This window comes from Oncorhynchus nerka, linkage group LG4, assembly GCF_034236695.1.
Source record: "Oncorhynchus nerka isolate Pitt River linkage group LG4, Oner_Uvic_2.0, whole genome shotgun sequence".
NCBI lineage: Eukaryota > Metazoa > Chordata > Actinopteri > Salmoniformes > Salmonidae > Oncorhynchus > Oncorhynchus nerka.
Genome location: NC_088399.1, coordinates 5,560,412 through 5,631,694, shown reverse-complemented (window position 1 = coordinate 5,631,694; position 71,283 = coordinate 5,560,412). Strand labels below are relative to the sequence as shown.

The 71,283-nt window shown below is 47.2% G+C and overlaps 1 protein-coding gene across 1 annotated transcript; it reads left to right on the top strand.

Annotated features, from left to right (window-relative positions):
- Positions 1–27,602: 27,602 nt before the first annotated feature.
- LOC135571363 (MOB kinase activator 3B-like) lies at positions 27,603–71,004 on the top strand. The gene is made up of 3 exons (XM_065017171.1): positions 27,603–28,045; positions 40,216–40,418; positions 64,109–71,004. Exons 1-3 carry the CDS (start codon positions 27,628–27,630, stop codon positions 64,136–64,138), a joined length of 651 nt encoding a protein of 216 aa, XP_064873243.1. The 5' UTR covers positions 27,603–27,627; the 3' UTR covers positions 64,139–71,004.
- Positions 71,005–71,283: the final 279 nt, after the last annotated feature.

Genomic DNA, 71,283 nt, shown 5'->3' with positions numbered 1-71,283 from the left:
TGTCTCAGGCTCTATCAGATCCTCCTCTCCACCCTCTCAGGGCTGGACGTCTCAGGCTCTATCATCTTCACCCTCTCAGGGCTGGGTGTCTCAGGCTCTATCAGGTCCTCCTCTGCACCCTCTCAGGGCTGGGTGTCTCAGGCTCTATCAGGTCCTCCTCTGCACCCTCTCAGGGCTGGGTGTCTCAGGCTCTATCAGGTCCTCCTCTGCACCCTCTCAGGGCTGGGTGTCTCAGGCTCTATCAGATCCTCCTCTCCACCCTCTCAGGGCTGGGTGTCTCAGGCTCTATCAGATCCTCCTCTCCACCCTCTCAGGGCTGGGTGTCTCAGGCTCTATCAGATCCTCCTCTCCACCCTCTCAGGGCTGGGTGTCTCAGGCTCCATCAGATCCTCCTCTCCACCCTCTCAGGGCTGGGTGTCTGAGGCTCTATCAGATCCTCCTCTCCACCCTCTCAGGGCTGGGTGTCTCAGGCTCTATCAGATCCTCCTCCTCTCCACCCTCTCAGGGCTGGGTGTCTCAGGCTCTATCAGATCCTCCTCTCCACCCTCTCAGGGCTGGGCGTCTCAGGCTCTCAGTGAGAGGGTGGAGAGGAGGAACTGATAGAGACAACCAGAGTGGATTTGCAAATGGAAGAGATATGCTAACTGGATAACAGTCGTTCAAGTTCAGCATAGCTAGCTAGCGAAGCGATGCACATGTCTAGCTAACCAAATGACACCTGCATCACTAGCTGTGTATAGTCACCGAAAAACTATATGAGGGATAACAAATCACCCACTCCTCCAATGACACGACATCCTCCTAGCAGCTAGCGCTCTAGCTAACGTTAGGCTCCGTGTTTTTATCTTGCTACATAAATAGATACTCTAACCTATTAGTCACGTTATGACTGACTTGTGATCATTTCCGTTGCTAGTTTGATTATATTGAAATTCCCAGCTTTAGTTACATTTGTCCGTTTTTGTCCAGAATATGGGTTGTTGAACTGCCTTGTTCAGGGGCAGAACGAAAGATTTTTACCCTGTCAGCTCGGGGATTTGATCTAGCAACCTTTCGGTTACTGGCCCAACGCTCTAACCACTAGGCTACCCGCCGCCTCTACGCTCTAACCACTAGGCTACCTGCCGCCTCTACGCTCTAACCACTAGGCTACACGCCGCCTCTACGCTCTAACCACTAAGCTACCCGCCGCCTCTACGCTCTAACCACTAGGCTACCCGCCGCCTCTACGCTCTAACCACTAGGCTACCCGCCGCCTCTACGCTCTAACCACTAGGCTACCTGCCGCCTCTACGCTCTAACCACTAGGCTACCTGCCGCCTCTACGCTCTAACCACTAGGATACCCGCCGCCTCTACGCTCTAACCACTAGGCTACCTGCCTCCCTCCACTCTAACCACTAGGCTACCTGCCGCCTCTACACTCTAACCACTAGGCTACCTGCCGCCTCTACACTCTAACCACTAGGCTACCTGCCACCTCTACACTCTAACCACTAGGCTACCTGCCGCCTCTAACCACTCTAACCACTAGACGACCTGCCGCCTCTACACTCCACTAACCACTAGGCTACCCTGCCTCCTCTACACTCTAACCACTAGACTACCCTGCCTCCTCTACACTCTAACCACTAGGCTACCCTGCCACCTCTACACTCTAACCACTAGGCTACCCTGCCTCCTCTACACTCTAACCACTAGACTACCTGCCACCTCTACACTCTAACCACTAGGCTACCTGCCACCTCTACACTCTAACCACTAGACTACCTGCCACCTCTACACTCTAACCACTAGACTACCTGCCACCTCTACACTCTAACCACTAGGCTACCTGCCACCTCTACACTCTAACCACTAGGATACCTGCCACCTCTACGCTCTAACCACTAGGCTACCTGCCTCCCTCCACTCTAACCACTAGGCTACCTGCCGCCTCTACACTCTAACCACTAGGCTACCTGCCGCCTCTACACTCTAACCACTAGGCTACCTGCCGCCTCTCCACTACACTCTAACCACTAGACTACCTGCCGCCTCTACACTCTAACCACTAGGCTACCCTGCCTCCTCTACACTCTAACCACTAGACTACCCTGCCTCCTCTACACTCTAACCACTAGGCTACCCTGCCACCTCTACACTCTAACCACTAGGCTACCCTGCCTCCTCTACACTCTAACCACTAGACTACCTGCCACCTCTACACTCTAACCACTAGGCTACCTGCCACCTCTACACTCTAACCACTAGACTACCTGCCACCTCTACACTCTAACCACTAGACTACCTGCCACCTCTACACTCTAACCACTAGGCTACCTGCCACCTCTACACTCTAACCACTAGGCTACCTGCCACCTCTACACTCTAACCACTAGGCTACCCTGCCACCTCTACACTCTAACCACTAGGCTACCCTGCCACCTCTACACTCTAACCACTAGGCTACCCTGCCACCTCTACACTCTAACCACTAGGCTACCTGCCTCCTCTACACTCTAACCACTAGGCTACCCTGCCACCTCTACACTCTAACCACTAGACTACCTGCCGCCTCTACGCTCTAACCACTAGGCTACCCTGCCACCTCTACACTCTAACCACTAGGCTACCCTGCCGCCTCTACACTCTAACCACTAGGCTACCCTGCCACCTCTACACTCTAACCACTAGGCTACCCTGCCACCTCTACACTCTAACCACTAGGCTACCCTGCCACCTCTACACTCTAACCACTAGGCTACCCTGCCGCCTCTACACTCTAACCACTAGGCTACCCTGCCACCTCTACACTCTAACCACTAGGCTACCTGCCACCTCTACACTCTAACCACTAGGCTACCCTGCCACCTCTACACTCTAACCACTAGGCTACCTGCCACCTCTACACTCTAACCACTAGGCTACCCTGCCGCCTCTACACTCTAACCACTAGGCTACCTGCCACCTCTACACTCTAACCACTAGGCTACCTGCCTCCTCTACACTCTAACCACTAGGCTACCCTGCCACCTCTACACTCTAACCACTAGACTACCCTACCTCCTCTACACTCTAACCACTAGGCTACCTGCCTCCTCTACACTCTAACCACTAGGCTACCTGCCACCTCTACACTCTAACCACTAGGCTACCTGCCTCCTCTAACCACTCTAACCACTAGGCTACCCTGCCACCTCTACACTCTAACCACTAGACTACCTGCCGCCTCTACGCTCTAACCACTAGGCTACCCTGCCACCTCTACACTCTAACCACTAGGCTACCCTGCCGCCTCTACACTCTAACCACTAGGCTACCCTGCTACCTCTACACTCTAACCACTAGGCTACCCTGCCACCTCTACACTCTAACCACTAGGCTACCCTGCCACCTCTACACTCTAACCACTAGGCTACCCTGCCGCCTCTACACTCTAACCACTAGGCTACCCTGCCACCTCTACACTCTAACCACTAGGCTACCCTGCCACCTCTACACTCTAACCACTAGGCTACCTGCCGCTCCTTGAAAGCACCTCTGTCCCGCTGCTTGAAAGCAGCAGCTCTAGCCTTTAGCTCGATGCGGATGTTGCCTGTAAAGGTATTATCTAAGTGGGTTTCAGTGATATTCCAAATATGAATGTCATCTGTTACTAGCAAGTTATTAATTTCATGAACCTTGTTTCTTAAGCTACATATGTTATAACGTGGGCTATTTTGAGCCTTTGTTTCTGGGATGCTTGCTTGTTTTCATTGGTTTACTGGGAAGCTTAGCAGAAGTAGACATGCTAATGTTATTTATGTTAGTGTAGGGTGAGCTGCACACAGTGGGGTTCCTACTAGGGCACACCACCTCATTGCTAACAGCATAAATCTGGTCAATAGGCACACGATTGCTGCATACAATATCTGCAGGATCAGCAGAGGCATTCATGGCAGTAAGAGGGACATAGATTCTGCTACTTATATTGTGTCTACCCAGGCCCCTTGTATAATGTACATTTACTAAAGCATGACGATGACTCAGCGAGACAACGGTAGAGCTGTGGGTCATTGATAAGTCATTATCTCAACGCAGCCTTATGTTGGGTCATTGTCCTGTTGAAAAACAAATGATAGTCCCACGAAGCCCAAACCAGATGGGATGGTGTATCGCTGCAGAATGCTGTGTTGGCCATGCTGGTTAAGTGTGCCTTCAATTCTAAATAAATCACTGACAGTGTCACCAGCAAAGCACCCTGAACACCATCACACCTCCTCCTCCATGCTTCACGGTGGGAACTACACATGCGGAGATCATCCGTTCATCTACTCTGTGTCTCACAAAGACATGGCGGTTGGAACCAAAAAATCTCAAATTTGGACAAATTTCCACAGGTCTAATGTCCATTGCTCGTGTTTCTTGGCCCAAGCAAGTCTCTTCTTATTATTGGTGTCCTTTAGTAGTGGTTTCTTTGCAGCATTTTGACCATGAAGGCCTGATTCACCCAGTCTCCTCTGAACAGTTGATGTTGAGATGTGTCTGTTACTTGAACTCTGTGAAGCATTTATTTGGTCTGCAATTTTTGTAGGTTGGTAACATTTACATTTAAGTCATTTAGCAGACGCTCTTATCCAGAGCGACTTACAAATTGGTGCATTCACCTTATGACCTAATGAACTTATCCTCTGCATCAGAGGTAACTCTGGGTCTTCCTTTCCTGTGGGGGTCCTCATGAGAGCCAGTTTTATCATAGCGCTTGTTTTGATGTCTTCAACATTTTTATACAATGTAGAAAACAGTTTTTTTTTTAAATACAGAAAAAATCCTTGAATCAAACTTTTTGAATTCTGAAGAACCGTAGGGTTAGGGTTACCGTAGATGTCAGGAACCCCACACTTATCGGGCCAGAGTTCTCCAAGAAAACTTAAAGGGCTCTCCACAGTGATTTCACCGCCTATTCACACGGCGCTACGGACCGTGTTGAGGATCTGAGACTGTGTGGGGCCCTTAAGACCTCAGGCAGAACCCTTTAAGAGCCTTTATCAGTACAGGATAATGTTCTTTAGTACACATGTAATTGTTTACTTGCCAGGCGTTTTCAACACACTTGCATTGCAGACGTAATCTTCGCTACCTACAAAGCAAACAGGCAAACATTTATTGTTGTTGTAAATCTGTGAGAAAAGCTCATAAAAAAATCATGTTTGGATTCCTTCCATAATTTCAATAGAGACCAGATGGATTTATAATACATTAGGATGTTCTAAACCCCCATCTGTTGTTTGCTGAGGACTTATCGTTGCCGTGATCTGAGGCAGTGGAAGGACAGCAAACGGACTGAGCGCTGATACAGCCAGTCCCCAGTGGAATGCATGATGACACCGGTGTGAATTAAAGATTTCATTGTTAATAATCCTCACAGTAATCCACGGTCACTGCCCTGGAATTTCCAGTTGGACCAATCACAGGTCTAGATCCAGAGAGACCGGGAGTTTAATCATCGTTCACTCAGCGCTATGTAGAGGTACTACCCCTGTGGTTTAGTGTTTTACTACTACATCATCATCATCCTCATCATCATCATCAGTATTATCTCCAGTTCTATATGTTTTCCCATTTCCCAAAAGACTCTAGCAGGTTTAACATGTGTCTAGACTCTAGCAGGTTTAACATGTGTGTAGACTCTAGCAGGTTTAACATGTGTGTAGACTAGCAGGTTTAACATGTGTGTAGGCTCTAGCAGGTTTAACATGTGTGTAGACTAGCAGGTTTAACATGTGTGTAGGCTCTAGCAGGTTTAACATGTGTGTAGGCTCTAGCAGGTTTAACATGTGTGTAGACTCTAGCAGGTTTAACATGTGTGTAGGCTCTAGCAGGTTTAACATGTGTGTAGACTCTAGCAGGTTTAACATGTGTGTAGACTAGCAGGTTTAACATGTGTCTAGACTCTAGCAGGTTTAACATGTGTGTAGACTCTAGCAGGTTTAACATGTGTGTAGACTCTAGCAGGTTTAACATGTGTGTAGACTAGCAACATGTGTGTAGGTTTAACATGTGTGTAGACTCTAGCAGGTTTAACATGTGTGTAGACTAGCAGGTTTAACATGTGTGTAGACTCTAGCAGGTTTAACATGTGTGTAGACTCTAGCAGGTTTAACATGTGTCTAGACTCTAGCAGGTTTAACATGTGTGTAGACTACTCTAGCAGGTTTAACATGTGTGTAGACTAGCAGGTTTAACATGTGTGTAGGCTCTAGCAGGTTTAACATGTGTGTAGACTCTAGCAGGTTTAACATGTGTGTAGACTCTAGCAGGTTTAACATGTGTGTAGACTCAGGTTTAACATGTGTGTAGACAGGTTTAACATGTGTGTAGACTCTAGCAGGTTTTAAGGTTTAACATGTGTGTAGACTCTAGCAGGTTTAACATGTGTGTAGACTAGCAGGTTTAACATGGTTTAACATGTGTGTAGACTCTAGCAGGTTTAACATGTGTGTAGACTCTAGCAGGTTTAACATGTGTGTAGACTCTGTTTAACATGTGTAGACTCTAGCAGGTTTAACATGTGTGTAGACTCTAGCAGGTTTAACATGTGTGTAGACTCTAGCAGGTTTAACATGTGTGTAGACTAGCAGGTTTAACATGTGTGTAGGCTCTAGCAGGTTTAACATGTGTGTAGGCTCTAGCAGGTTTAACATGTGTGTAGACTCTAGCAGGTTTAACATGTGTGTAGACTCTAGCAGGTTTAACATGTGTGTAGACTAGCAGGTTTAACATGTGTGTAGACTCTAGCAGGTTTAACATGTGTAATTGAAAGACAAATATCCAGATCAGAGAACACTTAGCTACGATCACAAATATTTAACTCTAAATTAAGCATTCAAATATTGAACATGAAGCGTTTACCATATGCCTTTGATTCTAATGTGCCTTCTGTCTTTGAGACAGTTACATTCTGCCTGTTTGATGCCTTTGATTCTAATGTGCCTTCTGTCTTTGAGACAGTGTTTTGAGACAGTTACATTGTGCCTGTTTGATGACGGCGTTATCTGGTTCTATACTGAACAAAAATATAAACGCAACATGTTAAGTGTTGGTCCTATGTTTCATGAGCTGAAATCCCAGAAATGTTTCATCAGCACAAAAAGCTTATTTCTCTAAAATGTTGTTCAGAAATCAGTGAGCATTTATCCTTTAGCCAAGATCATCCATTCACCTGACAGGTGTGGCATATCAAGAAGTTGATTAAACAGCGTGATCATTACACAGGTGCGCCTTGTACTGGGGACTGCAGGAATGTCCACCAGAGTTGTTGCCATATAATTGAATGTTAATTTCTCTACCATAACCCGCCTCCAACGTCATTTTAGAGAATTTGGCAGTAAGTCCAACCGGCGTCACAACCACGTGTAGACCATAAACCCATAACAGCATCCCTACCACAGTCATTAAGGAATGAACAGACTCTGACTCCACAGTCATTAAGGAATGAACAGACTCTGACTCCACAGTCATTAAGGAATGAACAGACTCTGACTCCACAGTCATTAAGGAATGAACAGACTCTGACTCCACGGGCATTAAGGAATGAACAGACTGACTCCACAGTCATTAAGGAATGAACAGACTCTGACTCCACAGTCATTAAGGAATGAACAGACTGACTCCACAGTCATTAAGGAATGAACAGACTCTGACTCCACAGTCATTGAGGAATGAACAGACTCTGACTCCACAGTCATTAAGGAATGAACAGACTCTGACTCCACAGTCATTAAGGAATTACATTTACATTTAAGTCATTTAGCAGACGCTCTTATCCAGAGCGACTTACAAATTGGTGCGTTCACCTTATGACATCCAGTGGAACAGCCACTTTACAATAGTGCATCTAAATTTTTAAGGGGGGTGAGAAGGATTACTTTATCCTATCCTAGGTATTCCTTAAAGAGGTGGGGTTTCAGGTGTCTCCGGAAGGTGGTGATTGACTCCGCTGTCCTGGCATCGTGAGGGAGTTTGTTCCACCATTGGGGGGCCAGAGCAGCGAACAGTTTTGACTGGGCTGAGCGGGAACTGTACTTCCTCAGTGGTAGGGAGGCGAGCAGGCCAGAGGTGGATAAACGCAGTGCCCTTGTTTGGGTGTAGGGCCTGATCAGAGCCTGGAGGTACTGAGGTGCCGTTCCCCTCACAGCTCCGTAGGCAAGCACCATGGTCTTGTAGCGGATGCGAGCTTCAACTGGAAGCCAGTGGAGAGAGCGGAGGAGCGGGGTGACGTGAGAGAACTTGGGAAGGTTGAACACCAGACGGGCTGCGGCGTTCTGGATGAGTTGTAGGGGTTTAATGGCACAGGCAGGGAGCCCAGCCAACAGCGAGTTGCAGTAATCCAGACGGGAGATGACAAGTGCCTGGATTAGGACCTGCGCCGCTTCCTGTGTGAGGCAGGGTCGTACTCTGCGGATGTTGTAGAGCATGAACCTACAGGAACGGGCTACCGCCTTGATGTTAGTTGAGAACGACAGGGTGTTGTCCAGGATCACGCCAAGGTTCTTAGCGCTCTGGGAGGAGGACACAATGGAGTTGTCAACCGTGATGGCGAGATCATGGAACGGGCAGTCCTTCCCCGGGAGGAAGAGCAGCTCCGTCTTGCCAAGGTTCAGCTTGAGGTGGTGACCGTCATCCACACTGATATGTCTGCCAGACATGCAGAGATGCGATTCGCCACCTGGTCATCAGAAGGGGGAAAGGAGAAGATTAATTGTGTGTCGTCTGCATAGCAATGATAGGAGAGACCATGTGAGGTTATGACAGAGCCAAGTGACTTGGTGTATAGCGAGAATAGGAGAGGGCCTAGAACAGGTGAGAGCGCGTGGTGAGGAGACAGATTCTCGCCACGCCACCTGGTAGGAGCGACCTGTCAGGTAGGACGCAATCCAAGCGTGGGCCGCGCCGGAGATGCCCAACTTGGAGAGGGTGGAGAGGAGGATCTGATGGTTCACAGTATCGAAGGCAGCCGATAGGTCTAGAAGGATGAGAGCAGAGGAGAGAGAGTTAGCTTTAGCAGTGCGGAGCGCCTCCGTGATACAGAGAAGAGCAGTCTCAGTTGAATGACTAGTCTTGAAACCTGACTGATTTGGATCAAGAAGGTCATTCTGAGAGAGATAGCGGGAGAGCTGGCCAAGGACGGCACGTTCAAGAGTTTTGGAGAGAAAAGAAAGAAGGGATACTGGTCTGTAGTTGTTGACATCGGAGGGATCGAGTGTAGGTTTTTTCAGAAGGGGTGCAACTCTCGCTCTCTTGAAGACGGAAGGGACGTAGCCAGCGGTCAGGGATGAGTTGATGAGCGAGGTGAGGTAAGGGAGAAGGTCTCCGGAAATGGTCTGGAGAAGAGAGGAGGGGATAGGGTCAAGCGGGCAGGTTGTTGGGCGGCCGGCCGTCACAAGACGCGAGATTTCATCTGGAGAGAGAGGGGAGAAAGAGGTCAGAGCACAGGGTAGGGCAGTGTGAGCAGAACCAGCGGTGTCGTTTGACTTAGCAAACGAGGATCGGATGTCGTCGACCTTCTTTTCAAAATGGTTGACGAAGTCATCTGCAGAGAGGGAGGGGGAGGGGGAGGAGGATTCAGGGGGAGGAGAAGGTGGCAAAGAGCTTCCTAGGGTTAGAGGCAGATGCTTGGAATTTAGAGTGGTAGACATTTAACATTACATTTAAGTCATTTAGCAGACGCTCTTATCCAGAGTGACTTACAAATTGGTGCTTTCACCTTATGACATCCAGTGGAACAGCCACTTTACAATAGTGCATCTAGGTCTTTTAAGGGGGGGGGGGGGTGAGAAGGATTACTTTATCCTATCCTAGGTATTCCTTCAAGAGGTGGGGTTTCAGGTGTCTCCGGAAGGTGGTGATTGACTCCGCTGTCCTGGCGTCGTGAGGGAGTTTGTTCCACCATTGGGGGGCCAATGGTGGTAGAAAGTGGCTTTAGCAGCAGAGACAGAAGAGGAAAATGTAGAGAGGAGGGAGTGAAAGGATGCCAGGTCCGCAGGGAGGCGAGTTTTCCTCCATTTCCGCTCGGCTGCCCGGAGCCCTGTTCTGTGAGCTCGCAATGAGTCGTCGAGCCACGGAGCGGGAGGGGAGGACCGAGCCGGCCTGGAGGATAGGGGACATAGAGAGTCAAAGGATGCAGAAAGGGAGGAGAGGAGGGTTGAGGAGGCAGAATCAGGAGATGGGTTGGAGAAGGTTTGAGCAGAGGGAAGAGATGATAGGATGGAAGAGGAGAGAGTAGCGGGGAGAGAGAGCGAAGGTTGGGACGGCGCGATACCATCCGAGTAGGGGCAGTGTGGGAAGTGTTGGATGAGAGCGAGAGGGAAAAGGATACAAGGTAGTGGTCGGAGACTTGGATGGGAGTTGCAATGAGGTTAGTGGAAGAACAGCATCTAGTAAAGATGAGGTCGAGCGTATTGCCTGCCTTGTGAGTAGGGGGAAGGTGAGAGGGTGAGGTCAAAAGAGGAGAGGAGTGGAAAGAAGGAGGCAGAGAGGAATGAGTCAAAGGTAGACGTGGGGAGGTTAAAGTCGCCCAGAACTGTGAGAGGTGAGCCGTCCTCAGGAAAGGAGCTTATCAAGGCATCAAGCTCATTGATGAACTCTCCGAGGGAACCTGGAGGGCGATAAATGATAAGGATGTTAAGCTTGAAAGGGCTGGTAACTGTGACAGCATGGAATTCAAAGGAGGCGATAGACAGATGGGTAAGGGGAGAAAGAGAGAATGACCACTTGGGAAAGATGAGGATCCCGGTGCCACCACCCCGCTGACCAGAAGCTCTCGGGTGTGCGAGAACACGTGGGCGGACGAAGAGAGAGCAGTAGGAGTAGCAGTGTTATCTGTGGTGATCCATGTTTCCTTCAGTGCCAAGAAGTCGAGGGACTGGAGGGAGGCATAGGCTGAGATGAACTCTGCCTTGTTGGCCGCAGATCGGCAGTTCCAGAGGCTACCGGAGACCTGAAACTCCACGTGGGTCGTGCGCGCTGGGACCACCAGATTAGGTGGCCGCGGCCACGCGGTGTGGAGCGTTTGTATGGTCTGTGCAGAGAGGAGAGAACAGGGATAGACAGACACATAGTTGACAGGCTACAGAAGAGGCTACGCTAATGCAAAGGAGATTGGAATGACAAGTGGACTACACGTCTCGAATGTTCAGAAAGTTAAGCTTACGTAGCAAGAATCTTATTGACTAAAATGATTAAAATGATACAGTACTGCTGAAGTAGGCTAGCTGGCAGTGGCTGCGTTGTTGACTTTGTAGGCTAGCTGGCAGTGGCTGCGTTGTTGACACTACACTAATCAAGTCGTTCCGTTGAGTGTGATAGTTTCTACAGTGCTGCTATTCGGGGCTAGCTGGCTAGCTAGCAGTGTTGATTACGTTACGCTTGCGTTAAAAGAACGACAATAGCTGGCTAGCTAACCTAGAAAATCGCTCTAGACTACACAATTATCTTTGATACAAAGACGGCTATGTAGCTAGCTATGTAGCTAGCTACGATCAAACAAATCAAACCGTTGTACTGTAATGAAATGAAATGAAAATGTGATACTACCTGTGGAGCGAAGCGGAATGCGACCGGGTTGTTGAGTGAGGAAGTTCTATTCGGTAGACGTTGGCTAGCTGTTGGCTAGCTAGCAGTGTCTCCTACGTTAAGGACGACAAATAGCTGGCTAGCTAACCTCGGTAAATTAAGATAATCACTCTAAGACTACACACTCTAAACTACACAATTATCTTGGATACGAAGACAGCAAAGACAACTATGTAGCTAGCTAACACTACACTAATCAAGTCGTTCAGTTGAGTGTAATAGTTTTTACAGTGCTGCTATTCGGTAGACGGTGGACGTTTGCTAGCTGGCTAGCTGCTGGGCAGATAGCAGTGTAGACTACGTTAGGACGACGAAATACGATAATTACGCAATTATCTTTGATACAAAGACGGCTATGTAGCTATCTAAGAAGAAATTGCTAAGATTAGACAAATCAAACCGTTGTACTATAATGAAATGTAATGAAAAGTTATACTACCTGCGGACCGAAGTGCAGATGCGACCGCTCGCTCCAACCCGGAAGGAATGAACAGACTCTGACTCCACGGGCATTAAGGAATGAACAGACTGACTCCACAGTCATTAAGGAATGAACAGACTGCCTCCACAGTCATTAAGGAATGAACAGACTGACTCCACAGTCATTAAGGAATGAACAGACTGACTCCACAGTCATTAAGGAATGAACAGACTCTGACTCCACAGTCATTAAGGAATGAACAGACTCTGACTCCACAGTCATTAAGGAATGAACAGACTCTGACTCCACAGTCATTAAGGAAGGAACAGACTCTGACTCCACAGTCATTAAGAAATGAACAGGCTCTGACTCCACAGTCATTAAGGAAGGAACAGACTCTGACTCCACAGTCATTAAGGGTTTAACAGACTCTGGCTCCACTGTCATTAAGGAATGAACAGACTGACTCCACAGTCATTAAGGAATGAACAGACTGACTCCACAGTCATTAAGGAATGAACAGACTCTGACTCCACAGTCATTAAGGAATGAACAGACTGACTCCACAGTCATTAAGGAATGAACAGACTGACTCCACAGTCATTAAGGAATGAACAGACTCTGACTCCACAGTCATTAAGGAATGAACAGACTGACTCCACAGTCATTAAGGAATGAACAGACTCTGACTCCACAGTCATTGAGGAATGAACAGACTCTGACTCCACAGTCATTAAGGAATGAACAGACTCTGACTCCACAGTCATTAAGGAAGGAACAGACTCTGACTCCACAGTCATTAAGAAATGAACAGGCTCTGACTCCACAGTCATTAAGGAAGGAACAGACTCTGACTCCACCGGCATTAAGGGTTTAACAGACTCTGGCTCCACTGTCATTAAGGAATGAACAGACTGACTCCACAGTCATTAAGGAATGAACAGACTCTGACTCCACAGTCATTAAGGAATGAACAGACTCTGACTCCACAGTCATTAAGGAATGAACAGACTCTGACTCCACAGTCATTAAGGAAGGAACAGACTCTGACTCCACAGTCATTAAGAAATGAACAGGCTCTGACTCCACAGTCATTAAGGAAGGAACAGACTCTGACTCCACAGTCATTAAGGGTTTAACAGACTCTGGCTCCACTGTCATTAAGGAATGAACAGACTGACTCCACAGTCATTAAGGAATGAACAGACTGACTCCACAGTCATTAAGGAATGAACAGACTCTGACTCCACAGTCATTAAGGAATGAACAGACTGACTCCACAGTCATTAAGGAATGAACAGACTGACTCCACAGTCATTAAGGAATGAACAGACTCTGACTCCACAGTCATTAAGGAATGAACAGACTGACTCCACAGTCATTAAGGAATGAACAGACTCTGACTCCACAGTCATTGAGGAATGAACAGACTCTGACTCCACAGTCATTAAGGAATGAACAGACTCTGACTCCACAGTCATTAAGGAAGGAACAGACTCTGACTCCACAGTCATTAAGAAATGAACAGGCTCTGACTCCACAGTCATTAAGGAAGGAACAGACTCTGACTCCACCGGCATTAAGGGTTTAACAGACTCTGGCTCCACTGTCATTAAGGAATGAACAGACTGACTCCACAGTCATTAAGGAATGAACAGACTGACTCCACAGTCATTAAGGAATGAACAGACTCTGACTCCACAGTCATTAAGGAATGAACAGACTGACTCCACAGTCATTAACCTGTTGCTTCTACTCGGGACGCTTGCGTCCCAACTAGAGCTCTGGAAATGCAAATGCGCTACGCTAAATGCTAATAGTATTAGTTAAAACTCAAAAGTTCATTAAAATACACATGCAGGGTATCGAATTAAAGCTACACTCGTTGTGAATCCAGGCAACAAGTCAGATTTTTAAAATGCTTTTCGGCGAAAGCATGAGAAGCTATTATCTGATAGCATGTAACACCCCAAAAGACCCACAGGGGACGTAAACAAAATAATTAGCATTTCGGCGTTACACAAACCGCACAATAAAATAGAAAACATTCATTACCTTTCACCATCTTCTTTGTTGGCACTCCTAGATGTCCCATAAACACTATTTGGGTCTTTATTTCGATTAAATCGCCCATATAAAGCCTAGATATCGTTATATGTAGACTGTGTGATAAACGAAAAAACATCGTTTCAAAACGTAACGTAATTTTTTTAAATTCAAAAGTCGACGATAAACTTTCACAAAACACTTCGAAATACGTTTGTAATGCAACTTTAGGTATTAGTAAACGTTAATAAGCGATAAAATTCATCAGGAGGCGATGTAAAGATCATTAGCTGTCCGTCTGGAAAAATGTCCGGCTAGAAACTCAACGAAAATATCCGGTCCTAGACCTAAGGAGATACGGTGCCCTGCATGTGTTTGACCAAGAAAAAACTCGAAGGGAAATGACAAGACTCTAGACACCGTGTGGAAGCTGTAGGTACTGCAACCTCAGTCAATTAATTGTGGTTCACCTTTATCAATGGGTTCAAGTAGCGCATGGATATATTTTCCCATTTTCAGTGATCAGTTTTTCCTGTGCTTTTCGATGTAAATGCCGTTCTGGTAAAGCCACAGCAGTGATTTAACCAGTTTTATAAACGTCTGAGTGTTTTCTATCCACACAGACTAAGCAAATGCATATACTATATTCCTGGCATGAGTAGCAGGGCGCTGAAATGTTGCGCGATTTTTAACAGAATGTTCAAAAAAGTAGAGGGTCGACTTAAGAGGTTAAGGAATGAACAGGCTCTGACTCCACGGGCATTAAGGAATGAACAGACTCTGACTCCACAGTCATTAAGGAATGAACAGGCTCTGACTCCAGAGTCATTAAGGAATGAACAGACTTACTCCACAGTCATTAAGGAATGAACAGGCTCAGAGTAGTCTGAAGATCCTAGTTGGCTCGCTCCGACTGGCCATTGGACTGGGGATGGAACCCAGAGAACAGGCTGGCCGATGACCCAATGAGGGTCCAGAATGCCTTCCAGAACCAGGATCAGAACTGAGGCCCCCGGTCGGAGACCATGTCCATGGGCAGTCTATGGATCCGGAAGATGTGCTGCACCATGAGCTGGGCCGTCTTCTTGGCCGAGAGTAGTTTGGGGAGAGGAATGAAGTGAGCGGCCTTGGAAAACCGATCGACCACAGTCAGGATGGCAGTGTTTCCCTCAGACGTGGGGAGACCCGTGACGAAATCCAGGGTTACGTGGGACCAGAGTCGGTCAGGGACAGGTAGTGGTTGCAGAAGACCAGCGGGAGCTTGCCAAGGAGTCTTATTCTGAGCACCGACCGTGCAGACAAACGCGGGGACCAATAGTAGGCCACCAAAAGTGGCCAAAGGTCAGGGTCCGACAGGTGGCAGGCAAGCCTGGAGGAATGGGCCCACTCCAGGACCGCAGAGAGAACAGCATCAGGCACAAACATCCTATTGTCAGGGCCCCCACCCAGGGTTCGGCTGGGACCACTGCGCCTCCCAAACCTGTTTCCCAGCTGAGTGCCGTCACCAGGCACGAGGTGGGAAGGATGGTCTCGGCTCCGGGGTGGTACCTGTGGGGCTATAGCAGCGGGACACTGCATCCGGCTTTACATTCTTGGATCCCGGCCGGTACGAGAGGGAGAAGTTGAACCGTGTGAACAGCAGGGCCCATCTGGCTTGCCTGGAGTTCAAATCCAATCAAATTGTATTTGTCACATACACATGATTAGCAGATGTTAATGCGAGTGTAGCGAAATGCTTGTGCTTCTAGTTCCGACAATGCAGTAATATCCAACGAGTAATCTAACAATTCCACAACTACTACCTTATACACACAAGTGTAAGGGGATAAAGAATATGTACATAAAGATATATGAATGAGTGATGGTACAGAAGGACATAGGCAAGATGCAGTAGATGGTATCGAGTACAATATATACATATGAGATGAGTAATGTAGGGTATGTAAACATAAAAGTGGCATAGTTTAAAGTGGCTAGTGATACAACATAAAGTTGAGGCACTTGGCGGTGCGGAGATACTTCTGGTTCTTGTGGTCAGTCCACACGATGAATGGGTGTTTCGCCTCCTCCTGCCAGTGCCTCCATTCCTCCAACGCCATCTTCACCGTGAGAAGCTCACGATATCCCTCATCGTAGTTATTTTCCTTGGCATTAAGGCGGTGGGATAAGAAGGCACAGGGATGCAGCTTGAGGTCTAGGGCAGAACGTTGGGACAAGACATCAGAAGCATCAGCCTCCACCGCGAACTGACGGGAAGGGTCCTATGCCTGGTGGCATAGGCTCAGGAAGCGGTGACTCGGCCGTCGTCGCCAGCCCCCTGGGCAGGTCTAGAAGCCTCAGATTCTCTCTCAGCAGCGAGACCGTCGGTAGCTTCCGGGATGACTCAGAGGCAAGGTGGGATCCCTGGACGTGCGAGCGAAATCCAATTTCCTCTCGCTCCATCGTTCCCATAATCGCCCATCGATACGGATGGTCAAAGCTCTGTCGGTAACTCCCGGGCTGCAAGCTCGTCCTTGACCTCCTCCGAGACGCCGTGCAGGAACATATCGAACAGTGCCTCTTGATTCCAATCACTCTCCGCTGCCAACGTGCAGAAATCCACAGCATAATCATCTGCACTGCGGGAGTCCTGGAGTCCTGGATTAGCTTCAGGGCGGCCTCGCCCAGAAGTGTGATGAGTTAGGCTATCTTGGAGCGATCTGAGGGGAAGGAGGAGGATTGAAGCTCGAAGACCAGGGCACATTGAGCTAGGGAACGCCCGACGGGTGCTCAGCTCTCCATCTGGAAGAGGTAAGCGGGGCTCCCGAGAAGGTGGAGTGACCGATGAGACGGCGCTGCTAGCAGCTGAGGAGCTGTGTGGTTACCACCGTGGTAGGCGGCGTCCCGGACTACCCGTGGGGTTGCTCCAGCTAATTGTCCAACGCCCAGTCATAGCGTTCAGCCAACGTTTGGACCCCCTCCACAAGGCCATGAAGCAATTCCTCGTGCATACCGATGGTGGATCCTTGAGTGGAGATGACATTGTGCAGCTGGCCCAGGTCTGCTGGGTCAGTCATGGCCAGTTCACATCAGGAATCAAGTTAAAACCCAGATGCAGACACGTCGAATTGACAATGGTTTAATATTCCAACAGGGGCAGGCAATAGACAGGTCAAGGCAGGCAGGGGTCAGTAAACCAGAGGTGGGGCAGCGGTACTGGACGGCAGTCAGGGTCAGGGTAGGCAGAGGTCAACAATCCAGAGCTGGGGCAAAGGGACAGGTCGGCAGGCAGAGGGGTCAAGCAGGCGGGCTCAGATTCAGGACAGGCAAGGGTCAAAACCAGGAGGGCGAGAAAAAGGAGAGACTGGAAAAAGCAGGAGCTGAGAACAAAAAATGCTGGTTGACTTGACAAACAAGACGAACTGGACAAACAGAGAACACAGGTATAAATGCACTGGGGATAATGGGGAAGATGGGCGACACCTGGGGGGTGGAGACAAGGACAGGTGACACAGATCAGGGTGTGACAGTAACATCATCTGATTACTTTCAGTTACTTTTGGAGTACTTTCCCCTGAAGAGGTATTAGAAGAAGACAAAATGGATCCATCAAATGCATTTGGTGTTTCATCATTGTGGTCTGTGATTGGTGGTCATTGTGTGTGTCATCATAGTGGTCTGTGATTGGTGGTCATCATTTGGTGTCATCATAGTGGTCTCTAAACAACCTTTCTTTACACCGTGTGCATCCCAATTGGCACCCTATTCCCTATATAGTTCACTATTTTTGATCCTACATTTTGTGCACTATATAGGAAAAGGAGACACTTTGGATCGTAACCTGAGTTCTGAGGAGTTGACAGGGCTCGGGTTAGAACAGCCTCTCTTTACACATCATCACAGAGTCATCCATCATGCTGCTGGGTTAGGACAAGCTGCTGGGTTAGGACAAGCTGCTGGGTTACAGTTAGGACAAGCTGCTGGGTTACATTTAGGACAAGCTGCTGGGTTAGGACAAGCTGCTGGGTTAGGACAAGCTGCTGGGTTACAGTTAGGACAAGCTGCTGGGTTAGGACAAGCTGCTGGGTTACATTTAGGACAAGCTGCTGGGTTAGGACAAGCTGCTGGGTTAGGACAAGGGTTAGGACAAGCTGCTGGGTTACAGTTAGGACAAGCTGCTGGGTTACATTTACGACAAGCTGCTGGGTTAGGACAAGCTGCTGGGTTAGGACAAGCTGCTGGGTTAGGACAAGCTGCTGGTTTAGAGTTAGGACAAGCTGCTGGGTTACAGTTAGGACAAGCTGCTGGGTTAGGACAAGCTGCTGGTTTACAGTTAGGACAAGCTGCTGGGTTAGGACAAGCTGTTGGGTTACAGTTAGGACAAGCTGTTGGTTTACAGTTAGGACAAGCTGCTGGGTTAGGACAAGCTGTTGGGTTAGAGTTAGGACAAGCTGCTGGGTTTACAGTTAGGACAAGCTGCTGGGTTACAGTTAGGACAAGCTGCTGGGTTAGGACAAGCTGCTGGTTTACAGTTAGGACAAGCTGCTGGGTTACAGTTAGGACAAGCTGCTGGTTTACAGTTAGGACAAGCTGCTGGGTTACAGTTAGGACAAGCTGCTGGTTTACAGTTAGGACAAGCTGTTGGGTTACAGTTAGGACAAGCTGCTGGGTTAGGACAAGCTGCTGGGTTAGGACAAGCTGCTGGGTTACAGTTAGGACAAGCTGCTGGTTTACAGTTAGGACAAGCTGTTGGGTTAGGACAAGCTGCTGGGTTACAGTTAGGACAAGCTGCTGGGTTAGGACAAGCTGTTGGGTTAAAGTTAGGACAAGCTGCTGGTTTACAGTTAGGACAAGCTGCTGGTTTACAGTTAGGACAAGCTGCTGGGTTAGGACAAGCTGCTGGGTTACAGTTAGGACAAGCTGCTGGGTTAGGACAAACTGCTGGGTTACAGTTAGGACAAGCTGCTGGTTTACAGTTAGGACAAGCTGCTGGGTTACAGTTAGGACAAGCTGCTGGGTTAGAGTTAGGACAAGCTGCTGGTTTAGAGTTAGGACAAGCTGTTGGGTTAGAGTTAGGACAAGCTGTTGGGTTAGAGTTAGGACAAGCTGCTGGGTTACAGTTAGGACAAGCTGCTGGTTTACAGTTAGGACAAGCTGCTGGGTTACAGTTAGGACAAGCTGCTGGTTTACAGTTAGGACAAGCTGTTGGGTTAGAGTTAGGACAAGCTGCTGGTTTACAGTTAGGACAAGCTGTTGGGTTAGAGTTAGGACAAGCTGTTGGGTTAGAGTTAGGACAAGCTGCTGGGTTACAGTTAGGACAAGCTGCTGGTTTACAGTTAGGACAAGCTGCTGGGTTAGGACAAGCTGCTGGGTTACAGTTAGGACAAGCTGCTGGGTTACAGTTAGGACAAGCTGCTGGTTTACAGTTAGGACAAGCTGTTGGGTTAGAGTTAGGACAAGCTGTTGGGTTAGAGTTAGGACAAGCTGCTGGGTTACAGTTAGGACAAGCTGCTGGGTTAGGACAAGCTGCTGGTTTACAGTTAGGACAAGCTGCTGGGTTACAGTTAGGACAAGCTGCTGGTTTACAGTTAGGACAAGCTGCTGGTTTACAGTTAGGACAAGCTGCTGGGTTACAGTTAGGACAAGCTGCTGGTTTACAGTTAGGACAAGCTGTTGGGTTAGAGTTAGGACAAGCTGTTGGGTTAGAGTTAGGACAAGCTGCTGGGTTACAGTTAGGACAAGCTGCTGGTTTACAGTTAGGACAAGCTGCTGGTTTACAGTTAGGACAAGCTGTTGGGTTAGAGTTGGGACAAGCTGCTGGTTTACAGTTAAGACAAGCTGTTGGGTTAGAGTTAGGACAAGCTGTTGGGTTAGAGTTAGGACAAGCTGCTGGGTTACAGTTAGGACAAGCTGCTGGTTTACAGTTAGGACAAGCTGCTGGGTTAGGACAAGCTGCTGGGTTAGGACAAGCTGCTGGGTTACAGTTAGGACAAGCTGCTGGTTTACAGTTAGGACAAGCTGCTGGGTTAGGACAAGCTGCTGGTTTACAGTTAGGACAAGCTGCTGGGTTACAGTTAGGACAAGCTGCTGGGTTACAGTTAGGACAAGCTGCTGGTTTACAGTTAGGACAAGCTGCTGGGTTACAGTTAGGACAAGCTGTTGGGTTACAGTTAGGACAAGCTGCTGGGTTACAGTTAGGACAAGCTGCTGGGTTAGGACAAGCTGCTGGGTTACAGTTAGGACAAGCTGCTGGGTTAGGACAAGCTGCTGGGTTACAGTTAGGACAAGCTGCTGGTTTACAGTTAGGACAAGCTGTTGGGTTAGAGTTAGGACAAGCTGTTGGGTTAGAGTTAGGACAAGCTGCTGGTTTACAGTTAGGACAAGCTGTTGGGTTAGAGTTAGGACAAGCTGTTGGGTTAGAGTTAGGACAAGCTGCTGGGTTACAGTTAGGACAAGCTGCTGGTTTACAGTTAGGACAAGCTGCTGGGTTAGGACAAGCTGCTGGGTTAGGACCATCTGCTGGGTTAGGACAAGATGCTGGGTTAGAGTTAGGACAAGCTGCTGGGTTAGGACAAGCTGCTGGGTTACAGTTAGGACAAGCTGCTGGGTTACAGTTAGGACAAGCTGCTGGTTTACAGTTAGGACAAGCTGTTGGGTTAGAGTTAGGACAAGCTGCTGGTTTACAGTTAGGACAAGCTGTTGGGTTAGAGTTAGGACAAGCTGTTGGGTTAGAGTTAGGACAAGCTGCTGGGTTAGAGTTAGGACAAGCTGTTGGGTTAGAGTTAGGACAAGCTGCTGGGTTACAGTTAGGACAAGCTGCTGGTTTACAGTTAGGACAAGCTGCTGGTTTACAGTTAGGACAAGCTGCTGGGTTAGGACAAGCTGCTGGGTTAGGACAAGCTGCTGGGTTACAGTTAGGACAAGCTGCTGGGTTACAGTTAGGACAAGCTGTTGGGTTAGAGTTAGGACAAGCTGTTGGGTTAGAGTTAGGACACGCTGCTGGGTTACAGTTAGGACAAGCTGCTGGTTTACAGTTAGGACAAGCTGCTGGTTTACAGTTAGGACAAGCTGTTGGGTTAGAGTTGGGACAAGCTGCTGGTTTACAGTTAAGACAAGCTGTTGGGTTAGAGTTAGGACAAGCTGTTGGGTTAGAGTTAGGACAAGCTGCTGGGTTACAGTTAGGACAAGCTGCTGGTTTACAGTTAGGACAAGCTGCTGGGTTAGGACAAGCTGCTGGGTTAGGACAAGCTGCTGGGTTACAGTTAGGACAAGCTGCTGGTTTACAGTTAGGACAAGCTGCTGGGTTAGGACAAGCTGCTGGTTTACAGTTAGGACAAGCTGCTGGGTTACAGTTAGGACAACCTGCTGGGTTACAGTTAGGACAAGCTGCTGGTTTACAGTTAGGACAAGCTGCTGGGTTACAGTTAGGACAAGCTGTTGGGTTACAGTTAGGACAAGCTGCTGGGTTACAGTTAGGACAAGCTGCTGGGTTAGGACAAGCTGCTGGGTTACAGTTAGGAGAAGCTGCTGGGTTAGGACAAGCTGCTGGGTTACAGTTAGGACAAGCTGCTGGTTTACAGTTAGGACAAGCTGTTGGGTTAGAGTTAGGACAAGCTGTTGGGTTACAGTTAGGACAAGCTGCTGGGTTACAGTTAGGACAAGCTGCTGGGTTAGGACAAGCTGTTGGGTTACAGTTAGGACAAGCTGCTGGTTTACAGTTAGGACAAGCTGCTGGTTTACAGTTAGGACAAGCTGTTGGGTTACAGTTAGGACAAGCTGTTGGGTTACAGTTAGGACAAGCTGTTGGGTTACAGTTAGGACAAGCTGCTGGGTTAGGACAAGCTGCTGGGTTAGGACAAGCTTTTGGGTTACAGTTAGGACAATCTGTTGGGTTACAGTTAGGACAAGCTGCTGGGTTAGGACAAGCTGCTGGGTTAGAGTTAGGACAAGCTGCTGGTTTCAATTTAGGACAAGCTGCTGGGTTAGGACAAGCTGCTGGGTTAGGACAAGCTGCTGGCTTAGAGTTAGGACAAGCTGCTGGTTTACAGTTAGGACAAGCTGCTGGGTTACAGTTAGGACAAGCTGCTGGTTTACAGTTAGGACAAGCTGTTGGGTTACAGTTAGGACAAGCTGCTGGTTTACAGTTAGGACAAGCTGCTGGTTTACAGTTAGGACAAGCTGCTGGTTTACAGTTAGGACAAGCTGCTGGGTTAGGACAAGCTGTTGGTTTACAGTTAGGACAAGCTGTTGGTTTACAGTTAGGACAAGATCTGAGTGCAGATATCAGTCAACGGAAACCCAAAAGGCTGCCTATTCCCTATATAATGTATTCCTCTTTACCAGAGTCCTATTCCCTATATAATGTATTCCTCTTTACCAGAGTCTTATTCCCTATATAATGTATTCCTCTTTACCAGAGTCATATTCCCTATATATTGTATTCCTCTTTACCAGAGTCCTATTCCCTATATAATGTATTCCCCTTTACCAGAGTCCTATTCCCTATATAATGTATTCCCCTTTACCAGAGTCATATTCCCTATATATTGTATTCCTCTTTACCAGAGTCATATTCCCTATATAATGTATTCCTCTTTACCAGAGTCCTATTCCCTATATAATGTATTCCTCTTTACCAGAGTCCTATTCCCTATATAATGTATTCCCCTTTACCAGAGTCCTATTCCCTATATAATGTATTCCTCTTTACCAGTGTCCTATTCCCTATATAATGTATTCCCCTTTATCAGAGTCCTATTCCCTATATAATGTATTCCTCTTTACCAGAGTCCTATTCCCTATATAATGTATTCCCTTTACCAGAGTCCTATTCCTATATAATGTATTCCTCTTTACCAGAGTCCTATTCCTATATAATGTATTCCTCTTTACCAGAGTCCTATTCCCTATATAATGTATTCCCCTTTACCAGAGTCCTATTCCCTATATAATGTATTCCCCTTTACCAGAGTCCTATTCCCTATATAATGTATTCCTCTTTACCAGAGTCCTATTCCCTATATAATGTATTCCTCTTTACCAGAGTCTTATTCCCTATATAATGTATTCCTCTTTACCAGAGTCCTATTCCCTATATAATGTATTCCTCTTTACCAGAGTCCTATTCCCTATATAATGTATTCCTCTTTACCAGAGTCCTATTCCCTATATAATGTATTCCTCTTTACCAGAGTCCTATTCCCTATATAATGTATTCCTCTTTACCAGAGTCCTATTCCCTATATAATGTATTCCTCTTTACCAGTGTCCTATTCCCTATATAATGTATTCCCCTTTATCAGAGTCCTATTCCCTATATAATGTATTCCTCTTTACCAGAGTCCTATTCCCTATATAATGTATTCCCCTTTACCAGAGTCCTATTCCCTATATAATGTATTCCTCTTTACCAGAGTCCTATTCCCTATATAATGTATTCCTCTTTACCAGAGTCCTATTCCCTATATAATGTATTCCCCTTTACCAGAGTCCTATTCCCTATATAATGTATTCCCCTTTACCAGAGTCCTATTCCCTATATAATGTATTCCTCTTTACCAGAGTCCTATTCCCTATATAATGTATTCCTCTTTACCAGAGTCTTATTCCCTATATAATGTATTCCTCTTTACCAGAGTCCTATTCCCTATATAATGTATTCCTCTTTACCAGAGTCCTATTCCCTATATAATGTATTCCTCTTTACCAGAGTCCTATTCCCTATATAATGTATTCCTCTTTACCAGAGTCCTATTCCCTATATAATGTATTCCTCTTTACCAGAGTCCTATTCCCTATATAATGTATTCCTCTTTACCAGAGTCCTATTCCCTATATAATGTATTCCCAGAGTCTTATTCCCTATATAATGTATTCCTCTTTACCAGAGTCATATTCCCTATATATTGTATTCCTCTTTACCAGAGTCCTATTCCCTATATAATGTATTCCCCTTTACCAGAGTCCTATTCCCTATATAATGTATTCCCCTTTACCAGAGTCATATTCCCTATATATTGTATTCCTCTTTACCAGAGTCATATTCCCTATATAATGTATTCCTCTTTACCAGAGTCCTATTCCCTATATAATGTATTCCTCTTTACCAGAGTCCTATTCCCTATATAATGTATTCCCTTTACCAGAGTCCTATTCCCTATATAATGTATTCCTCTTTACCAGTGTCCTATTCCCTATATAATGTATTCCCTTTATCAGAGTCCTATTCCCTATATAATGTATTCCTCTTTACTTTTCCCTATATAATGTATTCCAGAGTCCTATTCCCTATATAATGTATTCCCTTTACCAGAGTCCTATTCCCTATATAATGTATTCCTCTTTACCAGAGTCCTATTCCCTATATAATGTATTCCTCTTTACCAGAGTCCTATTCCCTATATAATGTATTCCCTTTACCAGAGTCCTATTCCCTATATAATGTATTCCTCTTTACCAGAGTCCTATTCCCTATATAATGTATTCCTCTTTACCAGAGTCCTATTCCCTATATAATGTATTCCTCTTTACCAGAGTCTTATTCCCTATATAATGTATTCCTCTTTACCAGAGTCCTATTCCCTATATAATGTATTCCTCTTTACCAGAGTCCTATTCCCTATATAATGTATTCCTCTTTACCAGAGTCCTATTCCCTATATAATGTCCTCTTTACCAGAGTCCTATTCCCTATATAATGTATTCCTCTTTACCAGAGTCCTATTCCCTATATAATGTATTCCTCTTTACCAGAGTCCTATTCCCTATATAATGTATTCCTCTTTACCAGAGTCCTATTCCCTATATAATGTATTCCTCTTTACCAGAGTCCTATTCCCTATATAATGTATTCCTCTTTACCAGAGTCCTATTCCCTATATAATGTATTCCTCTTTACCAGAGTCCTATTCCCTATATAATGTATTCCCTTTACCAGAGTCCTATTCCCTATATAATGTATTCCTCTTTACCAGAGTCCTATTCCCTATATAATGTATTCCCCTTTACCAGAGTCCTATTCCCTATATAATGTATTCCTCTTTACCAGAGTCCTATTCCCTATATAATGTATTCCTCTTTACCAGAGTCCTATTCCCTATATAATGTATTCCTTTACCAGAGTCCTATTCCCTATATAATGTATTCCTTTTACCAGAGTCCTATTCCCTATATAATGTATTCCTCTTTACCAGAGTCCTATTCCCTATATAATGTATTCCTCTTTACCAGAGTCCTATTCCCTATATAATGTATTCCTCTTTACCAGAGTCCTATTCCCTATATAATGTATTCCTCTTTACCAGAGTCCTATTCCCTATATAATGTATTCCTCTTTACCAGAGTCCTATTCCCTATATAATGTATTCCTCTTTACCAGAGTCCTATTCCCTATATAATGTATTCCTCTTTACCAGAGTCCTATACCCTATATAATGTATTCCTCTTTACCAGAGTCCTATTCCCTATATAATGTATTCCTCTTTACCAGAGTCCTATTCCCTATATAATGTATTCCTCTTTACCAGAGTCCTATACCCTATATAATGTATTCCTCTTTACCAGAGTCCTATTCCCTATATAATGTATTCCTCTTTACCAGAGTCCTATTCCCTATATAATGTATTCCTCTTTACCAGAGTCCTATTCCCTATATAATGTATTCCTCTTTACCAGAGTCCTATTCCTTATGTAGTGTATTCCGCTTTGGTTACCATTTGGGATGCAAACGTAGATTTAACATTTGCACACAATTGTTCTGTGGTTCAGGCTTGTTTTGTCCACTGACAAAGAGAGAAAGAGAAAGCTTTCGCCGCCTTAAACACAGTCACTGATACACTGCCAGGATGATGCTATCAAAAGTCACGACTCGAAGGAAAGTAATGGAACCTTTCACAACTAACCTGTCTAAACACGATGATATCAGCTTAGTAAAGGGAACTCCCTGTTGTGTTGTCTGATTCCCACATTCAGTGGATTAGGAGTTTAGATTAGTGGGAGATACACTGACAGTATGGCTTTTAAACATTTGTCTTTGCTTGGTTGTTGTTGGGTTTTTTTGGGGGAAGGGGGTTTGGATGTGAAAAGCACTCGCACATCACAATTTCATTTTTAGAATCATATCATGCGTAGGAAATAGAAGGTATTTTTTCAGGTATGTAGGAAATAGAAGGTACGTTTTTCAGGTATGTAAGGAAATAGAAGGTATTTTTTCAGGTATGTAGGAAATAGAAGGTACGTTTTTCAGGTATGTAAGGAAATAGAAGGTATTTTTTCAGGTATGTAGGAAATAGAAGGTACGTTTTTCAGGTATGTAGGAAATAGAAGGTACGTTTTTCAGGTATGTAGGAAATAGAAGGTACGTTTTCAGGTATGTAGGAAATAGAAGGTACGTTTTCAGGTATGTAGGAAATAGAAGGTACGTTTTCAGGTATGTAGGAAATAGAAGGTACGTTTTCAGGTATGTAGGAAATAGAAGGTACGTTTTTCAGGTATGTAGGGAATAGAAGGTACGTTTTTCAGGTATGTAGGAAATAGAAGGTACGTTTTTCAGATATGTAGGAAATAGAAGGTACGTTTTTCAGGTATGTAGGAAATAGAAGGTACGTAGGAAATAGAAGGTAAGTTTTCAGGTATGTAGGAAATAGAAGGTACGTTTTTCAGGTATGTAGGAAATAGAAGGTAAGTTTTTCAGGTATGTAGGAAATAGAAGGTACGTTTTCAGGTATGTAGGAAATAGAAGGTACGTTTTTCAGGTATGTAGGAAATAGAAAGTACGTTTTTCAGGTATGTAGGAAATAGAAGGGAAATACGTTTTTCAGGTATGTAGGAAATAGAAGGTACGTTTTCAGGTATGTAGGAAATAGAAGGTATGTAGGGAAATAGAAGGTTTTTCAGGTATGTAGGAAATAGAAGGTACGTTTTCAGGTATGTAGGAAATAGAAGGTACGTTTTTCAGGTATGTAGGAAATAGAAGGTACGTTTTTCAGGTATGTAGGAAATAGAAGGTACGTTTTTCAGGTATGTAGGAAATAGAAGGTACGTTTTCAGGTATGTAGGAAATAGAAGGTACGTTTTTTCAGGTATGTAGGAAATAGAAGGTAGAAGGTACGTTTTCAGGTATGTAGGAAATAGAAGGTACGTTTTCAGGTATGTAGGAAATAGAAGGTACGTTTTTCAGGTATGTAGGAAATAGAAGGTATTTTTTCAGGTGCGTAGGAAATAGAAGGTAAGTTTTTCAGGTATGTAGGAAATAGAAGGTAAGTTTTTCAGGTATGTAGGAAATAGAAGGTATTTTTTTCAGGTATGTAGGAAATAGAAGGAAATTTTTTTCAGGTATGTAAGAAATGGTCACATGTAACTTTAAAGATGTCTTTTAAAACATTGTATTGTTTGTGTTTTGTTCACAGGAACCCACCGCTTCTTCGTCTACTTCTCATCTACCTGCTCCTCCAGAAGTGACTATTGGTACCGTCGATTCCTCCCAGGGGTCCCTTCCCCGCAACACGGTCTGCTGACAAACCTCCGCTGTTCCCTCCTCTCTGCTGTCCCTCTCCCCTCGCCACGGTCCTAGCCCCCATCCTAGGCAACATGTCCATCACCCTGAAGCAGGTCTTCAACAAGGACAAGACCTTCCGCCCCAAGCGTAAGTTTGAGCCGGGGGCGCAGCGTTTCGAGCTGCATAAGAAGGCCCAGGCATCGCTAAGCTTCGGGGTTGACCTGAGGGCGGCGGTTGCTCTGCCCCACGGGGAGGATCTGAACGACTGGGTGGCAGTACACGTGGTGGACTTCTTCAACAGGATAAACCTCATCTACGGGACGGTGTGTGAGTTCTGCACGGAGAAGAGTTGTCCGGTCATGTCCGGAGGTCCTAGGTATGAGTACCGATGGCAGGACGATCACAAGTACAAGAAACCAACGGCTCTACCGGCTCCCAAGTACATGAACTTGCTGATGGACTGGATAGAGGTCCAGATCAACAATGAGGATATCTTCCCCACCAGCATGGGTGAGTACTACGCTTATGGGCCTTTATTATTAGTATCCCTGAACTTTCCACAAAACATTTTTCTGAATTCCCGGCTAGAGGATTTCTGCAATCAGCAGGGAATGTTTAACCCTACTGTACTGAGCAAGAGGCAGAACCCTCTTGGTCTCTATTACAAATATATCCCCAACCCTTTGACTGTCAGCGTTCCTCTGTAGATCTCTATAAACAAGACAACAGAAATACTGTTCAAATGGAGGTGGATGCTAATCGGATAGAACCTCTTAACAACCCCGAACCTATAACCACTGACCTTGCACTTATCCAACCTGCTCTAACTGAGTGGGTTACCACGACAATCACTAAGGAGCCCTGGTTAGGGAATAGGGTGCTATTTCAGCCGCAGACTAAGTAGATTGCTGCTAGAAAACACTGATCTCACTTGTTAAACCCTGTAGCATCCAACGGACTGTGAAATCCTACTTATGTCAGCTTAGGTCACAAGATCACAAATCCTCAATTGTTGACGTTGATGGGGGTGAGCTCCTCGTCTCCTCGTCTCCTATATATATATAGTGTGTGTATATATATATATATATATATATACACTGCTCAAAAAAAATAAAGGGAACACTAAAATAACACATAACTCAAATACTTTTTTCTCTACATAGTTGAATGTGCTGACAACAAAATCACACAAAAATTATCAATGGAAATCAAATTTATCAACCCATGGAGGTCTGGATTTGGAGTCACACTCAAAATTAAAGTGGAAAACCACACTACAGGCTGATCCAACTTTGATGTAATGTCCTTAAAACAAGTCAAACGGAGGCTCAGTAGTGTGTGTGGCCTCCACGTGCCTGTATGACCTCCCTACAATGCCTGGGCATGCTCCTGATGAGGTGGCGGATGGTCTCCTGAGGGATCTCCTCCCAGACCTGGACTAAAGCATCCGCCAACTCCTGGACAGTCTGTGGTGCAACGTGGCGTTGGTGGATGGAGCGAGACATGATGTCCCAGATGTGCTCAATTGGATTCAGGTCTGGGGAACGGGCGGGCCAGTCCATAGCATCAATGCCTTCCTCTTGCAGGAACTGCTGACACACTCCAGCCACATGAGGTCTAGCATTGTCTTGCATTAGGAGGAACCCAGGGCCAACCACACCAGAATATGGTCTCACAAGGGGTCTGAGGATCTCATCTCGGTACCTAATGGCAGTCAGCCTACCTATATAGGGAATAGGGCTCCATTTGGGATGTATCCCTGAACTGTTCCCACCACCGTGCCAGAATGAAATCATGATACCTACCCAGCCTTCCAGCCCCATCCCTGTTCTGCAGCCTGTAGGCACCTTAGCCACTGGCCACCAGCCATGAGTCTTTCTCTCTCTCTCTCTCACTATCTCTCACCCCCCCCTCTCTCTCTCTCTCTCTCTCTCTCTCTCTCTCTCTCTCTCTCACTGTCTCTCTCTCTGTGTCTCTCTGTCTCTCTCACTCTCTCTCTCTCTCTCTCTCTCACCCCCCCTCTCCTCCTTTTTCTCTCTCTCTCTCGCTCTCTCTCTCTCTCCCTTCTCTCTTTTCTCTATCTCTCTCGCTCTCTCTCTCTCTCGCTCTCTCTCTCACTCTCTCACTATCACTCTCTCTCACTATCTCTCACCCCCCCTCTCTCTCTCTCTGTCTCTGTCTTTCTGTCTCTCTGTCTCTCACTCTCTCTCACTATCTCTCACCCCCCTCTCTCTCTCTCTCTCTCGTTTTATGTCCCTCTGTGCCCTAAGGTACACATCAATAATTCACCCTGGAGCATGCTCAGTCCTGTCATGTGTGTGTTTGCCAGGTGTAGCCATTGTTTTCACCACTTAGTGTAGCCAGGGTTAGGGTAGTCAGGGTTAGTGTAGTCAGGGTTAGGGTAGTCAGGGTTAATGTAGTCAGGATTAGTGTAGTCAGGGTTAGTGTAGTCAGGGTAGCCAGGGTTAGTGTAGTCAGGGTAGTCAGGGTTAGGGTAGTCAGGGTTAGTGTAGCCTGGGATAGTGTAGTCAGGGTTAGTGTAGCCTGGGGTAGTGTAGTCAGGGTTAGTGTAGTCAGGGTTAGGGTAGTCAGGGTTAGGTAGTCAGGGTTAGGGTAGTCAGGGTAACCAGGGTTAGTGTAGCCTGGGGTAGTGTAGTCAGGGTTAGGTAGTCAGGGTTAGGGTAGTCAGGGTTAGGGTAGTCAGGATTAGTGTAGTCAGGTTAGTGTAGCCAGGGTTAGTGTAGCCAGGGTTAGTGTAGCCAGGGAGGGTGTAGTCAGGATTAGGGTAGTCAGGGTTAAGGTAGTCAGGGTTAGTGTATTCAGGATTAGGTAGTCAGGGTTAGGTAGTCAGGGTTAAGGTAGTCAGGGTTGGGGTAGCCAGGGTTAGGTAGTCAGGGGTAGTGTAGTCAGGGTTAGTGTAGCCAGGGTTAGTGTAGTCAGGGTTAGTGTAACCAGGGTTAGTGTAACCAGGGTTAGTGTAGCCAGGGTCAGGGTAGCCAGGGGTAGTGTAGTCAGGGTTAGTGTAGTCAGGGTTAGTGTAGCCAGGGTTAGTGTAGCCAGGGTTAGTGTAGCCAGGGTTAGTGTTAGGATATTCACAGTCTATTGTCCATTGCTCGTGTTTCTTGGCCCAAGCAAGTCTCTTCTTATTAGTAGTGGTTTCTTTGCAGCAATTCGACCATGAAGGCCTGATTCACACAGTCTCCTCAGAACAGTTGATGTTGAGATGTGTCTGTTACTTGAACTCTGTGAAGCATTTATTTGGGCTGCAATTTCTGAGGCTGGTAACTCTAATCAACCTCTCCTTGGGTTGGCAGGTAGTCTAGTGGTTAGAGCGTTGGGCCAGTAACCAAAAGGTTGCTGGATCTAATCCCTGAGCTGACACGGTCATTATTTGTCGTTCTGCCCCTGAACAAGGCAGTTAACCCACTGTTCCCCGTTAGGCCGTCATTGAAAATAAGAATTTGTTCATAACTGACATGCCTAATTAAATGCAGCAGAGGTAACTCTGGGTCTTCCTTTCCTGTGGCGATCCTCATGAGAGCCGGTATTTTATAGCATCTCGGAGTCGCTCGCCTGTTGACGTTGAGACTGGTGCACTGGGGCCTCCCACTCCTTTTTCTATTCTGGTTAGAGCCAGTTTGCCCTGTTCTGTGAAGGGAGTAGTACACAGCGTTGTACGAGATCTTCAGTTTCTTGGCAATTTCTCACATGGAATAGCCTTCATTTCTCAGAACAAGAACAGATTGACGAGTTTCAGAGGAAAGGTCTTCGTTTCTGGCCATTTTGAGCCTGTAATCGAACCCACAAATGCTGATGCTCCAGATACTCAACTAGACTAAAGAAGGCCAGTTGTATTTCTTCATTAATCGGAACAACAGTTTTCAGCTGTGCTAACATAATTGCAAAAGGTTTTTCTAATGATCAATTAGCCTTTTAAAATGATCAACTTAGATTAGCTAACACTACGTGCCATTGGAACACAGGAGTGATGGTTGCTGATAATGGGCCTCTGTACGCCTATGTAGATATTCCATAAAAATCAGCCGTTTCCAGCTGCAACAGTCATTTACAACATTAACAATGTCTACACTGTATTTCTGATCAATTTGATGTTATTTTAATGGACAAAAAAATGTTTTCTTTCCAAAACAAGGACGTTGCTAAGTGACCCCAAACTTTTGAACGGTGGTGTATCATTGTCATTATGGGGTATTGTGTGTAGATTGATGAGAGACAAAAAAAATAACACTTCAATCCATTTTAGAACAAGGCTGTAACGTAACAAAATGTGTAAAAAGTCAAGGGGTCGGAATACTTTCCGGAGGCTCTGTATTTGGTATTATCAAAGATAAATATGTAGGTCTACTGATTTGATCAGGAGTCGTCGACTGCTGCTTTCTGTGTATCAATGTCCATGTTTAAACACCTGCTTCATTCGTCAATCATACCTGGATTGCAGAAAGCTGACCGAATGCCTCTTAAAGGGAAGCTTGACGCCAGACTCTTCAAGGGTTCTTAAAGGGAATCTTGACGCTGTGGGAGTCAGCAGACTCTTAAAGGGAAGCTTGACGCTGTGGGAGTCAGCAGACTCTTAAAGGGAAGCTTGACGCTGTGGGAGTAAGCAGACTCTTAAAGGGAAGCTTGACGCTGTGGGAGTCAGCAGACTCTTAAAGGGAAGCTTGACGCTGTGGAGAGTCAGCAGACTCTTAAAGGAAGCTTGACGCTGTGGGAGTCAGCAGACTCTTAAAGGGAAGCTTGACGCTGTGGGAGTCAGCAGACTCTTAAAGGGAAGCTTGACGCTGTGGGAGTCAGCAGACTCTTAAAGGGAAGCTTGACCCTGTGGGAGTCAGCAGACTCTTAAAGGGAAGATTGACGCTGTGGGAGTCAGCAGACTCTTAAAGGGTTCTTAAAGGGAAGCTTGACGCTGTGGGAGTCAGCAGACTCTTAAAGGGAAGCTTGACGCTGTGGGAGTCAGCAGACTCTTAAAGGGAAGCTTGACGCTGTGGGAGTCAGCAGACTCTTTAACCTGTTGCTTCTACTCGGGACGCTTGCGTCCCAACTAGAGCTCTGGAAATGCAAATGCGCTACGCTAAATGCTAATAGTATTAGTTAAAACTCAAACGTTCATTAAAATACACATGCAGGGTATCGAATTAAAGCTACACTCGTTGTGAATCCAGGCAACAAGTCAGATTTTTAAAATGCTTTTCGTGAGAAGCTATTATCTGATAGCATGTAACACCCCAAAAGACCCGCAGGGGACGTAAACAAAATAATTAGCATTTCGGCGTTACACAAACCGCACAATAAAATAGAAAACATTCATTACCTTTCACCATCTTCTTTGTTGGCACTCCTAGATGTCCCATAAACACTATTTGGGTCTTTATTTCGATTAAATTGGTCCATATAAAGCCTAGATATCGTTATATGTAGACTGTGTGATAAACGAAAAAAACATCGTTTCAAAACGTAACGTCATTTTTTTAAATTCAAAAAGTCGACGATAAACTTTCACAAAACACTTCGAAATACGTTTGTAATGCAACTTTAGGTATTAGTAAACGTTAATAAGCGATAAAATTCATCAGGAGGCGATGTAAAGATCATTAGCTGTCCGTCTGGAAAAATGTCCGGCTAGAAACTCAACGAAAATATCCGGTCCTAGACCGGATTAGATACGGTGTCCTGCATGTGTTTGACCAAGAAAAAACTCGAAGGGAAATGACAAGACTCTAGACACCGTGTGGAAGCTGTAGGTACTGCAACCTCAGTCAATTAATTGTGGTTCACCTTTATCAATGGGTTCAAGTAGCGCATGGATATATTTTCCCATTTTCAGTGATCAGTTTTTCCTGTGCTTTTCGATGTAAATGCCCGTTCTGGTAAAGCCACAGCAGTGATTTAACCAGTTTTATAAACGTCTGAGTGTTTTCTATCCACACAGACTAAGCAAATGCATATACTATATTCCTGGCATGAGTAGCAGGGCGCTGAAATGTTGCGCGATTTTTAACAGAATGTTCAAAAAAGTAGAGGGTCGACATAAGAGGTTAAAGGGAAGCTTGACGCTGTGGGAGTCAGCAGACTCTTAAAGGGAAGCTTGACGCTGTGGGAGTCAGCAGACTCTTAAAGGGTTCTTAAAGGGAAGCTTGACGCTGTGGGAGTCAGCAGACTCTTCAAGGGTTCTTAAAGGGAAGCTTGACGCTGTGGGAGTCAGCAGACTCTTAAAGGGAAGCTTGACGCTGTGGGAGTCAGCAGACTCTTCAAGGGTTCTTAAAGGGAATCTTGACGCTGTGGGAGTCAGCAGACTCTTAAAGGGAAGATTGACGCTGTGGGAGTCAGCAGACTCTTAAAGGGAAGCTTGACGCTGTGGGAGTCAGCAGACTCTTAAAGGGAAGCTTGACGCTGTGGGAGTCAGCAGACTCTTAAAGGGAAGCTTGACGCTGTGGGAGTCAGCAGACTCTTAAAGGGTTCTTAAAGGTTCAGTGTAGTCAAAATTCAGTTTTACAACAGCTGATGAAACTAAAGCTTGTAAAAGTGAGAGAAAAAAAGAAGGTATTTGACAAAAACAAATCCAGTAACCAGGCTGGTAACTTTTTCTTTTTGGCTGGCTACTCCATGTGCTTGTGGAAAACAGTGCAGGGCTCTCTGGGATGTCCTTTAACAGTTGCACATCTATTCAGCTTCTCTGTTGTACAACTGAATGGTTGAATTCTTACAGTTTAAATGTCAACCTAATACCTCGGGCAATAATGGAGTAATCTGTTCCTGGATTGTGAGATTACACTCAGTATGATCCTGTTACCTCAGACCCAGCGGAGCCGAGCCAGTAGACTGTGGCTACTTCCACATACAGTTGAAGTCAGAAGTTTACATACATCTTAGCCAAATACATTTAAACTCAGTTTTTCCACAATTCCTGACATTTAATCCTAGTAAAAAATTCCCTGTTTTAGGTCAGTTAGAATAATAGTAGAGATAATGAATAATTTCAGCTTTTATTTCTTTCATCACATTCCCAGTGGGTCAGAAGTTTACATGCACTCAATTAGTATTTGGTAGCATTGACTCTGAGCAGTGTCTTATCATCCTAAAACCTACTCTGAGCAGTGTCTTATCATCCTAAAACCTACTCTGAGCAGTGTCTTATCATCCTAAAACCTACTCTGAGCAGTGTCTTATCATCATCCTAAAACCTACTCTGAGCAGTGTCTTATCATCATCCTAAAACCTACTCTGAGCAGTGTCTTATCATCCTAAAACCTACTCTGAGCAGTGTCTTATCATCCTAAAACCTACTCTGAGCAGTGTCTTAACATCATCCTAAAACCTACTCTGAGCAGTGTCTTAAGATCCTAAAACCTACTCTGAATTGTTTTTTTGTTGTCTTAAAACCGGTTTTAACAGGATTCCCAGGACCTTTTCTGAGATGATTTGTGGATACGAGCCCAGGTCTCACTCACTACTCACTGGCATAACCCCTAAACCACCTGGTGTGGGTTCATAGCCTGAGGAGTGGTAGGGTGAGAGGGGGAGGATAAGAGGAAGGGAAGAGGAGTGGTAGGATGGCTAGAGGGGGAGGAGAGGTGAGAGGACAGAGCTAGATGGGGGGGAGAGGTGAGAGGAGGAGGGCAAGAGGTGGAGTAGAGGTGAGAGGAGGAGGAGGGTTAGAGGAGGAGTAGGGCTAGAGGGGGAGGAGGAGGGCTAGAGGTGGAGAGGTGAGAGGAGGAGGAGAGGTGAGAGGAGGAGGAGAGGTGAGGAGGAGGGGGCTAGAGGAGGAGGAGGGCTGGAGGAGGAGAGATGAGAGGAGGTGGAGAGGTGAGAGGAGGAGAGGGGCTAGAAGAGGAGGAAAGGTGAGAGGAGGAGGAGAGGTGAGAGGAGGGGGGGCTAGAGGAGGAGGAGGGCTGGAGGAGGAGAGGTGAGAGGAGGAGGAGGAGAGAAGGAGGGTGAGAGAGGAGGAGGGGCTGGAGGAGGAGAGGTGAGAGGAGGAGGAGAGGTTAGAGGAGGAGGAGGGCTGGAGGAGGAGAGGTGAGAGAGGTGAGGAGGAGGGGCTGGAGAAGGAGAGGTGAGTGGAGGAGGAGAGGTGAGAGGAGGAGGAGAGGTGAGAGGAGGAGAGGTGAGAGGAGGAGGAGAGGTGAGAGGAGGAGGAGGGCTGGAGGAGGAGAGGTGAGAGGAGGATAAGGGCTGGAGGAGGAGGAGAGGTGAGAGGAGGAGGAGAGGTGAGAGGAGGGCGGTCCAGCCGCAGGGTGCAGGCGTTTCATTTAGCTCTGCTCTTTGATCCTGTCTCCCAAGTTTCCTGCTGCGAAGAAAGTTCATACTCTCCCTCCCCTTCCATCTCTTCTCCTCCTTCCAGTCTCTCTCCCTTCCTGCCTGCCCATCCCCTCCCCTTCCATCTCTTCTCCTCCTTCCAGTCTCTCTCCCTTCCTGCCCTGCCCATCCCTTCTCCTCCCCTCTCTTCTCCTCCTTCCAGTCTCTCTCCCTTCCCTTCCTGCCCTGCCCATCCCCTCTCCTCCCCCCCTCTCTTCTCCTCCTTCCAGTCTCTCTCCCTTCCTGCCCTGCCCATCCCCTCTCCTCCCCCTCTCTTCTCCTCCTTCCAGTCTCTCTCCCTTCCTGCCCTGCCCATCCCCTTCCATCTCTTCTCCTCCTTCCAGTCTCTCCCTTCCTGCCCTGCCCTGCCCATCCCCTCTCCTCCCCTCTCTTCTCCTCCTTCCAGTCTCTCTCCCTTCCTGCCCTGCCCATCCCCTCTCCTCCCCCTCTCTTCTCCTCCTTCCAGTCTCTCCCTTCCTGCCCTGCCCATCCCCTCTCCTCCCCCTCTCTTCTCCTCCTTCCAGTCTCTCCCCCTTCCTGCCCTGCCCATCCCCTCTACTCCCCATCTCTTCTCCTCCTTCCAGTCTCTCCCTTCCTGCCCTACCCATCCCCTCCCCTTCCATCTCTTCTCCTCCTTCCAGTCTCTCTCCCTTCCTGCCCTGCCCATCCCCTCTCCTCCCCCTCTCTTCTCCTCCTTCCAGTCTCTCTCCCTTCCTGCCCTGCCCATCCCCTCTCCTCCCCCTCTCTTTCCTCCATCCAGTCTCTCTGTACTAACTACAGTGGGGCAAAAAAGTATTTAGTCAGCCACTAATTGTGCAAGTTCTCCCACTTAAAAAGATGAGAGAGGCCTGTCATTTTCATCATAGGTACACTTCAACTATGACAGACAAAATTAGAAAAAAATCCAGAAAATCACATTGTAGGATTTTAATGAATTTATTTGCAAATGATGGTGGAAAATAAGTATTTGGTCAATAACAAAAGTTTATCTCAATACTTTGTTATATACCCTTTGTTGGCAATGACAGAGGTCAAATGTTTTCTGTAAGTCTTCACAAGGTTTTCACACACTGTTGCTGGTATTTTGGCCCATTCCTCCATGCAGATCTCCTCTAGAGCAGTGACGTCTTGGGGCTGTTGCTGAGTAACACGGACTTTCAACTCCCTCCAAAGATTTTCTATGGGGTTGAGATCTGGAGACTGGCTAGGCCACTCCAGGACCTTGAAATGCTTCTTACAAGCCACTCCTTCGTTGACCGGGCGGTGTGTATGGGATCATTGTCATGCTGAAAGACCCAGCCACGTTTCATCTTCAATGCCCTTGCTGATGGAAGGAGGTTTTCACTCAAACTCTCACGATACATGGCCCCCATTCATTCTTTCCTTTACACGGATCAGTCGCCCTGGTCTCTTTGCAGAAAAACAGCCCGAAGCATGATGTTTCCACCCCATGCTTCACAGTAGGTATGGTGTTCTTTGGATGCAACTCAGCATGCTTTGTCCTCCAAACGAGTTGAGTTTTTACCAAAAAGTTCTATTTTGGTTTCATCTGACCATATGACATTCTCCCAATCTTCTTCTGGATCATCCAAATGCTCTCTAGCAAACTTCAGACGGGCCTGGACATGTACTGGCTTAAGCAGGGGACACGTCTGGCACTGCAGGATTTGAGTCCCTGGCGGCGTAGTGTGTTACTGATGGTAGGCTTTGTTACTTTGGTCCCAGCTCTCTGCAGGTCATTCACTAGGTCCCCCCGTGTGGTTCTGGGATTTTTGCTCACCGTTCTTGTGATCATTTTGACCCCACGGGGTGAGATCTTGCGTGGAGCCCCAGATCGAGGGAGATTATCAGTGGTCTTGTATGTCTTCCATTTCCTGATAATTGCTCCCACAGTTGATTTCTTCAAACCAAGCTGCTTACCCATTGCAGATTCAGTCTTCCCAGCCTGCTGAAGGTCTACAATTTTGTTTCTGGTGTCCTTTGACAGCTCTTTGGTCTTGGCCATAGTGGAGTTTGGAGTGTGACTGTTTGAGGTTGTGGACAGGTGTCTTTTATACTGGTAACAAGTTCAAACAGGTGCCATTAATACAGGTAACAGTGGAGGACAGAGGAGCCTCTTAAAGAAGAAGTTACATGTCTGTGAGAGCCAGAAATCTTGCTTGTTTGTAGGTGACCAAATACTTATTTTTCACCATAATTCGCAAATAAATTAATAAAGAATCCTACAAGTCTGTCATAGTTGAAGTGTACCTATGATGAAAATTACAGGCCTCTCTCATCTTTTTAAGTGGGAGAATTTGCACAATTGGTGGCTGAAATACTTTTTAAATACTTTTTTGCCCCACTGTATCTGTAAGGTCCCTCAGTTCAGCAGTGAATTTCAAGCACAGATTCAACCTCAAAGACCAGGGAGGTTTTCCAATGCCTCACAAAGAAGGGCACCGATTGGTAGATGCGTAAAATAATAAAACTGACATGGAATATCCCTTTGAGCAACATGGTGAAGTTATTAATTACAGGTGTATCAATCAGTTCTCTTGGTAGGTCTCTGCTGTGTCGATAGGGTTCTGCTGTGTCGATAGGGTTCTGCTGTGTTGATAGGGTTCTGCTGTGTAGATAGGGTTCTGCTGTGTAGATAGGGTTCTGCTGTGTCGATAGGTCTCTGCTGTGTCGATAGGGTTCTGCTGTGTCGATAGGTCTCTGCTGTGTCAATAGGGTTCTGCTGTGACGATAGGGTTCTGCTGTGTCGATAGGGTTCTGCTGTGTAGATAGGGTTCTGCTGTGTCGATAGGGTTCTGCTGTGTAGATAGGGTTCTGCTGTGTCGATAGGTCTCTGCTGTGTCGATAGGGTTTTAGTTTTGGGCTAGCCAGTAGTCTACTCCTCCAGTGGGTTGTCAGTGTGATAATGTGTTGCCTCTCAGGTCACCGGTAGTTTTGGGCTAGCCAGTAGTCTACTCCTCCAGTGGGTTGTCAGTGTGATAATGTGTTGCCTCTCAGGTCACCGGTAGTTTTGGGCTAGCCAGTAGTCTAGTCCTCCAGTGGGTTGTCAGTGTGATAATGTGTTGCCTCTCAGGTCACCGGTAGTTTTGGGCTAGCCAGTAGTCTAGTCCTCCAGTGGGTTGTGATGTATATCTGCAGGCTGAACCTGTTATCCACGTTGGGATGGTCGACATTCACCCTGTGATTGGCTTGATGAAGTGGGCATTTTCCATCAACACAACACAGTTAGCCTAGCAGACAATGAAAGGTTACCGATAGCAACTAGATAAAGAGTAAGGTAAAACTTAAGAATCTGGTTCTGCCTGGCATTTAGATTGTCCTGTAATCTGATAGTGTGGATGTATTTATTTGACCTAACTTGTCCATGTATGTGTCCAATGCTGGGGGACAAATTAAACGTCCATGTTGCGAACAATAAAGTTTATTCAATTCAATTATAGCCTCCAACTCAGGATACAGGCTAGTGTGGTACTAGTAGAGAGGGATACATGGAAGTAGAGTGGACTGGCATGTCATTGGATCGCCTCTAAGGCGTCTGATGGTCTCCGTACTGTAGGTAGAAAGACATTTAGTTTCTGATTCCTTCTGCTAATCCTCTGCTCGACAATACCACGTCATGGACACATTCATGCATTTTTATAAACCGGGTAGTTTGGATACAGGATGCTGATTGGATTAAAACAGCATTCAGCCGTGTGTATTTGAGATTGGATATCATGAATGACCTTTTCACCTTCATAAAACGGCTACGTCGAGAACAGCTCTACATGCCCATGTAGAAAACAAGTGTTCAGAAGTGTGTTTGTCTCTGTCTCTCTCTCACACTTTTTATCTCTGTCTCTAACTCTCTTTCTCTCTCTCTCTCTCTCTCTCTCTCTGACCCTCTCTCTATCTCTGTCTTTCTCTCTCTGTCTCACTTGGTCTCTCTCTCTCTCACACTTTTTATCTCTCTCTCTAACTCTCTTTCTCTCGGTCTCTCTTATTCTCTCTCTCTGACTCGCCTTGTCTCTTTCTCTCTCTCTCTCTCTCTCTGACCCTCTCTCTATCTCTGTCTTTCTCTCTCTGTCTCGCTTTGTCTCTCTCTCTCACACACTTTTTATCTCTGTCTCTGACTCTCTCTCTCTGACTCTCTCTCTCTGTCTTTCTCTCTCTGTCTCGCTTTGTCTCTCTCTCTGACTCTCTCTCTCTGTCTTTCTCTCTCTGCCTCTCTCTGTCTTTCTCTCTGACTCTCTCTCTCTGACTCTCTCTCTGTCTCTCTCTCTGACTCTCTCTCTCTGTCTTTCTCTCTCTGCCTCTCTCTGTCTTTCTCTCTGACTCTCTCTCTCTGACTCTCTGTCTCTCTCTCTGTCTCTCTCTCTCACACCCCACAGGTATCCCCTTCCCCAAGAACTTCATCCAGATCTGTAAGAAGATCATCTGCCGTCTGTTCCGGGTGTTTGTCCACGTCTACATCCACCATTTTGACCGTATGATCCTGATGGGAGCTGAGGCCCATGTTAACACCTGCTATAAGCACTTCTACTACTTCAGCACAGAGCTCAACCTCATAGACCGCAAGGAGCTGGAGCCACTGGTGAGTCAAGACAGAGGCTTTGTCCCAAATGGCACCCTAGTCCCTATGTAGTGCACTACTTTAGACCAGAGCCCTATTCCCTACATAGTGCACTACTTTAGACCAGGGCCCTATTCCCTACATAGTACACTACTTTAGACCAGGGCCCTATAGAACCCTATTCCCTATATAGAGCACTACTATAGACCAGACCCTTATTCCCTATATAGTGCACTACTATAGACCAGACCCCTATTCCCTATATAGTGCACTACTATAGACCAGACGTTTATTCCTATATAGCGCACTACTATAGACCAGACCCCTATTCCCTATATAGTGCACTATTATAGACCAGACCCCTATTCCCTATATAGTGCACTACTTTAGACCAGAGCCCTATACCCTATATAGTGCACTACTTTAGACCAGAGACCTATTCCCTATATAGTGCACTACTTTAGACCAGAGCCCTATTCCTATATAGTGCACTACTTTCGACCAGAGACCTATTCCCTATATAGAGCACTACTATAGACTACACCCCTATTCCCTATATAGCGCACTACTTTAGACCAGAGCCCTATTCCCTATATAGAGCACTACTTTAGACCAGAGCCCTATACCCTATAGTGCACTACTTTAGACCAGAGACCTATTCCCTATATAGTGCACTACTTTAGACCAGAGCCCTATTCCCTATATAGTGCACTACTTTCGACCAGAGCCCTATTCCCTATATAGTGCACTACTTTAGACCAGAGCCCTATTCCGTATATAGAGCACTACTATAGACCAGACCCCTATTCCCTATATAGTGCACTACTATAGACCAGACCCCTATTCCCTATATAGTGCACTACTTTAGACCAGAGCCCTATTCCCTATATAGTGCACTACTTTAGACCAGAGCCCTATTCCCTATATAGTGCACTACTATAGACCAGAGCCCTATTCCCTATATAGTGCACTACTTTAGACCAGTAGGAGTACAAGTTAAACAACTCAATCCTCTCAGAAAGACACACGTGACGAGGTGTTTATTAAAATGCTCTGGTCACCCGGTAGTCATCTACTATGTCACCCGGTAGTCATCTACTATGTCACCCGGTAGTCATCTACTATGTCACCCGGTAGTCATCTACTATGTCACCCGGTAGTCATCTACTATGTCACCCGGTAGTCATCTACTATGTCACCCGGTAGTCATCTACTATGTCGGCGGGTAGCTAGCGGTTAAGAGCATTGGGCCAGGAACCGAGCACCTTTTAATGCTCCTGTAAGTCGCTCCTGGTAAGATGACTCAAATGTAAATGTTCTATACTGACTGGACTGGTGTGACCTACGGGTTAGAGGAAGTCGGTAGTGACCTACGGGTTAGAGGGAAGTCGGTAGTGACCTGCGGGTTAGAGGAAGTCGGTAGTGACCTACGGGTTAGAGGAAGTCGGTAGTGACCTACGGGTTAGAGGGAAGTCGGTAGTGACCTACGGGTTAGAGGAAGTCGGTAGTGACCTACGGGTTAGAGGAAGTCGGTAGTGACCTACGGGTTAGAGGGAAGTCGGTAGTGACCTACGGGTTAGAGGGAAGTCGGTGTGACCTACAGGTTAGAGGGAAGTCGGTAGTGACCTACGGGTTAGAGGGAAGTCGGTAGTGACCTACGGGTTAGAGGGAAGTCGGTAGTGACCTACGGGTTAGAGGAAGTCGGTAGTGACCTACGGGTTAGAGGAAGTCGGTAGTGACCTACGGGTTAGAGGGAAGTCGGTGTGACCTACGGGTTAGAGGAAGTCGGTGTGACCTACGGGTTAGAGGAAGTCGGTAGTGACCTACGGGTTAGAGGGAAGTCGGTGTGACCTACGGGTTAGAGGGAAGTCGGTGTGACCTACAGGTTAGAGGAAGTCGGTAGTGACCTACGGGTTAGAGGAAGTCGGTGTGACCTACGGGTTAGAGGGGAAGTCGGTAGTGACCTACGGGTTAGAGGAAGTCGGTAGTGACCTACGGGTTAGAGGGAAGTCGGTGTGACCTACGGGTTAGAGGGAAGTCGGTGTGACCTACGGGTTAGAGGGAAGTCGGTAGTGACCTACGGGTTAGAGGGAAGTCGGTAGTGACCTACGGGTTAGAGGGAAGTCGGTGTGACCTACGGGTTAGAGGGAAGTCGGTAGTGACCTACGGGTTAGAGGGAAGTCGGTGTGACCTACGGGTTAGAGGGAAGTCGGTAGTGACCTACGGGTTAGAGGGAAGTCGGTAGTGACCTACGGGTTAGAGGGAAGTCGGTGTGACCTACGGGTTAGAGGAAGTCGGTAGTGACCTACGGGTTAGAGGAAGTCGGTAGTGACCTACGGGTTAGAGGGAAGTCGGTAGTGACCTACGGGTTAGAGGAAGTCGGTGTGACCTACGGGTTAGAGGGAAGTCGGTAGTGACCTACGGGTTAGAGGAAGTCGGTAGTGACCTACGGGTTAGAGGGAAGTCGGTGTGACCTACGGGTTAGAGGAAGTGGCGGATCAGAGAACATTAAGAGATCAGTGGTCAGCGCAGCCACCTCCGGATCACATATATCTGTTGTCTGTGGACTCTCCCTTCCACTGTAATAAAAACCACAATACAAAAGAGGAGTAGAGATCCGTTCCTTTTTTAAAATGTCTACTAAACCCCTCTCTCCTGGTCTAATAAACCACTCTCTCCTGGTCTACTAAACCCCTCTCTCCTGGTCTACTAAACCCCTCTCTCCTGGTCTACTAAACCCCTCTCTCTGGTCTAATAAACCCCTCTCTCCTGGTCTACTAAACCCCACTCTCATGGTCTACTAAACCCCTCTCTCTGGTCTAATAAACCCCTCTCTCCTGGTCTAATAAACCCCTCTCTCTCTACTAAACCCCTCTCCTGGTCTACTAAACCCCTCTCTCTGGTCTACCCCTCTCTCCTGGTCTACTAAACCCTCTCTCCTTGTCTACTAAAACCCTCTCTCTGCCCCTCTCTCTGGTCTAATAAACCCCTCTCTCCTGGTCTAATAAACCCCTCTCTCCTGGTCTAATAAACCCCTCTCTCCTGGTCTAATAAACCCTCTCTAATAAACCCCTCTCTCCTGGTCTAATAAACCCTCTCTCCTGGTCTAATAAACCCCTCTCTCCTGGTCTACTAAACCCCTCTCTCTGGTCTAATAAACCCCTCTCTCTCCTGGTCTAATAAACCCCTCTCTCCTGGTCTAATAAACCCCTCTCTCCTGGTCTAATAAACCCCTCTCTCCCGGTCTACTAAACCCCTCTCTCCTGGTCTAATAAACCCCTCTCTCCTGGTCTACTAAACCCCTCTCTCCTGGTCTACTAAACCCCTCTCTCCTGGTCTAATAAACCCCTCTCTCCTGGTCTACTAAACCCCTCTCTCTGGTCTACTAAACCCCTCTCTCCTGGTCTACTAAACCCCTCTCTCCTGGTCTAATAAACCCCTCTCTCCTGGTCTACTAAACCCCTCTCTCTGGTCTACTAAACCCATCTCTCCTGGTCTACTAAACCCCTCTCTCCTGGTCTAATAAACCCCTCTCTCTTGGTCTACTAAACCCCTCTCTCTGGTCTACTAAACCCCTCTCTCTGGTCTACTAAACCCCTCTCTCCTGGTCTAATAAACCCCTCTCTCCTGGTCTACTAAACCACTCTCTCCTGGTCTAATAAACCCCTCTCTCTGGTCTACTAAACCCCTCTCTCCTGGTCTACTAAACCACTCTCTCTGGTCTACTAAACCCCTCTCTCCTGGTCTAATAAACCCCTCTCTCCTGGTCTAATAAACCCCTCTCTCCTGGTCTAATAAACCCCTCTCTCCCGGTCTAATAAACCCCTCTCTCCTGGTCTAATAAACCCCTCTCTCCTGGTCTAATAAACCCCTCTCTCCCAGTCTAATAAACCCCTCTCTCCCGGTCTACTAAACCCCTCTCTCTGGTCTAATAAACCCCTCTCTCTGGTCTACTAAACCCCTCTCTCTGGTCTACTAAACCCCTCTCTCCTGGTCTAATAAACCCCTCTCTCCTGGTCTACTAAACCCCTCTCTCCTGGTCTACTAAACCCCTCTCTCCTGGTCTAATAAACCCCTCTCTCCTGGTCTACTAAACCCCTCTCTCCTGGTCTACTAAACCCCTCTCTCCTGGTCTACTAAACCCATCTCTCCTGGTCTAATAAACCCCTCTTTCCTGGTATACTAAATCCCTCTCTCCTGGTCTAATAAACCCCTCTCTCCTGGTCTACTAAACCACTCTCTCCTGGTCTAATAAACCCCTCTCTCCTGGTCTACTAAACCCCTCTCTCCTGGTCTACTAAACCACTCTCTCCTGGTCTACTAAACCCCTCTCTCCTGGTCTACTAAACCCCTCTCTCCTGGTCTAATAAACCCCTCTCTCCTGGTCTACTAAACCCCACTCTCATGGTCTACTAAACCCCTCTCTCTGGTCTAATAAACCACTCTCTCCTGGTCTACTAAACCCCTCTCTCTGGTCTACTAAACCCCTCTCTCCTGGTCTACTAAGCCCCTCTCTCCTGGTCTAATAAACCCCTCTCCCTGGTCTACTAAACCCCACTCTCATGGTCTACTAAACCCCTCTCTCCTGGTCTAATAAACCCCTCTCTCTGGTCTAATAAACCCCTCTCTCCTGGTCTACTAAACCCCTCTCTCCTGGTCTACTAAACCCCTCTCTCCTTGTCTACTAAACCCCTCTCTCCTGGTCTAATAAACCCCTCTCTCCTGGTCTACTAAACCCCTCTCTCCTTGTCTACTAAAACCCTCTCTCCTGGTCTACTAAACCCCTCTCTCCTGGTCTACTAAACCCGTCTCTCCTGGTCTACTAAACCCGTCTCTCCTGGTCTAATAAACCCCTCTCTGGTCTAATAAACCCCTCTCTCCTGGTCCCCTAATAAACCCCTCTCTCCTGGTCTAATAAACCCCTCTCTCCTGGTCTACTAAACCCCTCTCTAATAAACCCTCTCTCTGGTCTACTAAACCCCTCTCTCCTGGTCTAATAAACCCCTCTCTGGTCTAATAAACCCCTCTCCTGGTCTCCCCTCTCTCCCGGTCTATTAAACCCCTCTCTCTGGTCTAATAAACCCCTCTCTCCTGGTCTAATAAACCCCTCTCTCCCGGTCTAATAAACCCCTCCTCTCTGAATAAACCCCTCTCTCCTGGTCTAATAAACCCCTCTCTCCTGGTCTAATAAACCCCTCTCTCCTGGTCTAATAAACCCCTCTCTCTCTGGTCTATAAACCCCACTCTAATAAACCCCTCTCTCCTGGTCTACTAAACCCCTCTCTCCTGGTCTAATAAACCCCTCTCTCTCCTGGTCTAATAAACCCCTCTCTCCTGGTCTAATAAACCCCTCTCTCTGGTCTAATAAACCCCTCTCTCCCGGTCTAATAAACCCCTCTCTCCTGGTCTAATAAACCCTCTCCTGGTCTAATAAACCCCTCTCTCCCGGTCTAATAAACCCCTCTCTCCCGGTCTACTAAACCCCTCTCTCCTGGTCTAATAAACCCCTCTCTCCTGGTCTACTAAACCCCTCTCTCCTGGTCTACTAAACCCCTCTCTCCTGGTCTACTAAACCCCTCTCTCCTGGTCTACTAAGCCCTCTCTCCTGGTCTACTAAGCCCCTCTCTCCTGGTCTACTAAACCCCTCTCTCCTGGTCTAATAAACCCCTCTCTCTGGTCTAATAAACCCCTCTCTCCTGGTCTACTAAACCCATCTCCTGGTCTACTAAACCCTCTCTCCTGGTCTAATAAACCCCTCTCTCTTGGTCTACTAAACCCCTCTCTCCTGGTCTACTAAACCCCTCTCTCTGGTCTACTAAACCCCCCTCTCTCCTGGTCTAATAAACCCCTCTCTCCTGGTCTACTAAACCACTCTCTCCTGGTCTAATAAACCCCTCTCTCCTGGTCTACTAAACCCCTCTCTCTGGTCTACTAAACCACTCTCTCCTGGTCTACTAAACCCCTCTCTCCTGGTCTAATAAACCCCTCTCTCCTGGTCTAATAAACCCCTCTCTCCTGGTCTAATAAACCCCTCTCTCCCAGTCTAATAAACCCCTCTCTCCTGGTCTAATAAACCCCTCTCTCTGGTCTAATAAACCCCTCTCTCCCAGTCTAATAAACCCCTCTCTCCCGGTCTACTAAACCCCTCTCTCCCTAATAAACCCCTCTCTCCTGGTCTACTAAACCCCTCTCTCCTGGTCTACTAAACCCCTCTCTCCTGGTCTAATAAACCCCTCTCTCTGGTCTACTAAACCCCTCTCTCCTGGTCTACTAAACCCCTCTCTCCTGGTCTAATAAACCCCTCTCTCCTGGTCTACTAAACCCCTCTCTCCTGGTCTACTAAACCCCTCTCTCCTGGTCTACTAAACCCATCTCTCCTGGTCTAATAAACCCCTCTTTCCTGGTATACTAAATCCCTCTCTCCTGGTCTAATAAACCCCTCTCTCTGGTCTCCCACTCTCTCCTGGTCTAATAAACCCCTCTCTCTGGTCTACTAAACCCCTCTCCTGGTCTACTAAACCCTCTCTCCTGGTCTACTAAACCCCTCTCTCCTGGTCTACTAAACCCCTCTCTCCTGGTCTAATAAACCCCTCTCTCTGGTCTAATAATACCTACTAAACCCCTCTCTCTGGTCTACTAAACCCCTCTCTCCTGGTCTAAAACCCCTCTCTCCTGGTCTAATAAACCCCTCTCCCTGGTCTACTAAACCCCACCTCTCTGGTCTACTAAGCCCCTCTCTGGTCTAATAAACCCCTCTCTCCTGGTCTAATAAACCCCTCTCTCCTGGTCTACTAAACCCCTCTCTCCTGGTCTACTAAACCCCTCTCTCCTTGTCTACTAAACCCCTCTCTCCTGGTCTAATAAACCCCCTCTCTCTGGTCTCTAAACCCCTCTCTCCTTGTCTACTAAAACCCTCTCTCCTGGTCTACTAAACCCCTCTCTCCTGGTCTGGTCTCTCCTGGTCTACTAAACCCGTCTCTCCTGGTCTAATAAACCCCTCTCTCCTGGTCTAATAAACCCCTCTCTCCTGGTCTAATAAACCCCTCTCTCCTGGTCTAATAAACCCCTCTCTCCTGGTCTAATAAACCCCTCTCTCCTGGTCTACTAAACCCCACTCTCTAATAAACCCCTCTCTCCTGGTCTACTAAACCCCTCTCTCCTGGTCTAATAAACCCCTCTCTCCTGGTCTAATAAACCCCTCTCTCCTGGTCTAATAAACCCCTCTCTCCTGGTCTAATAAACCCCTCTCTCCCGGTCTAATAAACCCCTCTCTCCTGGTCTAATAAACCCCTCTCTCCTGGTCTAATAAACCCTCTCTCCGGTCTGGTCTCTCCCGGTCTACTAAACCCCTCTCTCCTGGTCTACTAAACCCCTCTCTCCCTACTAAACCCCTCTCTCCTGGTCTACTAAGCCCCTCTCTCCTGGTCTAATAAACCCCTCTCTCTGGTCTAATAAACCCCTCTCTCCTGGTCTACTAAACCCCTCTCTCCTGGTCTACTAAACCCCTCTCTCCTGGTCTAATAAACCCCTCTCTCCTGGTCTACTAAACCACTCTCTCCTGGTCTAATAAACCCCTCTCTCCTGGTCTACTAAACCCTCTCTCCTGGTCTACTAAACCCCTCTCTCCTGGTCTACTAAACCCCTCTCTCCTGGTCTAATAAACCCCTCTCTCCTGGTCTAATAAACCCCTCTCTCCTGGTCTAATAAACCCCTCTCTCCCGGTCTAATAAACCCCTCTCTCCTGGTCTAATAAACCCCTCTCTCCTGGTCTAATAAACCCCTCTCTCCCAGTCTAATAAGCCCCTCTCTCTGGTCTACTAAACCCCTCTCTCTGGTCTACTAAACCCCTCTCTCTGGTCTAAGGAACCCCTCTCTCCTGGTCTACTAAACCCCTCTCTCCTGGTCTAATAAACCCCTCTCTCCTGGTCTACTAAACCCCTCTCTCCTGGTCTACTAAATCCCTCTCTCCTGGTCTAATAAACCCCTCTCTCTGGTCTACTAAACCCCTCTCTCCTGGTCTAAAAATGGTCTACTCTCTCTCTGGTAAAAATCCCTCTCTCCTGGTCTAATAAGTCTCTCTGGTCTACTAAACCACTCTCTCCTGGTCTAATAAACCCCTCTCTCCTGGTCTACTAAACCCCTCTCTCCTGGTCTACTAAACCCCTCTCTCCTGGTCTACTAAACCACTCTCTCCTGGTCTACTAATAAACCCCTCTCTCTCTGGTCTAATAAACCCCTCTCTCCTGGTCTACTAAACCCTCTCTCCTGGTCTGCTAAACCCTCTCTCCTGGTCTAATAAACCCCTCTCTCCTGGTCTAATAAACCCCTCTCTCCTGGTCTACTAAACCCCTCTCTCCTGGTCTAATAAACCCCTCTCTCCTGGTCTACTAAACCCCTCTCTCCTGGTCTAATAAACCCCTCTCTCCTGGTCTACTAAACCACTCTCTCCTGGTCTAATAAACCCCTCTCTCCTGGTCTACTAAACCACTCTCTCCTGGTCTAATAAATCCTACCCTACCTCTTCTTTTGCGTTCTTGCTTTTTCCACATTTCAGAATGAAAACGCCTTCGGTGATCATGAATAATGACTAAAGGAGCTGTTATTTGCACACAGAGAGAGACGTTCTTCTCAGTCCTGCTGCCTAAAACTCCTTTAACTCAAATCCCTTTTGACTTAAATGTGAATATAAAACAGGCTTACAAGTGAGTTCCTGTAAACAGAACACAAGCAGACAATGAACACTGGATAAGGGGGTGGGAGAGGGACGGGAGAGGTGAGAGAGCGAGAAAATAAAAATAATTGAACAAAACCTAGCTAAAAAGCAAATAAACAATGGCTTCTTTCTCTTGACTATCATAAGAGATCCCCATGACCAAGGCAGGAGATTGACAAACACCCACGCAGATATGAAACAGCCCAGAGAGAGAGAGAGAGAGAGAGAGAAGCCTGTGAAAGTCTGGAAGGAATCTGAGGCTGAGCTGATCAGTTCAAGCAACATTGTGCTAATATATATTATTATTATATATTATATATATATATTTTTGATTAAAATAGCTGTTTGTTTCTTTTTGTTTGTTTGTTTTAAATATGGAACTTGAAAATGCACTTGCCTGGTCAGTTGTCCTTTACCAAACATTATTCAGTGCAATAATAATTATATTCAATTATGTCCATTTACTTGTCCCCTGTCCTGTATGTGAATCATTCTCATTTGGTCTCAAGGCCCTCTCAGGAGAGAGGGAACGAGAGGTGGGGATAATTATTTTGTTAATAGGCAACAGAGCATGTAATGTACACAGGGAGAGAAAATAGGTAGGGTATGGGGAGGAGAGAGATAGAAGGTTAGGGTATGAGGGGAGGAGAGAGAGAGAGAAGAGTTAGGGTATGAGGAGGAGAGAGAGAGAAGAGGATTAGGGGTATGAGGAGGAGAGAGAGAGAGAAGAGGAGTTAGGGTATGAGGAGGAGAGAGAAAGAGGTAGAGGTATGAGGAGGAGAGAGAGAGAGAAGAAGGTAGGGTATGAGGAGGGGAGAGAGAGAGAGAAGAGGGTATGAGGTATGAGGAGGAGAGAGAGAGAGAGAGAGAAGGTAGGGTATGAGGAGGAGAGAGAGAGAAGAGGAGGGTATGAGGAGGAGAGAGAGGAAGAGAAAGGTAGGGTATGAGGAAGAGAGAGAGAGAAGGTAGGTATGAGGAGGAGAGAGAGAAGAGAGGGTATGAGGAAGAGAGAAGAGAAGAGGTAGGGTATGAGGAAGAGGAGAGAGAGAGAAGAGGAGTGGAGGGTATGAGGAGGATGGAGAGAGAGAAGAGGAATGTAGGGTATGAGGAGGAGAGAGAGAGAGAAGAGGTAGGTATGAGGAGGATGGAGAGAGAGAAGAGGTAGGGTATGAGGAGGAGGAGAAGAGAGAAGAGGTAGGGGTATGAGGAGGAGAGAGAGAGAGAGAGGTATGAGGAGGATGAGAGAGAGAAGGTAGGGTATGAGGAGAGAGAGAGAGAGAGAGAAGAGAAGGTAGAGTATGAGGAGGAGGAGAGATGAGGAGGATGGAGAAGAGGAGAAGAGTATGAGGAGGATGAGGAGGGAGAGAGAGAAGAGGTAGAGTATGAGGGAAGAGAGATGAGGAGGAAGAGTAGAGTATGAGGAGGAGAGAGAGAAGAGAGAGAAGAGGGTATGAGGAGGAGAAGAGAGAGGTAGAATGAGGAGGATGGAAGAAAGAGGTAGGAGAGGAGAGAAGAAGAGTAGGGTATGAGGAGGAGAGAGAGAGAGAGATGGAGAGAGAGAGAGAAAGAGGTAGGGTATGAGGAGGAGGAGAGAAGAGAAAGGTATAGAGAGAGAAGAGGTAGAGTATGAGGAGGATGGAGGAGAAGAAGAGGAGAGAGAGAGGTAAGTATGAGGAGGAGAGAGAGAGAAGAGGTAGGGTATGAGGAGGAGAGAGAGAAGAGAAGAGAGAGAAGGGTAGGGTATGAGGAGGAGAGAGAAGAGAGATGAGGAGGTAGAGGTATGAGGAGGAGGAGAGAGAGAAGAGGTAGGGTATGAGGAGGAGAGAGAGAGAAGAGGTAGGGTATGAGGAGGAGAGAGAGAAAGAGGTAGGGTATGAGGAGGAGAGAGAGAAGAGAAAGGTAGGAGTATGAGGAGGAGAGAGAGAGAGAGGTAGGGGAAGAGATGAGGAGGAGAAGAGAGAGAAGAGGAGGGTATGAGGAGGAGAGAGAGAAGAGGAGGAGAGAGAGAGGTAAGAGTAGAGGAGGATGTAGAGAGAGGAGAAGAGGAAGAGAGAGAGAGGTAAGAGGAGGAGAGAGAGAGAGGTAGAGGTAGAGGAGGAGAGAGAGAAGAGGTATGAGGAGGATGAGAGAGAGAAGTAGGTATGAGGAGGAGAGAGAGAGAAGAGGTAGGGTATGAGGAGGAGAGAGAAGAAGGTAGGGTATGAGGAGGAGAGAGAGAGAAGAGGTAGGGTAGAGAGAAGAGGAGGATGGAGAGAGAGAAGAGGTAGGGTATGAGGAGGAGAGAGAGAAGAAAAAGGTAGAGGCAGGAAGAAGAGGTAGGGTATGAGGAGGATGGAGAGAGAGAAGAGGTAGGTATGAGGAGAGAGAAGGAGAAGAGGTAGGGTATGAGGAGGATGGAGAGAGAAGAGGTAGGGCATGAGGAGAGAGAGAGAAGAAGGTAGGAGTATGAGGAGGATGAGAGAGAGAAAGAGGTAGGGTATGAGGAGGAGAGAGAGAGAAGAGGTAGGAGTATGAGGAGGAGAGAGAAGAATAGGGTGAGAGGTAGGGTATGAGGAGGAGAGAGAGAGAGAGAAGAGGGATGAGGGGGAGAGAAGAGGTAGGGTATGAGGAGAGGAGAGAGAGAAGAGGTAGGGTATGAGGAGGAGAGAGAGAGAGAAGAGTAGGGTATGAGGAGGATGGAGAGAGAGAAGAGGTAGGGTATGAGGGGAAGAGAGATGAGAGGATAGTATGAGGAGGATGTAGAGAAGGAGGATGAGGAGGAGAGAAGAGAGTAGGGTATGAGGAGAGGAGAGAGAGAGAGAGGTGAGAATTATGAGGAGGAGAGAGAGAAGAGGTAGGGTATGAGATGAGGATGGAGAGAGAGAAGAGGTAGAGTATGAGGAGGGAGAGAGAGAGAAGAGGTAGGGTATGAGGAGGAGAGAGAGAAAGAGGTAGGGTATGAGGAGGAGAGAGAGAGAAAGAGGTAGAGTATGAGGAGGAGAGAGAAGAGAAGGGTATGAGGATGTAGAGAGAAGAGAAGAGGTATGAGGAGGAGAGAGAAGAGGTAGGGTATGAGGAGGAGAGAGAGAGAGAAGAAGGTAGGGTATGAGGAGGAGAGAGAGAGAAGAGGGTATGAGGAGGAGAGAGAAGAGGTATATGAGGAGGAGAGGAGAGAGAGAGAAAGGGTAGAGTATAGGAGGGAGGAGAGAGAAGAAGAGAGGTAGGGTATGGGAGGAGAGAGAAAGAGGTAGGAGGATGAGGAGGAGAGAAGAGAGAAGAGGTAGGGTATGAGGAGGAGAGAGAGAAGAGAGAAGGTATGAGGAGGATGAGGAGGATGGATGAGGAGAGAAGAGGTAGGCAGTATGAGGAGGATGAGAGAGAAAGAGAAAAGAGATAGAGTATGAGGAGGAAGAGAGAGAATAGAGAGGAGAGGTATGAGGAGGAGAGAGAGAAAGAGGAAGGTAAATATGAGGAGGATGGAGAGAAGAGGTAGGGTATGAGGAGGAGAGAGAGAAGAAAGAGGTAGGGGAGGATGGAGGAAGAGAGAAGGAGGATGGAGAGAGAGAAGGAGTGAGGGTATGAGGAGCAGAGAGAGAGAAGAGGTAGGGTATGAGGAAGGAGAGAGAGAAGAGTAGGTATGGGAGGATGGAGAGAGAAGAAGAGGTAGGGTATGAGGAGGATGGAGAGAGAGAAGTAGGGTATGAGGAGGATGGAGAGAAGAGGTAAATGAAAGGAGGATGGAGAGAGAGAAGAGGTAGGAGCAGGAGGAGAGAGAAGTAGAGTATGAGAGGAAGAGAGAGAAGAGGTAGGGTATGAGGAGGATGGAGAGAGAAAAAAGAAGTAGGAGTATGAGGAGAGAGAGAGAAGAGGTAGGAGTATGAGGGATGGAGAGAGAGAAGAGGTATAGGGGAGGATGGAGAGAAAGAGGTAGGGCCTGGAGGGGAGAGAAAGAGAAAGGGGAGTAGGGTATGAGGAGGATGGAGAGAGAAGAGGTAGGGTATGAGGAGGAGAGAGAGAGAAGAGTGGTATGAGGAAGAGGAGAGAAAGGGTAGGGTATGAGGAGGATGGAGAGAGAGAGAGGAAGAGTAAGGGTATGAGGAGGAGAGAGAAGAGGGTAGAGTATGAGGGAGGAGATGAGAAGAGGTAGGGTATGAGGAGGAGAGAGAGAGATGTAGGTAGAGTATGAGGAGAGAGAAGAGGTAGGGGATGAGGAGGAGAGAGAGAAGAGGTAGGGTATGAGGAGGAGAGAGAGAGAAGAGGTAGGGTATGAGGAGGATGGAGAAGAGAAGAAGAGGAGGGTATGATGGAGGAGAGGAGAGAGAGAAGAGGTAGGGTATGAGGAGGATGGAAGAGAGAAGAGGTAGGGTATGAGGAGGAGAGAGAGAGAAAGAGGTAGGGTATGAGGAGGAGAGAAGAGAGGGTATAGGAGGATGGAGATAGAGAGAAGTGGGGTATGAGGGGAGAGAGAGAGAAGAGGTAGGGTATGGAGGATGGAGAGAGAGAAGAGGTAGGGTATGAGGAGGAGAGAGAGAAGAGGTAAGAGGATAGAGAGAGAAGAGGAGTATGAGGAGGAGAGAGAGAGAGGTAGGGGTATGAGGAGGAGGAGAGAGAGAAGGTAGGGTATGAGGAGGGAGAGAGGATGTAGGGTATGAGAGGATGGAAGAGGTAGGGTAGGGAGGAGAGAGAGAGAAGAGGTAGGGTATGAGGAGGAGAGAGAGAGAGAGGTAGGGTATGAGGAGGAGAGAGAGAGAGGTATGGTATGAGGAAGGAGAGAGAGAGAGCAGGGTAGGAGGAGGATGGAGAGAGAGGTAGAGGAGTATGAGGAGGATGGAGAGAGAGAAGAGGTAGGGTATGAGGAGGGAGAGAGAGAAAGGATGGAGAGAGGAGGAAGGGAGTAGGGAGGTATGGTATGAGGAAGAGAGAGGAGGAGAGGAGAGAGAGGTAGGGTATGAGGAGGATGAGAGAGAGAAAGAGTAGGGTATGAGGAGGATGGAGAGAAAAGAGGTAGGGTATGAGGAGGAGAGAGAGAGAAGAGGTATGGTATGAGGAAATGGAGAGAGAGAAGAGGTAGGGTATGAGGAGGATGGAGAGAGAGAGAGGGTATGAGCAGGAAGAGGATGGAGAGAGAAAGAGGTAGGATGAGGAGGAGAGAAGAGGTAGGGTATGAGGAGGATGAGAGAGAGAAGGAGGTGGGTATGAGGAGGAGGAGAGAGAAGAGGTAGGGTATGAGGAGGAAGGAGAGAGAGAGAAGAGGTAGGGTATGAGGAGGAGAGAGAGAAGAGGTAGGGTATGAGGAGGATGGAGAGAGAGAGGTAGGGGTATGAGGAGGATGGAGAGAAAGAGGTAGGGTATGAGGGAGGAGAGAGAGAGAAAGAGGTAGGGTATGAGGAGGAGAGGAGATGAGGAGAAGAGGTAGGGTGTGAGGAGGAGAGAAGAGGAGAGAGAAGAGGGATGGAGAGAGAGAAGAATTAGAATTATGAGGAGGAGAAGAAGGTGGGTATGAGGATGGAGAGAGAGGTAGGGTATGAGGAGGGATGGAGAGAGAAGAGAGGTAGGGTATGAGGAGGATGGAGAGAGAAAGAGGTAGGGTATGAGGAGAAGGAGAGAGAAGAGGTAGATGACAGGAGGTAGAGAGAAGAGGTATGGGGAGAGATGATGAGAGAGAAGAGGTAGGTATGAGGAGGATGGAGAGAGAAGAGGTAGGGTATGAGGAGGAGAGAGAGAAAGAGGTAGGGTATGAGGAGGATGGAGAGAGAGAAGAGTAGGGTATGAGGAGGAGGAGAGAGAGAAGAGGTAGGGTATGAGGAGGATGGAGAGAGAGAGAGAGGTAGGGTATGAGGAGGGGATGGAGAGAGAGAAGAGGTAGGAGGTAGATGAGGAGGGGAGGAGGAGAGAGAAGAGGTAGGGTATGAGGAGGAGAGAGAGAGAGGTAGGGTATGAGGAGGAGAGAGAAGAGAAGAGGTAGGGTATGAGGAGGAGAGAGAGGTAGATGAGGAGGAGAGGAGAATGAGGAGGATGGGAGGAGAGAGAAGAGGTAGGGTATGAGGAGGATGGAGAGAGAAAGAGGTAGGGTATGAGGAGGAGAGAGAGAAGAGGTAGGGTATGAGGAGGATGGAGAGAGAGAGAGAAAGAGGTAGGATGAGGAGGAGAGAGAAGAGGTAGGGTATGAGGAGGAGAGAGAGAAAGAGGTAGGGTATGAGGAGGATGGAGAGAGAAGAGGTAGGGTATGAGGAGGATGGAGAGAGAAGAGGTAGGTATGAGGAGGATGGAGAGAAGAGGTAGGGTATGAGGAGGAGGAGAGAGAAGAGGGTAGGGTATGAGGAGGAGGAGAGAGAAGAGGTAGAGGTAGAGAGGAGGAAGGAGAGAGAGAAGAGGTAGGGTATGAGGAGGAGAGAGAAGAGGTAGGAGTATGAGGAGGAGGTAGGGTATGAGGAGGATGGAGAGAAAGAGGGGTAGAGATGGAGAGAGAAGAGGTAGGGTATGAGGGAGGATGAGAGAGAAGAGTTAGGGTATGAGGAGGAGATGGGTATGAGAGGAGGAGAAGAAGAGTAAAGGGTATGAGGAGGAGAGAGAGAGAAGAGGTAGGGTATGAGGAGGAGAGGAGAGATGAGGAGGGAGGTAGGTATGAGGAGGATGGAGAGAGAGAAGAGGTAGGGTATGAGGAGGATGGAGAGAGAGAAAGGGTAGGGTATGAGGAGGAGAGGAGAGAGAAGAGGTAGGGTATGAGGAGGATGGAGAGAGAAGAGGTAGGGTATGAGGAGGAGAGAGAGAGAGAAGAGGTAGCGTATGAGGAGGAGAGAGAAGAGAAAGTAGGTATGAGGAGGATGAGAGAGAAGAGGTAGGGTATGAGGAGGATGGATGAGAGAGAAGAGGTAGGGTATGAGGAGGATGGAGAGAGAGAGAGTAGGGGAGGATGGATGAGGAGAAGAGGTAGGGGTGTAGAGAGGAGAGAGAGAGGTAGGGTATGAGGAGGAGAGAGAGAGAGAAGAGGTAGGGTATGAGGAGGATGGAGAGAGAAGGGTAGGGTATGAGGAGGATGGAGAGAAGGGTAGGGTATGAGGGAGAGAGAGAAGAGGTAATGAGGAGGATGGAGAGAGAAGAGGTAGGGTATGAGGAGGAGAGAGAAGAGGTAGGGTATGAGGAGGAGAGAGAGAGGGTATGAGGAGAGGTAGGGTATGAGGAGGATGGAGAGAGAGAGAAGAGGTAGGGTATGAGGAGGATGGAGGAGAGAAGAGGTAGGGTATGAGGAGGAGAGAGAGAGAAGAGGTAGGGTATGAGGAGGAGAGGAGAGAGAGAGAAGGAGGAGAGAGAGATGAGGTAGGAGAGGGAGGGAGAGAAGAGGTAGGGTATGAGGAGGAGAGAGAGAGAAGAGGTAGGGTATGAGGAGGAGGAGAGAGAGAAGAGGTAGGGTATGAGGAGGAGGAGAGAGAGAGATATGGGGAGGATGGAGAGAAGAGAGAGAGAGGAGAGAGGTAGGGTATGAGGGGAGAGAAGGAGATGAGGAGGAGAGAGAGAAGAAGGTAAGCGTATAGAGGGAGAGAGAGAAGAGGAGGGATATGAGGAGGAGAGAGAGAGAGTAATGGAGAGAGAGAAGGGTAGGTATGAGGAGGATGGAGAGAGAGAAGAGGTAGGGTATGAGGAGGAGGAGAGAGAGAAGAGTAGGGTATGAGGAGGAGAGAGAGAAAGGTAAGGTATGAGGAGGATGGAGAGGAGAGAAAAAGGAGGATGGAGGAGAGAGGAAGAGGAGTGAGGTATGAGGGAGGGGAGAGAGAAGAGGTAGCGTATGAGGAGGATGGAGAGAAGAGAGAGAGGAGGAGAAGAGAGGTAGGGTATGAGGAGGATGGAGAGAGAGAAGAGGTAGGGTATGAGGAGGAAGGAGAGAGAGAAGAGGTAGGGTATGAGGAGGATGGAGAGAGAGAAGAGGTAGGGTATGAGGAGGATGGAGAGAGAAGAGGTAGGGTATGAGGAGGAGAGAGAGAAGAGGTAGGGTATGAGGAGGATGGAAGAGGGTGGGGTATGAGGAGGATGGAGAAGAGTTAGGGTATGAGGAGGAGGAGAGAGAGAAGAGGTAGGGTATGAGGAGGAGAGAAAGAGGGTATGAGGAGGATGGAGAGAGGATGGAGTATGAGGGGAGAGAGAGAGAGAGTATGAGGGAGGATGAGAAGAGGTAGGGTATGAGGAGGATGGAGAGAGAGAGAGAGGTAGGGTATGAGGAGGATGTAGAGAGAAGAGGTAGGGTATATGAGGAGGAAGGAGAGAGAGTATAGGGAGATGAGAAAGAGGTAGGGTATGAGGAGAGAGAGAGAAGAGGTAGGGTAGAGGAGGTATGAGGAGGAGAAGAGAGGAGAGAGAGGGTATGAGGAGGATGAGGAGGAGAGAGGGGAGAAGAAGAGGTAGCGTATGAGGAGGAGGAGAGAGAAAGAGGTAGGGTATGAGGAGGGAGAGGAGAGAGAGAAGAGGTAGGGTATGAGGGAGGAGAGAGAGAGAGAAGAGGTAGAGAGTATGAGGAGGAGAGAGAGAGAAGAGGTAGGGTATGAGGAGGATGGAGAGAGAGAAGAGGTAGGGTATGAGGAGGATGGAGAGAGAAAGAGGTAGGGTATGAGGAGGATGGAGAGAGAAAGAGGTAGAGGTATGAGGAGGAAGAGAGAGAGAAGAGGTAGGGTATGAGGAGGAGAGAGAGAGAGAGGTAGAGTATGAAGAGAGAGAGAGAGAAGTATGAGGAGGATGGAGAGAAGAGGTAGGGTATGAGGAGGATGGAGAGAAGAATGAGGAGGAGAGAGAGAAGGGTATGAGGAGGATGGAGAGAGAAAAGAGGTAGGGTATGAGGAGGAAGAGAGAGAGAGAGAAGAGGTAGGAAGGATGAGGAGAGAGGAGAGAGAGAGAGAAGTAGGTATGGGATGAGAGAGAAGAGGTAGGGTATGGAGGAGAGAGAGAAGAGGTAGGGTATGAGGAGGAGGAGAGATGAGGAGAGAGTAGGGTATGAGGAGGATGGAGAGAGAGAAGAGGTTAGGGGAGGATGGAGGAGAGAGAGAAGAGGTAGGGTATGGGAGGAGGATGGAGGTATGAGGAGGAAGAGTAGGGTATGAGGAGAGAGAGAGAAGAGGTAGAATTATGAGGAGGAAGGAGAGAGAGAAGAGGTAGGAGTATGAGGAGGATGGAGAGAGAGGGTAGGGTATGAGGAGGAGGAGAGAGAAGGTAGGGTAGAGGGAGGAAAGAGGTAGGGTATGAGGAGGATGGAGAGAGAGAAAGAGGTAGAGTAGGTATGAGGAGGAGAGAGAGAGAGAGAAGAGGTAGGGTATGAGGAGGAGAGAGAGAAGAGGTAGGGTATGAGGAGGAGAGAGAGAAAGTGGGGGTATGAGGAGGATGGAGAGAGAGAAGAGGTAGGGTATGAGGAGGATGGAGAGAGAGAGAGAGAGAGAGGAGGAGAGAGAAGAGGTAAGGTATGAGGAGGAGAGAGAGAGAGAGTGGTAAGTATGAGGGAGAGAGAGAGAGTAAGGAGAGAAAGGTAGGGTATGAGAGGGAGTAGAAGAGAAGAGGTAGGGTATGAGGAGGATGAGAGATGGGAGAAGAGAAAGGGGAGAGAGAGAAGAGGAGGAGGAGAGAGGAAGAGTTAGGGTATGAGGAGAGAAGATGAGGAGAAAAGAGGTAGGGTATGAGGAGGATGGAGAGAGAGAAGAGGTAGGGTATGAGGGAGGAGGATGGAGGAGGAGAGAAGAGAGAAGGGTAGGGTATGAGGAGGATGAGGAAGGTATGAGGAGGAGAGAAGAGGTAGGGATGAGAGGAGGAGAGGAGAGAAGAGGTAGGGTATGAGGAGGAGAGGAGAGAAGAGAGATTATGAGGAGGATGGAGGGTATGAGGAGGAAAGGAGAGAGAAAGAGGTAGGGTATGAGGAGGATGAGAGAGAGAGAAGAGGTAGGGTATGAGGGAGGAGAGAGAGAGAAGAGGTAGGGTATGAGGAGGAAGAGAGAGTGAGGTAGGAAGTATGAGGAGGATGGAGAGAGAGAGAAGAGGTAGGGTATGAGGAGGGAGAGAGAGAGGAAGAGGTAGGGTATGAGGAGGAGAGAGAGAGGTAGGGTATGAGGAGAGGAAGAGAGGTAGGGTATGAGGAGGAGGAGAGAGAAGAGGTAGGGTATGAGGAGGAGAGAGAGAGAAGAGGTAGGGTATGGGAGGATGGAGGAAAGAGGTATGGTATGAGGAGAGAGAGAGAAGAGGTAGGGTATGAGGGAGGATGGAGAGAAGGGTAGGGTATGAGAGGATGGAGAGAAGGTATGGTATGAGGAGGATGGAGAGAGAGAAGAGGTAGGGTATGAGGAGGAGAGAGAGAGAAGAGAGGTAGGGGTATGAGGAGGATGGAGAGAGAGAAGAGGTAGGGTATGAGGAGGAGAGAGAGAGAAGAGGTAGGGTATGAGGGAGGAGAGAGAGAGAAGAGGTAGGGTATGAGGGAGGAAGGAGAGAGAGAAGAGGTAGGGTATGAGGAGGAAGGAGAGAGAAAGGTAGGGTATGAGGAGGATGGAGAGAGAAAGGGTAGGATGAGGAGGATGGAGAGAGAAGAGGTAGGGTATGAGGAGGAGAGAGAGAGAAGAGGTAGGGTATGAGGAGGATGGAGAGAGAGAAGAGGTAGAGTATGAGGGAGGAGAGGAGAGAAGAGTTAGGGTATGAGGAGGAAGAGAGAGAGAGAGGTAGAGGTAAGGAGGATGGAGAGAGAGAAAGGAGTGAGGTAGGAGTATGAGGAGGAGAAGAGTAGGTAGGTATGAGGAGGATGGAGAGGCAGGGTATGAGGAGGATGGAAGAAGAGAGATGAGAGGAGAGAGGTAGGGCATGAGGAGGATGGAGAGAAGAGGTAGGGTATGAGGAGAGAGAAAGAGTTAGGGTATGAGAGGAGGAGAGAAAGAGGTGGGGTATGAGGAGGATGGAGAGAGAGAAAAGAGGTAGGGTATGAGGAGGAGAGAGAGAAGAGGTAGGGAGGGGATGGAGGGAGGAGAGAGAGAAGAGGTAGGGTATGAGGAGGAGAGAGGAGGAGAGAGAGAAGGAGGTAGGGTATGAGGAGGAGAGAAGAGTTAGGGTATGAGGAGGATGGAGAGAGTTAGGGTATGAGGAGGAGAGAGAGAAAGAGGTAGGGTATGAGGAGGAGAGAGAGAAGAAGAGTAGGGTATGAGGAGGAGAGAGAGAAGAGGTAGGGTATGAGGGAGAGAGAGAGAAGAGGTAGGGTATGAGGAGGGAGGAGAGAGAAAGAAGGGTATGAGGGAGGATGGAGAGAAAGGTATTTAGGAGGATGAGGAGGAGAGAGAAGAGGTAGGGTATGAGGAGGAGAGAGAGAATTATGTAGGGTATGAGGAGGAGAGAGAGAGAAGAGGTAGGGTATGAGGGAGGAAGGAGAGAAGAGGTAGGTATGAGGATGGAGAGAGAGAAGAGGATGGGAGGTATGAGGAGGAGAGAGAAGATGGTAGGGTATGAGGAGGATGGAGAGAAAGAGGTAGGGTATGAGGAGGAGAGAGAGAAGAGGTAGGGTATGAGGAGGATGGAGAGAGAAGAAGAGGTAGAGAGATGAGGAGGGATGGAGAGAGAGAGGGTATGAGGGAGGATGGAGAGAAGATGAGGGTATGAGGAGGATGGAGAGAGAAGAGGTAGGGTATGAGGAGAGAGAGAGAGAAGAGGTAGGGTATGAGGAGGATGGAAGAGGTAGAGAGGAGAGAGAGAAGAGGTATGAGTATGAGGGAAGGAGAGAGAGAAAGAGGTAGGGTATGAGGAGGATGGAGAGAGAGAAGAGGTAGGCATGAGGAGGATGGAGAAGAGTGGGGTATGAGGAGGAAGGAGAGGGTATGAGGAGGATGGAGAGAGAAAGAGGTAGGAGTATGAGGAGGAGAGAGAAGAGGTAGGGTATGAGGAGGAGAGAAGAGAAAGAGTTAGCGTATGAGGAGGATGTAGAGAGAAGAGGTAGGAGGATGAGGAGGAGAGAGAGAGAAGGTAGGGGTATGGGGATGGAAGAGAGAGGAGAGGTAGGGTATGGAGAAGGGAGGATGGATGAGAGAAGAGGTAGAGTATGAGGAGGAGGAGAGAGAAGAGGTAGGGTATGGGAGGATGGAGAGAAGAGGAGGTAGGGTATGAGGAGGATGGAGAGAGAGAAGAGGTAGGGTATGAGGAGGATGGAGAGGGGAGAGAGAGAAAGAGTGGGGTATGAGGAGGATGGAGAGAGAGAGAAGAGGTAGGGGTATGAGGGGAGGAGAGAGAGAGAGAAAGGTAGGAGTAGAGGAGGATGGAGAGAGAGAGAGGTAGGGTATGAGGAGGATGAGAGAGAAAGAGGTAGGGTATGAGGAGGATGGAGAGAGAGAAGAGGTTAGGGTATGAGGAGGATAGGGTATGAGGAGAAGAGAGAAGAGTTATATGAGGAGGAGGATGGAGGATGAGAGAGAGAAGAGGTAGGGTATGAGGAGGAGAGAGAGAAGAGGTAGGGTATGAGGAGGATGGAGAGAGAAAGAGGTAGGGTATGAGGAGGAGAGAGAAGAAGGTAGGGTATGAGGAGGATGGAGGGTAGAGGTATGAGGAGGATGGAGAGAGAGAAGAGGTAGGGTATGAGGAGGAGAGAGAGAGAGAAAAGGTAGGGTATGAGGAGGAAAGAAGAGAGAAGAGGTAGGGTATGAGGAGGAGAGATGGATGAGGAGGAAGAGAGTGGGTTTGGAGGATGGAGAGAGAGAATGAGGAGGATGGAGAGAAGAGGTAGAGTGAGGAGGAGGAGAGAGAGAAGAGGTAGGGTATGAGGAGGAGAGAGAAGAGAGTAGGGTATGAGGAGGAGGAGAGAGAGAAGAGGTAGGGTAGGAGGAGGAGAGAGAGGTAGATGAAGAGTTGAGGGTATGAGGAGGAGAGAGAGAAGAGGTAAGGTATGAGGAGGATGGAGAGAGAGAAGAGGTAAGGTATGAGGGAGAGAGAGAGAGAAGAGGTAGCGTATGAGGAGGAGAGAGAAGAGGTAGGGTATGAGGAGGAGAGAGAGAAGAGGTAGGGTATGAGGAGGATGGAGAGAGAGAAGAGTTAGGGTATGAGGAGGATGGAGAGAGAGAAGAGGTAGGGTATGAGGAGGAAGGAGAAGAGAGATGAGAAGAGGTAGGGTATGAGGAGGAGAGAGAGAGAAGAGGTAGGGGTATGAGGAGGAGAGAGAAAGAGGTAGGGTATGAGGAGGAGAGAGAGAGAAGAGGTAAGGTATGAGGAGGAGAGAGAGAAAGAGGTAGGGTATGAGGAGGAGAGAGAGAGAAGAGGTAGGGTATGAGGAGGATGGAGAGAGAGAAGAGGTAGGGTATGAGGAGGATGGAGAGAGAGAAGAGGTAGGGTAGGAGGAAGAGAGAGAGAGAAGAGGTAGGGTATGAGGAAGAGAGAGAGAGAAGAGGTAGGGTATGAGGAGGAGAGAGAGAAGAGGTAGGGTATGAGGAGGATGGAGAGAGAGAAGAGGTAGGGTATGAGGAGGATGGAGAGAGAGAAGAGGTAGGGTATGAGGAGGAGAGAGAGAGAAGAGGTAGGGTATGAGGAGGATGGAGAGAGAGTGTAAGATAAGGGAGGTAAAGGCAATAAATAGCCCGTTGTGGCGAAGTAATTACAGTATAGCAATTAAACACTGGAGTGATAGATATGAAGAAGATGAATGTGTTGGTAGGTTGACCTTGTGTCTAACAGGATGTGTCAACGTGTTGACCTTGTGTCTAACAGGATGTGTCAACATGTTGACCTTGTGTCTAACAGGATGTGTCAACGTGTTGACCTTGTGTCTAACAGGATGTGTCAACATGTTGACCTTGTGTCTAACAGGATGTGTCAACATGTTGACCTTGTGTCTAACAGGATGTGTCAACATGTTGACCTTGTGTCTAACAGGATGTGTCAACATGTTGACCTTGTGTCTAACAGGATGTGTCAACATGTTGACCTTGTGTCTAACAGGATGTGTCAACATGTTGACCTTGTGCCTAAACAGGATGTGTCAACATGTTGACCTTGTGTCTAACAGGATGTGTCAACGTGTTGACCTTGTGTCTAACAGGATGTGTCAACATGTTGACCTTGTGTCTAACAGGATGTGTCAACATGTTGACCTTGTGCCTAAACAGGATGTGTCAACATGTTGACCTTGTGTCTAACAGGATGTGTCAACATGTTGACCTTGTGTCTAACAGGATGTGTCAACGTGTTGACCTTGTGTCTAACAGGATGTGTCAACGTGTTGACCTTGTGTCTAACAGGATGTGTCAACATGTTGACCTTGTGTCTAACAGGATGTGTCAACATGTTGACCTTGTGTGTCTAACAGGATGTGTCAACATGTTGACCTTGTGTCTAACAGGATGTGTCAACATGTTGACCTTGTGCCTAAACAGGATGTGTCAACATGTTGACCTTGTGTCTAACAGGATGTGTCAACATGTTGACCTTGTGTCTAACAGGATGTGTCAACATGTTGACCTTGTGTCTAACAGGATGTGTCAACGTGTTGACCTTGTGTCTAACAGGATGTGTCAACATGTTGACCTTGTGTCTAACAGGATGTGTCAACATGTTGACCTTGTGTCTAACAGGATGTGTCAACATGTTGACCTTGTGTCTAACAGGATGTGTCAACATGTTGACCTCAACAACATGTTGACCTTGTGTCTAACAGGATGTGTCAACATGTTGACCTTGTGTCTAACAGGATGTGTCAACATGTTGACCTTGTGCCTAAACAGGATGTGTCAACATGTTGACCTTGTGTCTAACAGGATGTGTCAACATGTTGACCTTGTGTCTAACAGGATGTGTCAACATGTTGACCTTGTGTCTAACAGGATGTGTCAACATGTTGACCTTGTGTCTAACAGGATGTGTCAACATGTTGACCTTGTGTCTAACAGGATGTGTCAACATGTTGACATTGTGTCTAACAGGATGTGTCAACATGTTGACCTTGTGTCTAACAGGATGTGTCAACATGTTGACCTTGTGTCTAACGGGATGTGTGTGTTAACATCGTTTAACTGTGTGTTTCTTTTCTCTCGTCCAGAAAGAGATGACTTCTGGGATGTGTCACTGAGCAGAACTACGGGAGCAGCTGAGGGACTGTCTGGCTCGGCAGGAGGTTACCATGGAGATACGGAGGGGTACACAGTTGACTCTGAAGCTTGATGACATCATCAGTGTGATTCAACTAGCTCGATGTCATCACTGTCATTCTGATAGCAAGAGAAGAGCCTGTTACCTGCAGATATATCTGGCTGGCTGACTGTCTGACTGACTGACTGGCTGGCTGGCTGGATATATGGATGGATGAATAAATGAACGAATGAATGAATTATGAATGGATGATTGAATGAATGAATGGATGATGGACGGAGGGAGGGATATATGGATGGATGATGGATGGATGATGGATGGATAATGGATGAACACTGTAGCAAAGACATTCTACTATTTCTACTGTAGTTAGAAAGGACCTCCCTCTCTAACACCACGTCACTGAGGAGGACCTCCCTCTAACACCAAATCACTGAGGAGGACCTCCCTCTAACACCAAATCACTGAGGAGGACCTCCCTCTAACACCACATCACTGAGGAGGACCTCCCTCTCTAACACCACGTCACTGAGGAGGACCTCCCTCTAACACCAAATCACTGAGGAGGACCTCCCTCTAACACCACATCACTGAGGAGGACCTCCCTCTCTAACACCACGTCACTGAGGAGGACCTCCCTCTAACACCAAATCACTGAGGAGGACCTCCCTCTCTAACACCACGTCACTGAGGAGGACCTCCCTCTCTAACACCACCTCACTGAGGAGGACCTCCCTCTCTAACACCATGTCACTGAGGAGGACCTCCCTCTCTAACACCACATCACTGAGGAGGACCTCCCTCTAACACCACGTCACTGAGGAGGACCTCCCTCTAACACCACATCACTGAGGAGGACCTCCCTCTGTATCACCACGTCACTGAGGAGGACCTCCCTCTAACACCAAATCACTGAGGAGGACCTCCCTCTAACACCAAATCACTGAGGAGGACCTCCCTCTGTATCACCACGTCACTGAGGAGGACCTCCCTCTAACACCACATCACTGAGGAGGACCTCCCTCTGTATCACCACGTCACTGAGGAGGACCTCCCTCTAACACCACGTCACTGAGGAGGACCTCCCTCTCTAACACCAAATCACTGAGGAGGACCTCCCTCTCTATCACCACGTCGCTGAGGAGGAGCTGAGTAACTAACTTTTACATGAGTTGATTGCATAGTAGTGGTACATCTAAAATGGCACCCTATTCCCTATATTGTACACCACTTTAGACCAGAGCCCTGTGGGTTCTGATGATTCAAAGTAGTGCACTATATAGGGAATGGGATTCCATTTGAGACGCAACCCTATGACTACTAGGACCACCTGACTGACTGCTGGTAGAATCTACACACAGGTTTGACCTCCTTTCTCCAATATGGGGCGCTCTACAGTAGGACTAAAGCTTTGTAGAATGCTGCACATGGTTAATACATTGATGAGGTTTTAATTCACTGACCAGGTTTTAATTCACTGACCAGGTTTTAATTCACTGACCAGGTTTTAATACACTGACCAGGTTTTAATTCACTGACCAGGTTTTAATACACTGACCAGGTTTTAATACACTGACCAGGTTTTAATTCACTGACCAGGTTTTAATTCACTGACCAGGTTTTAATACACTGACCAGGTTCTACTACACGGATGAGGTTTTAATTCACTGACCAGGTTTTAATTCACTGACCAGGTTTTAATACACTGACCAGGTTTTAATACACTGACCAGGTTTTAATTCATTGACCAGGTTTTAATTCACTGACCAGGTTTTAATACACTGACCAGGTTCTACTACACGGATGAGGTTTTAATTCACTGACCAGGTTTTAATACACTGACCAGGTTCTACTACACTGACCAGGTTTTAATACACTGACCAGGTTTTAATACACTGATGAGGTAATGATACACTGATGAGGTAATGATACACTGATGAGGTAATGATACACGGATGAGGTTTTAATTCACTGACCAGGTTTTAATACACTGACCAGGTTCTACTACACTGACCAGGTTTTAATACACTGACCAGGTTTTAATACACTGATGAGGTATGTGAGGTATATACTGATGAGGTAATGATACACTGATGAGGTAATGATACACGGATGAGGTTTTAATTCACTGACCAGGTTTTAATACACTGACCAGGTTCTACTACACTGACCAGGTTTTAATACACTGACCAGGTTTTAATACACTGATGAGGTAATGATATACTGATGAGGTAATGATACACTGATGAGGTAATGATACACTGATGAGGTGATACACTGATGAGGTAATGATACACTGATGAGGTAATGATACACGGATGAGGTTTCAGTACACTGATGAGGTAATGATACACTGATGAGGTTTCAGTACACTGATGAGGTTTCAGTACACTGATGAGGTAATGATACACTGATGAGGTAATGATACACTGATGAGGTAATGATACACTGATGAGGTAATGATTGATACACTGATGAGGTAATGATACACTGATGAGGTAATGATACACTGATGAGGTAATGATACACTGATGAGGTTTCAGTACACTGATGAGGTAATGATACACTGATGAGGTAATGATACACTGATGAGGTTTCAGTACACTGATGAGGTAATGATACACTGATGAGGTTTCAGTACACTGATGAGGTAATGATACACTGATGAGGTAATGATACACTGATGAGGTTTTAATACACTGATGAGGTTTCAGTACACTGATGAGGTAATGATACACGGATGAGGTATTTGATGTGGACGGATACAGACGTTTACCCGGTGTTGGTTACAGTTTGTCTATTTCCTCTCCAACGATGACATCGTTTTTGTTGTTTAATTATGTCTCGTCTCGGAAACCCGCTTTTCCTGGTACTTTTCAAATGAACAGATAACTTGAAAATCATCACAAGATGTTCTCATGTGTTTGTAATAAACGGTCTTTAGCGTGGAGACGGCCAAATCATTCAGTTGATTTCCTTAATTTAGTCTTGTGTTTTGTGAGTTTATTAACCTTGCAGACATGACAAGTGTCATGGTGTGTTTGGCTGGGAGCCGTCATGATTTAGCTGCTGTTCATGTGGTTGAATCTGTGATTGTTTAGTTTATAGTTTATAACAATGACATTTATATGTTGAATCACGTCGAGTTCATTTGATGTTTCATCTGTGTACGTTTTTATGATTGAAAAGCATATGGACAGCGATGTTTCTTCCACATTTTTGTTAAATAAATACTTTTGTTAAACTTTTTTTTTTTACTTAAATACTGTGACTTGACTTCAGGTACCCAGAATGATCAATAACAGCAGTACAAATGGAATAACCAACTGTAGCTTTGGTAGTTTCACAGGTCCTTTATAGTACTGTTAGCATTGACTTACTCTTGTAGTAAGATGAACATCAATCATCGATCATGTTTTTTCAATCACTTCGCCGTGAGGACTTCTTTCTATTTAAATCTGAACCTGTAGTGCTGACATCTTTGTCCTGGGGAATATGGTAGTCCTGTGTGTGACTTTAAACAACACTGACCATCCAGTCTGTCAATACAATCATCACAGTCTGTAGCCTAACGTGTAAAAGTCCCAGCCTCGGTCTTACACAGTCGCTGAATGTTTATTTCTGTTTTTACTATTTAAAAAAACTCTGACACATATATTTACTGTTCTGGTTTTTTTAAAATGCTGTTTGACTGTTCATGATTCCAGGTCAACATTACTACACCAGAAACAATAGTGTTTTTTTGATTCCTTTCTCAGACTCTTCCTGTCATTTCATTTTGGGGTGGGGGTAGTTTCACATTCTACTGTTGTTGTGTACATCTGTTGTTGAGAGAAACGCGGAGGGACTATAGAATCTCCCCACAGGGACTGTAGAATCTCCCCACAGGGACTACAGAATCTCCCCACAGGGACTGTAGAATCTCCCCACAGGGACTACAGAATCTCCCCACAGGGACTACCGAATCTCCCCACAGGGACTGCAGAATCTCCCCACAGGGACTACAGAATCTCCCCACAGGGACTGCAGAATCTCCCCACAGGGACTGCAGGGACTGCAGAATCTCCCCACAGGGACTGTAGAATCTCCCCACAGGGACTGTAGAATCTCCCCACAGGGACTGCAGAATCTCCCCACAGGGACTACAGAATCTCCCCACAGGGACTATAGAATCTCCCCACAGGGACTACAGAATCTCCCCACAGGGACTGCAGAATCTCCCCACAGGGACTACAGAATCTCCCCACAGGGACTACAGAATCTCCCCACAGGGACTACAGAATCTCCCCACAGGGACTGCAGAATCTCTCCACAGGGGCTATAGAATCTCCCCACAGGGACTACAGAATCTCCCCACAGGGACTGCAGAATCTCCCCACAGGGACTACAGAATCTCCCCACAGGGGCTATAGAATCTCCCCACAGGGACTACAGAATCTCCCCACAGGGACTGCAGAATCTCCCCACAGGGACTACAGAATCTCCCCACAGGGACTGCAGAATCTCCCCACAAGGAATCTCCCCACAGGGACTGCAGAATCTCCCCACAAGGAATCTCCCCACAGGGACTGCAGAATCTCCCCACAGGGACTACAGAATCTCCCCACAGGGACTGTGACATCTGTTCTGAGGACCTAAACTCAGTCTTGACCGGTTCACAGTTCAGTAGGCCTATCTCTCCGAACACATCTGTTCTGAGGACCTAAACTCAGTCTTGACCGGTTCACAGTTCAGTAGGCCTATCTCTCCGAACACATCTGTTCTGAGGACCTAAACTCAGTCTTGACCGGTTCACAGTTCAGTAGGCCTATCTCTCCGAACACATCTGTTCTGAGGACCTAAACTCAGTCTTGACCGGTTCACAGTTCAGTAGGCCTATCTCTCCGAACACATCTGTTCTGAGGACCTAAACTCAGTCTTGACCGGTTCACAGTTCAGTAGGCCTATCTCTCTGAACACATCTGTTCTGAGGACCTAAACTCAGTCTTGACCGGTTCACAGTTCAGTAGGCCTATCTCTCCGAACACATCTGTTCTGAGGACCTAAACTCAGTCTTGACCGGTTCACAGTTCAGTAGGCCTATCTCTCCGAACACATCTGTTCTGAGGACCTAAACTCAGTCTTGACCGGTTCACAGTTCAGTAGGCCTATCTCTCCGAACACATCTGTTCTGAGGACCTAAACTCAGTCTTGACCGGTTCACAGTTCAGTAGGCCTATCTCTCCGAACACATCTGTTCTGAGGACCTAAACTCAGTCTTGACCGGTTCACAGTTCAGTAGGCCTATCTCTCCGAACACATCTGTTCTGAGGACCTAAACTCAGTCTTGACCGGTTCACAGTTCAGTAGGCCTATCTCTCTGAACACATCTGTTCTGAGGACCTAAACTCAGTCTTGACCGGTTCACAGTTCAGTAGGCCTATCTCTCTGAACACATCTGTTCTGAGGACCTAAACTCAGTCTTGACCGGTTCACAGTTCAGTAGGCCTATCTCTCCGAACACATCTGTTCTGAGGACCTAAACTCAGTCTTGACCGGTTCACAATTCAGTAGGCCTATCTCTGCGAACACATCTGTTCTGAGGACCTAAACTCAGTCTTGACCGGTTCACAGTTCAGTAGGCCTATCTCTCTGCGAACACATCTGTTCTGAGGACCTAAACTCAGTCTTGACCGGTTCACAGTTCAGTAGGCCTATCTCTCCGAACACATCTGTTCTGAGGACCTAAACTCAGTCTTGACCGGTTCACAGTTCAGTAGACCTATCTCTCCGAACACATCTGTTCTGAGGACCAAAGCCGTCTTTCATGCAACGGCTCTGCTGAGTATGTTATTAACGTTTGGTCCTCGAATCACAAAGATCCAGAATTGATACATTTCTCCTTTTCTGTCACTCGTGGTTAGGTAGCCTAGTAGTTAGAGCGTTGGGCCAGTAACCGAAAGGCTACTAGATTGTAGTCCCTGAGCTGACAAGGTAAAAAATATGTTGTTCTTCCCCTGAACAAGGCAGTTAACCCACTGTTCCTAGGCCGTCATTGTAAATAAGAATTTGTTCTTAACTGACTTGCCTCGTTAAATAAACTTTATTTTATTTTATGCCCATACAATCAATCCTGCCACCTGGGCTGTGAACAGCAGTTTCAATGTTAGCCAGCAGGGGGCGCTGTGGCGGCAAACTCTGGTAAGTGTTCTGAGGCATCACTATAATATCAGCACCAGTTTCCATCTTGAACTTGCCCCACGTGTGCCATTCACTGGGAGCTCAACGTGCCACTGATCTTCAGAATCATACTGCTTGGCAACTGATCCTAACAGAATCCCCTTTGCATTTCATCTTCCGCTGTAACTTATTTGACACATTTTGTTTTGCTTCCTGCATTTTTTTGTTGCTTGCTTGAGAATAGCTGCGGTTACAACTTGAGCAATTTTCCCTGTTTTGACTGACTGATGTAAGGAATTGCTATTTCGTATGCAGGTGACTAACTTACTGCTAATTACATGGCTACAACTCACAGTAAAGCCTGTGGGGTCCCCTACAGGATAGCTCCCACATTACACACATAATCTCCTTTTATTTTTAACCGAACACTGTGTGCCCGAAGAAGATCCTACGATGACGGACAGACAACTGAGCCAATGGCGGAAGACTACAGACTACAACCAGCTGAACCAATCCGGAGATCCGATCTTCCTAGGGTCAACCTACTTTCTGTGACGTATATAAGAGCTGTGCTGACTGTTTACGCTCTCTGCCTGCTGTTCCAACACGAACTAACGGAAGAGCCGTATTTACGTGTACCAGATATTCTCCCTCTGAAATAAACTGTCGCTTGTCGTACAATTTTAACACCTGGTCTGAATAGATCCTTAACCGGCTCACCCTTCTAATATCCTTTTATCAACAAAACATGGTAGCCAGAGGATGGTTGAATAACGGTCCGGTCGAAGTGAGTTGATTGGGTGTGAAGGAGAGTGACGGAAGGACGGTTCCAAAAAAAGAGACGGGTGAAAGAAATTGGGGGAGGACAATAATTCTGCTCAACTGGAAACTGATCTAAAAGGTGCACCATAAACAAGGTAAGCAAAACCTGTTAAATCAAACTTTGCATATTGTCGTATAGTCTGT

Bases quoted from the DNA above. Each gene is read 5' to 3' on its own strand.
- LOC135571363 (XM_065017171.1), top strand. From the start codon at position 27,628: ATGTCCATCACCCTGAAGCAGGTCTTCAACAAGGACAAGACCTTCCGC. The intron at 28,046-40,215 runs GTGAGTACTACG...CACACCCCACAG, and splicing joins TATCTTCCCCACCAGCATGG to GTATCCCCTTCCCCAAGAAC. The intron at 40,419-64,108 runs GTGAGTCAAGAC...TCTCTCGTCCAG, and splicing joins GCAAGGAGCTGGAGCCACTG to AAAGAGATGACTTCTGGGAT.